General features: G+C 43.3%; 3 protein-coding genes and 2 long non-coding RNA genes across 7 annotated transcripts in view; 4 read left to right on the top strand and 1 right to left on the bottom strand.

The window, feature by feature from the left end:
* The window catches only part of LOC144112021 (uncharacterized), a 10,503-nt gene extending 2,614 nt beyond the window's left edge, over positions 1-7,889 (bottom strand). Inside the window, exons 1-3 of one of the 2 annotated variants that reach the window (XM_077645098.1) lie at positions 7,813-7,889; positions 4,573-4,640; positions 1,647-1,817 (exon numbers count right to left, since the gene is read on the bottom strand). In XM_077645098.1, coding sequence (XP_077501224.1) covers positions 1,647-1,817; positions 4,573-4,640; positions 7,813-7,880 — 307 coding nt within the window. In that variant the 5' untranslated portion in view covers positions 7,881-7,889. The remainder of the gene's footprint in view (positions 1-1,646; positions 1,818-4,572; positions 4,641-7,812) is intronic. The other variant, XM_077645099.1, reaches the window with a different exon arrangement.
* Positions 7,890-19,728: 11,839 nt separating this feature from the next.
* On the top strand, positions 19,729-28,010 carry LOC144112024 (uncharacterized). 2 transcript variants are annotated; one of them, XM_077645100.1, is made up of 3 exons: positions 19,729-20,090; positions 24,406-24,473; positions 27,229-28,010. In XM_077645100.1, exons 1-3 carry the CDS (start codon positions 19,987-19,989, stop codon positions 27,420-27,422), a joined length of 366 nt encoding a protein of 121 aa, XP_077501226.1. In that variant the 5' UTR covers positions 19,729-19,986; the 3' UTR covers positions 27,423-28,010. The 2 variants fall into 2 exon arrangements, with proteins under 2 accessions (XP_077501226.1, XP_077501227.1); XM_077645101.1 differs by lacking the exon at positions 19,729-20,090 and adding an exon at positions 21,112-21,234.
* Positions 28,011-30,043: 2,033 nt separating this feature from the next.
* LOC144112025 (uncharacterized) lies at positions 30,044-36,824 on the top strand. The gene is made up of 3 exons (XR_013310178.1): positions 30,044-30,218; positions 31,501-31,658; positions 36,623-36,824. It is a non-coding gene; the product is annotated as an uncharacterized LOC144112025 (long non-coding RNA).
* A 5,838-nt stretch (positions 36,825-42,662) lies between these two features.
* LOC144112026 (uncharacterized) lies at positions 42,663-50,356 on the top strand. Its single transcript, XM_077645103.1, has 4 exons — positions 42,663-43,025; positions 44,046-44,169; positions 47,339-47,406; positions 50,163-50,356. Exons 2-4 carry the CDS (start codon positions 44,102-44,104, stop codon positions 50,354-50,356), a joined length of 330 nt encoding a protein of 109 aa, XP_077501229.1. The 5' UTR covers positions 42,663-43,025; positions 44,046-44,101.
* A 2,703-nt stretch (positions 50,357-53,059) lies between these two features.
* Positions 53,060-59,749, top strand: LOC144112023 (uncharacterized). The gene is made up of 3 exons (XR_013310177.1): positions 53,060-53,150; positions 54,434-54,591; positions 59,552-59,749. It is a non-coding gene; the product is annotated as an uncharacterized LOC144112023 (long non-coding RNA).
* Positions 59,750-71,248: the final 11,499 nt, after the last annotated feature.

Raw genomic sequence — 71,248 nt, 5'->3', positions numbered from 1 at the left:
CCCAACAGAAGCGCAAAAAAAAGCTGCCAGATTATTTTTCCTGCTGAATGTATTAAAACCAAAGCTGCCTGAGCGCACGAGTTTTGTTTAGGTATAGCTTGCTATGCACATCCTGAGCCTCTGGTGCAGTTGACTGCAGAGTACCTGCAGACACTTGCACACATACAAAACCCACACTAGATTCTGCGTACTGTGCATTGCCCACTATAGTGCCTAGCACGCCCTGTCTTCCAGTGAGATGCACTTCTTTTGGTGCATCCAAGCATTAAGGCTCCATTTATAAAAAATGTCTGAGTTGATTATGAGTTAAGTGAATAAGCTTAACAAGTTGACTGGTTCTAAGCAGGCAGATCACTTGCAAGATCCGCTTCTCACAGCAAGGCAGAAAACAATAATGGCTTCAGGACACTGTAGTGCAGGGCTCCAAATTAGTTTAGACCAAGTGGGGTTCGTTAGGCTTCGCTGACATTGTATGGCAGACCGGCACCTTTTCCAAAGTAGCAATGTTTACTGCCACACATATACGTAACTCACTAGTCGCATGATTCCTCCGAACATGTATGCAACAAAATATTGCAACCGCTTCGAGCAATCTCTACAGGCCCCGCTGGGCCGTCCCTGCTAAGTGTGAAAAAAAGTGGCTAAGATATGCTTTGTCATATTCAATGCTACAAACTATTTTTACAAAGCATGCAGCAAAGCTAGCAAAAGAGTGCTCAAGCACACCTATGCTCGAGTAAAAAGTAGCCAAAATCTTTTTACATGTAAAATGAAGTAGCTGAAGTTAGAACATGACTTGTAAAACTGTATGCATAACAGCTAGACAAGAGAGCAGAGAAGGCAAGGGCAAACAGGGGTTCATTATGGGCTATATGATGGACTCTAACAATCACTTCCATCATGGCATCTGATAGTTAAACAATAGGCCAGCTAGCATTCAATTCAAGCTTATTTTCATGCAAAATGCTTTCAGTGATGGCTACAAGTTATAACATACAAACTTTCGTTGTTAAGTAGAGGCAACAAGAGGATTCATGATGGCAAATGTGGCGGCACCCACGTATGCCTATACTGAATCAGCATCACTTAGGCCTCAGTAGCTAAAATCCAAGCTTCAGGGCAAATGACTGCTAAGTACCGTTCATCTTCTGTTTCCATGGCATGAGAAGTACATATTCACTAAAAGTTGTTCATTATGAGTAATTTCACTGATTATGCACTGCCGCACTGAACATAGAGCCTAGGCTTTTAAGCTGCTTTTATCCTCACACGAGCTAACTGAACCCATCAATTAACCTCCTGTAAATAAACTTTCACATGAAGACATCTACAATTATTTGATCACGTCTTGCATGTCTGGCATTATCCTTTGTTTGGCGCTTTCATATTATAAACCACTAACAAACCTGAGTCGTAATTCTCACATACACTGATGGAGTGAGTATATGCCCCTGAGATAAATCCAGCTACAGCTAGCAATTACCTCTCAGTGCATCCATTTTTCACACTACAGCGCACAAAAATACACGAACGAAGAGGATAGACACCACGGACACCGGACATAATTTTTGTGCGCTGGAATGAAGTCTCATAATTCTTCCCAGAACCGACTACCCCAGCCCTCTATTCTGAGCCTTGTGGAGAACCTTTTCCTTGCCTTCCGCTGTCACCTCCTGAGCACTTGCCACTGGAACTGGATAGTACAACTGCTTCTGTTGACCAGATGGGAATGGCAGTTCTCTTGTGAAATACTGCATCCATTGGGATTCCCTTCACGGTGTCATACATTGCCTTCTCTACCTTGAATTCAGATGCACCTAAAGGAAAAAGAACACGCATATAAAAATTCTTAGCCATACTTGCAGCCAGGAATATGATAATAATTGTATTTGTATGCTTCACAGCAACAACAGCAGTATGCTTTAACGCCTGTTGAAACAAGAAAGTAGAAACCATTTCGTTTATTACCAACACAAGACTTGCACCTTGATGTTGATGGTGTCATGCAATAGTGGTGAGTTCTGATAGGAGTGTGAAGTACAAAAGGCAACTGCTTGCTTCGAATTTTAGAACATGCAACTTTAACTGCACAATTATTGAAAAGGAATTGACTTCATCCTTGAAAATCGCAGATTAGTATGTGTGGTAGCAAATACTGAAAATAAAAATAGTAGGAGCACTGCCAGTGTTTAAATCAACACGCAGTGACTGGTTTGGTTTATATGGGTTTAACGTCCCAAAGCGACTATGGCTATGAGAGACACCGTAATGAAGGGCTCCAGAAGTATCGACCACCTGGGGTTCTTTAGAGTGCTCTGACACCGCACAGTACACGGGCCTCAAGAATTTCGCCTTCATCGAAATTTGACCGCTGCGGCCGGGATTGAATTCGCGTCTTTCGGGCCAGCAGCCGAGTGCCATAACCACTCAGCCACCGCGGCGGCTTCGCAGTGACTGCTAAGAGCAATTTTCTAATTGCAGCTCTTGCCCATGCCCTTGTCAAGCAAGGCACTAATGCCGGTTGACCTGCAGTAAATCTAATGTATCCTCAACATGCTGCCTAGTTAGCAAAGTTCTTGTTGTCAAAATTGAACGAAACATTACTTATTTTTTCAGCTAGAAGCGCATGAACTATTGAGTCCAAGGCAAACAACTTAGTGCCTTAGAATAGTGTTCAACGAGGGGCCCACACGCAGACACTTGACTTGCCACTGTTTCCTTATACAAAGTAATACAGAAGTGCATGGCCTGTGCTGTTCATGGTAAGAAATACAAAATATAAATAGAAACAAAACTGAAGTGCAAAGAAAAATTAGAGACAAGTTCTGTCATTACACCTTATGTGACACTAGAGAGTACATATTCATAAAGAAGTAGTAAAATGGTCATTTTGAAATTTTGCACAATCATGAAATTGTCATGAGCACAGTCATTATGCCTTTTCTTCACACAAAAGGTTTCCAGCGGCTCCAGTGCACTTCAGTTTCTTTTTAGTACAGTGCCTTTAAAAGACAGAAATTGGTCAAGGGCCACAAAATGGTAATAACTGTGTATCACCATTTTCATATCTATGCTTCATTACTTTTTAACACAACCTCCAATATGACCCACATGATTTGCTGCAGGAGCAGGATTCCAGTGTGCACCACTCACATTCAATGAAGGACCTGGCTGCCTTTTCCAAGTGTTATACTAATTTTCACAATGAAGGTGCCGTTGAGCGAGTTTGACAGCAAGCAAAAACATGATTTGAACCTAATAGCATAAGGAAATTTTAAAGTGGTCCGTAACATTATGCTTGTAACAAGACAACTTCAGGAGTAAATACTCATCAAAGTTGCCATCAGATCTCAGCTTAGGTGTGCTCATAAAGGGAAGGTGGGGTGCTTAGTTATAATGACCAATTGTCACGGCTGGTACATTGTGCTACCTACTTCAATGATGAAGGATGTGACAAACTATCCTCCAAAATCTGACATCTGGCATAAAGGCTGAAAAGCAAAAGAAAATGAAGGACCACTAAGACCTGAAATTATTTCCTACTTGAACAGTTATGCACATCATAAAGAAAGCTGACAAACGGCACGAAGTTATACTGGTATTTTGGTCTCAGATGCTCGCTCATTTGAGCCTCAGTATCCTAACTAAAGCAATAAAAAAGACATTACTGTTGAAGGCATCATAAGCTCCTGTAAAGCTCATCAGCAGTGAGAAAAACAAATTCTAACCTTCATAATAATATAAAAGCCAACCAATGAGGCCACTCTGTCAGTCACCAACTAAGAGACAATGTACAAGCTATACACTGTAAATGCACAAACTCTACATGAGAGCAAAGCATGCCCTGCACTTGTGAAACAAATTTGTGTCAATGTAAGATTCTTGGCAACAGTAGGCATCACCATTAATGGCATGTGCTAAAAAGGAAGAGGGCACCTTATGATGTTGTACAATTTAGAATTCAGCCTTTCAGTAAACTATATTTTGTCTAGTACCATGCGCACCGTCAGAGGAGAAGGCAAAAATGAAAGGAAAGCGGCCAGCTGTCATGAGGCCTGCCACAAAAAAACACTGAACTGAAGCGGTGCACAAACAAAAAAGAAGGAATGCACTATGCGATTACAGAACACAAAATAACACAGGAAAACAGGGCCCAACCAATGAATGAAAAGAGAACAACAAAAAGAAGGTAAGCAGTACTGAACACTGCTGCCTCTGCAAATTGAGAGCAGTGAAATAGAAAACACCTAAAAAATAAGTTTCAAGGACTATAAAAATGCAACTTTGGTTACATATTTTTTTAAACGCTGCATTATACATTACAATACACGAATCCCCAAATGGTATTTGCCTATCATTAAATAATTTATAATTCCATTTCCTTCTCTGATGTTGTTTAGGCTCTATCAGCCAAATGATGGCTGTGATACCTAGTTGGCCTTTAGGTCTGCTGAGGCATGGAAAAGGCTACAATATAAATGTTGATATGAAGTTCTAATTCACTACAACACCTAAAACAGCCTGTTTCAATAGCTGGAATGACAACAAATGCCATAGCAGCAGTTATATTACCAGTTTTCTTGCTTTTGCCATGACCTGAAAACCAACTACACGTCGCAGCCATCGTTCGGTTGATAATACTGAAACAACAAAGAGAAAGACAATTATAAATTATTTACCAGTCATAGAGCAAATATCACGGGGTGGTCCATGTACAGGTGCGGACAGAAGTAAACAGAGCGTGCCACACAAGAACTGCGTGTCAGCGCCGCCTAGCCAAACCAGACGAGAGCTGGAAATCGCCAAGCGCATGTGCAGGCCCGCTTCCGGCGCGACCCTCTCAATGCTCCGCTTGCCTCGCATTCGTCCGGCGTCTGTGTCGTGCTGATGATGATCATGATTGGATGGTCGTGCTTTGTGTAGCTAGCGAACATTTCGGAAAACAAAGACCGCTGTCTTGATAAGGCCAATTGCGCGGCGACAGCTCTACCATTAAGCCGCTTTGTTTGAGACAGCTGGAGGCATGTTTGCGCCGCAAACAACCCGCATGTTTCGAACTTTTGCTGCCACTGGGACTCTGCTGCGTCTCACTCGCAAGCAAACGCGCTCGAAACACTCGGCATACTGCCGCAGTTTTGTGTTAATTTTCTACAGTTATCACTGATGATTCGCCTTGTTCCTACCAGGCGCTGACGCAGCGCTAGTGTATGCACCCTGCCTGTCTCCGCCGAAACAAACTGCCCCTATAATGGATCCTGCTCTTATCACCACTGAGGCAGTGCGCTGCGTATCGCGCTGTCATGTGCGAAGCAGAGCTCATGGTAATCACTTTGCATGCACCTTTGGATCTTAGGATGACTACAAGCACCCGCTGTCTCACCCACATGAATGCCGCGGCAGCAGTGCGTCACTGTTGCGTGCCCCGCGTGCGAAATTCGGCATGTAAGTATCCGTGATCGCCCACTAATCAGAGTATGAGCCACGACAGAACCCAGCAAGTGATCCAAACTCTTCTGTACGAGCTGTATTACTTCACAGCTACCGTTCACATATAGACATTGGTCTGTTTGAGAATATAGGTGTGAAAACCCAACAGCTGCATCCAGCACATTTGGAAGCAGTCACTATCCTTGAGACACTGGATCGCGCTGCAAAAAGCGCCAAGAGCGGCGGTTTCATTTCCTTTTAAGCTGACCTCCTAGGCGAGGTTCCAATGCAGGAGCACTGTGGTGCAGTACAGACACACAGGGCGCATGCTTTGCCGCTCCGTCGGTTCCTCGTAGGAGCAAGCCGAAAATGAACGGTAACTGTATAAAAGATCCCGAAACTGCGGTGGTGGATCGAGTGCTTTTGAGTTTATTTGGTCTATAGCGAGATGGAAATGAATCCCAGAAGCAACTAAAGTTCGAAAGACGCGCGCTATTTGCAATGGAAACGCGCCACAGCTGTCACAGATGAAACGAAATAATGATAGCGTCGCCCCCGCGGGATTTTTGGCTTCAAGGCAGCGGTCTGTGCGCTCCGAAATGCCCGCTCGCTACTAAGGGCGCAACCATCTGATCATAACCATCATCAGCGTGACCCTGACTATGGCCGAATGAGAGGCGAGCGGAGCAATGAGAGTTGCGCTGGTAGGGGGCATGCATATGCGTGTCGCGATTTTGAGCTTACGTGTGGTTTTGCTAGGCGGCGCTGAAAAGCAGTTCTTTCTTGTGCGGCGCGCTTCGTTTACTTCTGTCCGCGCCTACACATTAATGTCTAAGGCACTTGAAAAAAGACGCAAGCAAACATCTGGTGTCCATAGTATATGCAGTTTCTTTCAAGCTTTGTTGAACTATGATATCAGGTAGCATGCCGAAAGGCTGAATCAAACAGGTCACTACAAGCTCCTAATTTCCTGTAAGTGTAACAGAGCAAGTATATTCACTGAACTTGCACAGTGTCATCACCAAGCAAGTGAAATGGCAAAAAAAAATCAGAACTGACCAAGATAATCACAGAGGTAACAATTTATGGTGAACATTCACCTTTTTTCATTTAGCACTTTTAGCTTTTTTGTGCACAGGCTATAATTCAACAGACCTTGAATTAGTTTGCAGTAGACGGTGCTTATTTTCCACTCAGATCTAGAGGCAGTAAAAATCTTGCAACTGCAGTGAAAAGTTCATTTAACAGTACCTCTTGCTGGACTAGTTGGTGTAACATTGTGTAACAAAAGTAAAAACAGCGCTAATGTTTACATAAACAACACAGAAAGAACAGAGAGGACGGGCGCTCTCCTGTCTGTTCTTTCTGTGTGGTTTGTGTAAAAATTAGCGCTGTTTTTACTTTCGTTATACAGTGAGAGGCCACAGAAGAGAAGCTGCCAAGCTTCAAGTCCAAATAATGTTTCTCATCTTTGAGGTGCATTCATAGCTGCACTATATAACACCATTCATATTCTTTTCATCAAGTGAAATAAAACGTATTTGCTGGACCAGTCTCTGAGGAGTGCCATGTGACACCGGCATTACTGCAGAAGCTTGACATCGTTATCCTTCTACTATGAGTGTCTATGAGGAGTGCCATGGGAGATGGATACTAGAGGAAAAAAGAATAAAAGCATTGTTCTCATGCTGTAATATCACCTTAGAATGCTGCCCTGTAGACCATTACTTCATATTGGCATTACTTAAAGCCTGGCTGCATTGAAGGGGGTCTCTAGTGACTCGAGAAAGAGTGGGGAGGGAACTAGAGGGAGAGAGAGAAAGCAGCTGAGCTGAGGCTATGCCACTGTGCTCGCTGTTGCTTTGTAGCCTTGAAGTTGAGCAGCCAGCTCTGCACTCAATCGTGGTATGAGGGTGCGGGTTTCCCTTTTTCTTCCACCCTGTGTGTTGTGCTGTCAACGTTGCATTTTTTGCGTCTTGGCTATAAGAAAACGTGTTAATGATTCTTGCTAAAAATCACCACGAAATTTTAGAAATGACAGGAGAAATGTTCCAACCACCACTAACAAGAAAAAGAAAATTGGTTGATTGCTTCGGATTCATACGCTCCTTATAAGCATTCTAGTACAGGAAGTCTCAGATTCCTCGCTAGTTCAGTAAGGGTTCCGAGGCCAGCCGAGACACCCCTGTATATAAGCACTGCTTCTTTCTGAGCATGAAACTGGCACTATCTGATGATGACCTATTGAGAAGAGACACACACGTTATTTTGAATAGGGGAATGCCAATACATGCCATCAACGTTCTGGTCCAAAGCAGACATTGCAACACACTGATCTCAATGCAGAGGTGAAAAAAAACAGATCTGAGAAAACTCGACACATACTTGTGCTCTGCAATGTATGCTGAACAGGCACAGACAAGAACAGCCCCAAATCTCGACAGTGGAGACATCTTCTTCGATGAAGCTCTTTTCAGACCTCTTCATTACTGAAGAGAAGGCACTTCACCTGCATAACATAATTTCCAGCTGTGTATTTTGCACCCACAATGCCTGGAACTTCCTGATAATTATTTGTATTGCTGGCATTTCACACAACCACAAGAAAATGTTTAAACAGCCAAACTTCAAATACATAATGCCACTTGCCCACACTAGTTTTTATGATCAGCTCTGTACTACTTAGGTTATTCAAAAAAACTTAATTTGAAAGGGTTACAAAGCGCTCTTTTTCTATGGCTACTTCTTCGTCATCATTTAGCAATGACTTTTATTCACGGCCGCCAGCAACTAAAAGAACTTTACAGCTGCAGGCAACGGTACCAATGTTACAAATGTGATCGAGCAGGCAGCTACCTGTTGTGGTATCGCAGTGACACGTCGCTTCAATTCACTCAGTAGCTTGCATGCCTTGACGCGTCACACCCCTCCCACTCTGAGCTTGACAGCTGGTGTAATCGGCTCGTAGAGGTGTGTTCTAACCTTAAGACGCCACATCAGATTACTATAAAGACGCACATACGCGTAGCGAATAACAGAACGCTAAACAGACCGAGCGGCGCACGCTATCGGCAGTTCGCAACGGGCCGATACTGGCGTCAAAAACACGCGTGCAGGCAGTGCACGATCACGCCCCACGTCGAATAATGAACAGGAAGTCGGGCAACCACCTTAACGAAAGCCCAAAACATAGTCACGCGCCTTGCTGGGCGGTATACAATTGCCACATTTACATTTAGGACTCCTACGCGCGCCTGCCATTCAGCAAACGCATCTATGCATACACCTTGGCGCTCGCGTCGCAACGCATACACTGTGAACACTGACGGACCAGCAGTTTGATGATTCGATGTGGAATGCACTTAGCTGCCGCGGAAACAACCAGTGACTCACGCGCAATGCCGAAGGGAAACGAACAGGACAGAGCTGACGAGCCTCGGCCCTTCCGCTCCTTCTCGCCTTTGCGCTCGCTCGTTTATTTTCGCGGTCACAAATTGCACGCACTCTTGCGCTACAATATGGGTCTCACCTGTAAACGAAGACTCTACGAATTCCAGTAACCGCTTTCTTCTCTTGCTTTGCGGCTGCTATGGTTGAAGTCGAACGTGTTGTGGAAACGAGGACTCGACGCATTCCAGTAACCGCTTTCTTCTCTTGCTTCGCGGTTGCTACGGTTGAAGCCGAACGTGTTTCAATATGAAACGGCTCCATGGTTCTCGGCGGTGGTCACTTTTCACAAAGTACGCGAACGGCTGCATTGCTGACACGCGGCTCAAGCTACTATAAGCAAAAAATCCAAACGGAAGTTTGAAGGAACGATTTTGAAATCAGACACAAACAGCACACGAACAGCAGCAGCACGGAGCACGGCACGGCGCGGCGTAAGGCCTAGCCGGACATCACTCTGGAAATGCACCGAGGGAGAGGAGGGGAAGAGGGTGTGCTGCGTCCTGCCACGTGACCTGGCAGCAGCGCGCTGGATTTGAACGGCGTTGGGAAGCACGCTAGGCGCTGGCGCGTGGCTATTAGCGTGGCGTCATGGTAAATATATACTGCAAACTGTTACAAAATTGCAGCTAGACTAAGGCGCTCCGCGCCTCCGTGCATCATTGCCGTGCAGTTTTCATGTCAAAAGCAAGCGACAATGTTTCAGCTCCTTGCAGAACAACTTTACAAATTGTTTTCTTAGCTTTTCTCTTATCTTTCTGGTCTTTTGCCGACCGGATTAAAGAGCTTTCACTGCATATTTTTTAGCACAGCACTAAGTTTCTCGTAAACCACATTTCGCCTTATGCTACAAAGATATGATCTGCCGAACAAGTCTGCTTTACTCAACTTCAAAAAAAAGGGTTAATCTCAAAGGTGCTATTGTAGATTTCAACAAAATGTGTATTACTGCAAAATCTCATTAAATCCAACACCAAGGAACCATAAAAAGTTCAAATTATCAAATGACCTCCAACAAAACTGACAAGAACCATTTGCACCAGGGTATAGGTCGGAAGAGGGCACCGCCTCAGTTATTGCTGGCAGCCGGAATTCGTCTACCTATATGCTTTGCCACTGCCTAGTCCACACATAGCCCTTTTCTACCAGATATGTAGGGAATGTGTGGGAATGGCTGATATAGGCCCATGCGCCGTCCACGTATTTTCTACGCAGTGCCTTTGTAGGCTGTAGGCGGGAATATTGTATGTTTGCCCACACGCAGCTAGCCTCCTTGGATCCTTGAGGGTGCTGCAGGGGCCGCCTCTATTGAGTTTGCCCGCACTTCACCATTATGTGACCCCATATTTTATGCACACGAACTGCATGCAGCCCATGCTTAGCACTTCCATACCCTGGTTAGGATAAAGGCGGGGAAGATGCGGAAATGACAAACGTGCCCACGCCTAGCCCATGCGGGACCAACGTAGGCGTTGCTCAGACAGCCCAAACTGCATGCCTACAACGCTTCGCCGCTGTGCAGCCCAAAGTTTAGCCCCTGTATTTTCCACACAGGACCCATGTAGGCCGAAGGCGGGAATACTATCTCTCTGCCCACACATAACCACCGTGGCTCCCTCAAGGCGCTGCATGGGCAGCCCCAAGAGGGGCTGCCCACACTGAACCATGATAGAGCCCGCACTGTTGCCCGCATGTATCTGTGGTGGCATGCATACAGCCCATACTTAGCCCTTTCATACCCTGTTTAGGATAGAGGCGCGGGGAATATGCGGAAATGACAAATGTGCCCACGCCTAGCCCATGCGGGACCAATGTAGGCGTTGCTCAGACAGCCCAAAGTGCATGCCTACAACGCTTCGCCGCTGTGCAGCCCAAAGTTTAGCCCCTGTATTTTCCACACAGGACCCATGTAGGGCGAAGGCGGGAATACTATCTGCCCACACAAAACCACCGTGGCTCCCTCAAGGCGCTGCAGGGGCAGCCCCAAGAGGGGCTGCCCACACTTCGCCATGATAGAGCCCGCACTGTTGCCCGCATGTTTCTGTGGTAGGACCCAGATGGGCTGGCTGCTCTTTTTAAGCCCATGCGTAGCTGACGAGGGGCCCACTCAGGCATAAATTGGGCAACCCAAAACTTTTTTGCCAGCATTGAGCCCACGAGGGACCCATGTAGGTTTATTGCGGGCAGCCACCAGCCCTCATTGCCCATGTCGGGCCCGCATGGGCCCGCCACCTTGTGCTACTAAGGACGCGTCAAAACTTTTTCTCAAAACTGCGCGAAAAGCATGTATTCGTGCTTAATACAACGAAACAAGCTGTTTTAGACCGAAACCAGCTAGATCTGAGCGCATCGGTTTTGTAAGTGTCCATGTGATACGCGTCAAAACTTTTTCTCTCATAACTGCGCGAAAACCATGTATTCGTGCTTAAAACAACGAAACAAGCTGTTTTTGACCGAAACGAGCTAAATCTGAACTCATCGGTTTTACAAGTGTCCATGTGATACGCGTCAAAACTTTTTCTCATAACTGCGCAAAAAGCATGTATTCGTGCTTAATACAACGAAACAAGCTGTTTTAGACCGAAACCAGCTAGATCTGAACACATCGGTTTTGTAAGTGTCCATGTGATACGCGTCAAAACTTTTTCTCTCATAAATGCGCGAAAAGCATGTATTCGTGCTTTAAACAACGAAAGAAGCTGTTTTAGACCGAAACGAGCTAAATCTCAACACTTCGGTTATGCAAGTGTCCATGTGATACGCGTCAAAACTTTCTCTCTCATAACTTCGCGATAAGCATGTATTCGTGCTAAAACAACGAAACAAGCTGCTTTAGACCGAAACGAGATAAATCTGAACACATCGGTTTTGCAAGGATCCATGTGATACGCGTCAAAATTTTTTTTCATAACTGCGCGGAAAGCATGTATTCGTGCTTAATAGAACGAAACAAGCTGTTTAGACCGGAACGAGTTAAATCTGAACACATCGGTTTCACAAGTGTCCATGTGATACGCGTCAAAACTTTTTCTAATAACTGCGCGAAAAGCATGTATTCGTGCTTAATACAACGAAACAAAAACAAGCTGTTTTACACCAAAACGAGCTAGATATGAACACGTCGGTTTTACGAGTGACCGTGCGATACGCGTCAAAACTTTTTCTCTCATAACCGCGAAAGCGTGCTTACGTGCTCTCATAACGTGCTTAATACAACGAAACAAGCTGTTTTACACCGAAAAGAGCTAAATCTGAACACATCAGTTATACGTGTCCCTGTGATACGCGTCAAAACTTTTTCTCTTAAAACTGCGCGCACAGCATGTATTCGTGCTTAATACAACAAAACAAGCTGTTTTAGACCGAAGCGAGTTAAATCTGAACACATCGGTTTTACAAGTGTCCGTGTGATCCGCGTCAAAACTTTTTCTCTCATTACTGCGATAAAAGCATGTATTCTTGCTTAAAACAACGAAACAAGCTGTTTTAGACCGAAGCGAGTTAAATCTGAACACATCGGTTTTACAAGTGTCCATGTGATACGCGTCAAAACTTTTTGTCTCATAACTGCGCGAAAAGCATGTATTCGTGCTTAATACAACGAAACAAGCTGTTTTAGACCGAAACGAGCTAAATGTGAACACATCGGTTTTACAAGCGTCCGTGTGATACGCGTCAATGTTTTTTCTCTCATAACTGCACGAAAAGTATGTATTCCTGCTTAATACAACGAAACAAGCTGTTTTACACCAAAACGAGCTAGATATGAACACATCGGTTTTACAAGTGACCGTGTGATACGCGTCAAAACTTTTCCTCTCATAACTGCGCGAAAAGCATGTATTCGTGCTTAATACAACGAGACAAGCCGGTTTAGGTCGAAACGAGCTAGATCTAAACAGATCGGCTTTGCAAGTGTCCATGTGATACGCGTCAAAACTTTTTTTCATAACTGCACGAAAAGCATGTATTCGTGCTTAATACAACGAAACAAGCTGTTTTATAACCAAAACGAGCTAGATCTCAACACATCGGTTTTACAAGTGTCCGTGTGATACGCGTCAAAATTTTTTTTTCATAACTGCGCGGAAAGCATGTATTCGTGCTTAATAGAACGAAACAAGCTGTTTTAGACCAAAACGAGCAAGATCTGAACACATCGGTTTTACAAGTGACCGTGCGATACCCGTCAAAACTTTCTCTTTCATAACTGCGAAAAGCATGTATTCGTGCTTAATACAACGAAACAAGCTGTTTTACACCGAAAAGAGCTAAATCTGAACACTTCGGTTATCATGTCCCTGTGATACGCGTCAAAACTTTTTCTCTTAAAACTGCGCGCAAAGCATGTATCGTGCTTAATACAACAAAACAAGCTGTTTTAGACCAAAACGAGCTAAATCTGAACACATCGGTTTTACAAGTGTCCATGTGATACGCGTCAAAACTTTTTTTCATAACAGCGCGAAAAGCATGTATTCGTGCTTAATAGAACGAAACAAGCTGTTTTAGACCGAAACGAGCTAAATCTGAACTCATCGGTTTTAGAAGTGTCCATGGGATACGCGTCAAAACTTTTTCTCATAACTGCGCGAAAAGCATGTATTCGTGCCTAATACAACGAAACAAGCTGTTTTAGACCGAAACCAGCTAGATCTGAACGCATCGGTTTTGTAAGTGTCCATGTGATACGCGTCAAAACTTTTTCTCTCATAACTGCGCGAAAAGCATGTATTCGTGCTTAAAACAACGAAACAAGCTGTTTTAGACCGAAACGAGCTAAATCTGAACTCATCGGTTTTACAAGTGTCCATGTGATACGCGTCAAAACTTTTTCTCATAACTGCGCAAAAAGCATGTATTCGTGCTTAATAGAACGAAACAAGCTGTTTTAGACCGAAACGAGCTAACTCTGAACTCATCGGTTTTACAAGTGTCCATGTGATACGCGTCAAAACTTTTTCTCTCATAACTGCGCGAAAAGCATGTATTCGTGCTTAAAACAACGAAACAAGCTGTTTTACACCAAAACGAGCTAGATATGAACACATCGGTTTTACAGTGCCCCTGTGATACGCGTCAAAACTTTTTCTCTTATAACTGCGCGAAAAGCATGTATTCGTGCTTAAAACAACGACACAAGCTGTTTTAGACCGAAACAAGCTAAATCTGAACATCGGTTTACAAGTGTCAGTGTGATAAGCGTCAAAATGTTTTCTCATAACTGCGCGAAAAGCATGTATTCGTGCTTAATAGAACGAAACAAGCTGTTTTAGACCGAAACGAGCTAAATCTGAACACATCGGTTTTACAAGTGTCCGTGTGATACGCGTCAAAACATTTTCTCTTATAACTGCGCGAAAAGCATGTATTCGTGCTTAATACAACGAAACAAGCTGTTTTAGACCAAAACGAGCTAGATCTGAACACATCGGTTTTACAAGTGTCCGTGTGATACGCGTCAAAACTTTTTTTCATAACTGCGCGGAAAGGATGTATTCGTGCTTAATAGAACGAAACAAGCTGTTTTAGACCAAAACGAGCTAGATCTGAACACATCGGCTTTACAAGTGACCGTGCGATACCCGTCAAAACTTTTTCTTTTATAACTGCGAAAAGCATGTATTCGTGCCTAATACAACGAAACAACCTGTTTTACACCGAAAAGAGCTAAATCTGAACACATCGGTAATACATGTCCCTGTGATACGCGTCAAAACTTTTTCTCTTAAAACTGCGCGCAAAGCATGTATCGTGCTTAATACAACAAAACAAGCTGCTTTAGACCAAAACGAGCTAAATCTGAACACATCGGTTTTACAAGTGTCCATGTGATACGCGTCAAAACTTTTTTCTTAACAGCGCGAAAAGCATGTATTCGTGCTAAATAGAACGAAACAAGCTGTTTTAGACCGAAACGAGCTAAATCTGAACTCGTCGGTTTTACAAGTGTCCATGTGATACGTATCACATGGACACTTGTAAAACCGATGAGTTCAGATTTAGCTCGTTTCGGTCTAAAACAGCTTGTTTCGTTCTATTAAGCACGAATACATGCTTTTCGCGCTGTTATGAAAAAAAGTTTTGACGCGTATCACATGGACACTTGTAAAACCGATGTGTTCAGATTTAGCTCGTTTTCGTCTCAAACAGCTTGTTTTGTTGTATTAAGCACGATACATGCTTTGCGCGCAGTTTTAAGAGAAAAAGTTTTGACGCGTATCACAGGGACATGTATTACCGATGTGTTCAGATTTAGCTCTTTTCGGTGTAAAACAGCTTGTTTCGTTGTATTAGGCACGAATACATGCTTTTCGCAGTTATAAAAGAAAAAGTTTTGACGGGTTTCGCACGGTCACTTGTAAAGCCGATGTGTTCAGATCTAGCTCGTTTTGGTCTAAAACAGCTTGTTTCGTTCTATTAAGCACGAATACATCCTTTCCGCGCAGTTATGAAAAAAAGTTTTGACGCGTATCACACGGACACTTGTAAAACCGATGTGTTCAGATCTAGCTCGTTTTGGTCTAAAACAGCTTGTTTCGTTGTATTAAGCACGAATACATGCTTTTCGCGCAGTTATAAGAGAAAAAGTTTTGACGCGTATCACACGGACACTTGTAAAACCGATGTGTTCAGATCTAGCTGGTTTCAGTCTAAAACAGCTTGTTTCGTTGTATTAAGCACGAATACATGCTTTTCGCGCAGTTATGAGAAAACGTTTTGACGCGTATCACATGGACACTTACAAAACCGATGCGTTCAGATCTAGCTGGTTTCGGTCTAAAACAGCTTGTTTCGTTGTATTAAGCACGAATACATGCTTTTCGCGCAGTTATGAGAAAAAGTTTTGACGCGTATCACATGGACACTTGTAAAACCGATGAGTTCAGATTTAGCTCGTTTCGGTCTAAAACAGCTTGTTTTGTTGTATTAAGCACGATACATGCTTTGCGCGCAGTTTCAAGAGAAAAAGTTTTGACGCGTATCACAGGGACATGATAACCGATGTGTTCAGATTTAGCTCTTTTCGGTGTAAAACAGCTTGTTTCGTTGTATTAAGCACGAATACATGCTTTTCGCAGTTATGAAAGAAAAAGTTTTGACGGGTATCGCACGGTCACTTGTAAAACCGATGTGTTCAGATCTTGCTCGTTTTGGTCTAAAACAGCTTGTTTCGTTCTATTAATCACGAATACATGCTTTCCGCGCAGTTATGGAAAAAAATTTTGACGCGTATCACACGGACACTTGTAAAACTGATGTGTTGAGATCTAGCTCGTTTTGGTTATAAAACAGCTTGTTTCGTTGTATTAAGCACGAATACATGCTTTTCGCGCAGTTATGAAAAAAATTTTTGACGGGTATCACATGGACACTTGCAAAGCCGATCTGTTTAGATCTAGCTCGTTTCGATCTAAAACAGCTTGTCTCGTTGTATTAAGCACGAATACATGCTTTTCGCGCAGTTATGAGAGGAAAAGTTTTGACGCGTATCACACGGTCACTTGTAAAACCGATGTGTTCATATCTAGCTCGTTTTGGTGTAAAACAGCTTGTTTCGTTGTATTAAGCAGGAATACATACTTTTCGTGCAGTTATGAGAGAAAAAACATTGACGCGTATCACACGGACGCTTGTAAAACCGATGTGTTCACATTTAGCTCGTTTCGGTCTAAAACAGCTTGTTTCGTTGTATTAAGCACGAATACATGCTTTTCGCGCAGTTATGAGACAAAAAGTTTTGACGCGTATCACATGGACACTTGTAAAACCGATGTGTTCAGATTTAACTCGCTTCGGTCTAAAACAGCTTGTTTCGTTGTTTTAAGCAAGAATACATGCTTTTATCGCAGTAATGAGAGAAAAAGTTTTGACGCGGATCACACGGACACTTGTAAAACCGATGTGTTCAGATTTAACTCGCTTCGGTCTAAAACAGCTTGTTTTGTTGTATTAAGCACGAATACATGCTGTGCGCGCAGTTTTAAGAGAAAAAGTTTTGACGCGTATCACAGGGACACGTATAACTGATGTGTTCAGATTTAGCTCTTTTCGGTGTAAAACAGCTTGTTTCGTTGTATTAAGCACGTTATGAGAGCACGTAAGCACGCTTTCGCGGTTATGAGAGAAAAAGTTTTGACGCGTATCGCACGGTCACTCGTAAAACCGACGTGTTCATATCTAGCTCGTTTTGGTGTAAAACAGCTTGTTTTTGTTTCGTTGTATTAGGCACGAATACATGCTTTTCGCGCAGTTATTAGAAAAAGTTTTGACGCGTATCACATGGACACTTGTAAAACCGATGTGTTCAGATTTAACTCGTTCCGGTCTAAAACAGCTTGTTTCGTTCTATTAAGCACGAATACATGCTTTTCGCGAAGTTATGAGAGAGAAAGTTATGACGCGTATCACATGGATCCTTGCAAAACCGATGTGTTCAGATTTATCTCGTTTCGGTCTAAAGCAGCTTGTTTCGTTGTTTTAGCACGAATACATGCTTTTCGCGAAGTTATGAGAGAGAAAGTTTTGACGCGTATCACATGGACACTTGCATAACCGAAGTGTTGAGATTCAGCTCGTTTCGGTCTAAAACAGCTTCTTTCGTTGTTTAAAGCACGAATACATGCTTTTCGCGCATTTATGAGAGAAAAAGTTTTGACGCGTATCACATGGACACTTACAAAACCGATGTGTTCAGATCTAGCTGGTTTCGGTCTAAAACAGCTTGTTTCGTTGTATTAAGCACGAATACATGCTTTTTGCGCAGTTATGAGAAAAAGTTTTGACGCGTATCACATGAACACTTGTAAAACCGATGAGTTCAGATTTAGCTCGTTTCGGTCTAAAACAGCTTGTTTCGTTGTTTTAAGCACGAATACATGGTTTTCGCGCAGTTATGAGAGAAAAAGTTTTGACGCGTATCACATGGACACTTACAAAACCGATGCGCTCAGATCTAGCTGGTTTCGGTCTAAAACAGCTTGTTTCGTTGTATTAAGCACGAATACATGCTTTTCGCGCAGTTTTGAGAAAAAGTTTTGACGCGTCCCCAGTAGCACAAGGTGGCGGGCCCATGCGGGCCCGACATGGGCAATGAGGGCTGGTGGCTGCCCGCAATAAACCTACATGGGTCCCTCGTGGGCTCAATGCTGGCAAAAAAGTTTTGGGTTGCCCATTTTATGCCTGAGTGGGCCCCTCGTCAGCTACGCATGGGCTTAAAAAGAGCGGCCAGCCCACCTGGGTCCTACCACAGAAACATGCCGGCAACAGTGCGGGCTCTATCACGGCGAAGTGTGGGCAGCCCCTCTTGGGGCTGCCCCTGCAGCGCCTTGAGGGAGCCACGGTGGTTTTGTGTGGGCAGAGAGATAGTATTCCCGCCTTCGCCCTACATGGGTCCTGTGTGGAAAATACAGGGGCTAAACTTTGGGCTGCACAGCGGCGAAGCGTTGTAGGCATGCACTTTGGGCTGTCTGAGCAACGCCTACATTGGTCCCGCATGGGCTAGGCGTGGGCACATTTGTCATTTCCGCATATTCCCCGCGCCTCTATCCTAAACAGGGTATGAAAGGGCTAAGTATGGGCTGTATGCATGCCACCACAGATACATGCGGGCAACAGTGCGGGCTCTATCATGGTTCAGTGTGGGCAGCCCCTCTTGGGGCTGCCCATGCAGCGCCTTGAGGGAGCCACGGTGGTTATGTGTGGGCAGAGAGATAGTATTCCCGCCTTCGGCCTACATGGGTCCTGTGTGGAAAATACAGGGGCTAAACTTTGGGCTGCACAGCGGCGAAGCGTTGTAGGCATGCAGTTTGGGCTGTCTGAGCAACGCCTACGTTGGTCCCGCATGGGCTAGGCGTGGGCACGTTTGTCATTTCCGCATCTTCCCCGCCTTTATCCTAACCAGGGTATGGAAGGGCTAAGCATGGGCTGCATGCAGTTCGTGTGCATAAAATATGGGGATACATAATGGTGAAGTGCGGGCAAACCCAATAGAGGCGGCCCCTGCAGCACCCTCAAGGATCCAAGGAGGCTAGCTGCGTGTGGGCAAACATACAATATTCCCGCCTACAGCCTACAAAGGCACTGCGTAGAAAATACGTGGACGGCGCATGGGCCTATATCAGCCATTCCCACACATTCCCTACATATCTGGTAGAAAAGGGCTATGTGTGGACTAGGCAGTGGCAAAGCATATAGGTAGACGAATTCCGGCTGCCAGCAATAACTGAGGCGGTGCCCTCTTCCGACCTATACCCTGGTACAAATGGTTCTTGTCAGTTTTGTTGGAGGTCATTTGATAATTTGAACTTTTTATGGTTCCTTGGTGTTCGATTTATTGAGATTTTGCAGTAATACACATTTTGTTGAAATCTACAATAGCACCTTTGAGATTAACCTTTTTTTTTGAAGTTGAGTAAAGCAGACTTGTTCTGCAGATCATATCTTTGTAGCATAAGGCGAAATGTGGTTTACGAGATACTTAGTGCTGTGCTAAAAAATATGCAGTGAAAGCTCTTTAATCCGGTCGGCAAAAGACCAGAAAGAAAAGAGAAAAGCTAAGAAAACAATTTGTAAAGTTGTTCTGCAAGGAGCTGAAACATTGTCGCTTGCTTTTGACATGAAAACTGCACGGCAATGATGCACGGAGGCGCGGAGCGCCTTAGTCTAGCTGCAATTTTGTAACAGTTTGCAGTATATATTTACCATGACGCCACGCTAATAGCCACGCGCCAGCGCCTAGCGTGCTTTCCAACGCCGTTCAAATCCAGCGCGCTGCTGCCAGGTCACGTGGCAGGACGCAGCACACCCTCTTCCCCTCCTCTCCCTCGGTGCATTTCCAGAGTGATGTCCGGCTAGGCCTTACGCCGCGCCGTGCCGTGCTCCGTGCTGCTGCTGTTCGTGTGCTGTTTGTGTCTGATTTCAAAATCGTTCCTTCAAACTTCCGTTTGGATTTTTCGCTTATAGTAGCTTGCGCCGCGTGTCAGCAATGCAGCCGTTCGCGTACTTTGTGAAAAGTGACCACGCCGAGAAGCATGGAGCCGTTTCATATTGACAACACGTTCGGCTTCAACCGTAGCAACCGCGAAGCAAGAGAAGAAAGCGGTTACTGGAATGCGTCGAGTCCTCGTTTCCACAACACGTTCGACTTCAACCATAGCAGCCGCAAAGCAAGAGAAGAAAGCGGTTACTGGAATTCGTAGAGTCTTCGTTTCCAGGTGAGACCCATATTGTAGCGCAAGAGTGCGTGCAATTTGTGACCGCGAAAATAAACGAGCGAGCGCAAAGGCGAGAAGGAGCGGAAGGGCCGAGGCTCGTCAGCTCTGTCCTGTTCGTTTCCCTTCGGCATTGCGCGTGAGTCACTGGTTGTTTCCGCGGCAGCTAAGTGCATTCCACATCGAATCATCAAACTGCTGGTCCGTCAGTGTTCACAGTGTATGCGTTGCGACGCGAGCGCCGAGGTGTATGCATAGATGCGTTTGCTGAATGGCAGGCGCGCGTAGGAGTCCTAAATGTAAATGTGGCAATTGTATACCGCCCAGCAAGGCGCGTGACTATGTTTTGGGCTTTCGTTAAGGTGGTTGCCCGACTTCCTGTTCATTATTCGACGTGGGGCGTGATCGTCCACTGCCTGCACGCGTGTTTTTGACGCCAGTATCGGCCCGTTGCGAACTGCCGATAGCGTGCGCCGCTCGGTCTGTTTAGCGTTCTGTTATTCGCTACGCGTATGTGCGTCTTTATAGTAATCTGATGTGGCGTCTTAAGGTTAGAACACACCTCTACGAGCCGATTACACCAGCTGTCAAGCTCAGAGTGGGAGGGGTGTGACACGTCAAGGCATGCAAGCGACTGAGTGAATTGAAGCGACGTGTCACTGCGATACCACAACAGGTAGCTGCCTGCTCGATCACTTTTGTAACATTGGTACCGTTGCCTGCAGCTGTAAAGTTCTTTTAGTTGCTGGCGGCCGTGAATAAAAGTCATTGCTAAATGATGACGAAGAAGTAGCCATAGAAAAAGAGCGCTTTGTAACCCTTTCAAATTAAGTTTTTTTGAATAACCTAAGTAGTACAGAGCTGATCATAAAAACTAGTGTGGGCAAGTGGCGTTATGTATTTGAAGTTTGGCTGTTTAAACATTTTCTTGTGGTTGTGTGAAATGCCAGCAATACAAATAATTATCAGGAAGTGCCAGGCATTGTGGGTGCAAAATACACAGCTGGAAATTATGTTATGCTGGTGAAGTGCCTTCTCTTCAGTAATGAAGAGGTCTGAAAAGAGCTTCATCGGAGAAGATGTCTCCACTGTCGAGATTTGGGGCTGTTCTTGTCTGTGCCTGTTCAGCATACATTGCAGAGCACAAGTATGTGTCGAGTTTTCTCAGATCTGTTTTTTTTCACCTCTGCATTGAGATCAGTGTGTTGCAATGTCTGCTTTGGACCAGAACGTTGATGGCATGTATTGGCATTCCCCTATTCAAAATAACGTGTGTGTCTCTTCTCAATAGGTCATCATCAGATAGTGCCAGTTTCATGCTCAGAAAGAAGCAGTGCTTATATACAGGGGTGTCTCGGCTGGCCTCGGAACCCTTACAGAACTAGCGAGGAATCTGAGACTTCCTGTACTAGAATGCTTATAAGGAGCGTATGAATCCGAAGCAATCAACCAATTTTCTTTTTCTTGTTAGTGGTGGTTGGAACATTTCTCCTGTCATTTCTAAAATTTCGTGGTGATTTTTAGCAAGAATCATTAACACGTTTTCTTATAGCCAAGACGCAAAAAATGCAACGTTGACAGCACAACACACAGGGTGGAAGAAAAAGGGAAACCCGCACCCTCATACCACGATTGAGTGCAGAGCTGGCTGCTCAACTCCAAGGCTACAAAGCAACAGCGAGCACAGTGGCATAGCCTCAGCTCAGCTGCTTTCTCTCTCTCCCTCTAGTTCCCTCCCCACTCTTTCTCGAGTCACTAGAGACCCCCTTCAATGCAGCCAGGCTTTAAGAAATGCCAACATGAAGTAATGCTCTACAGGGCAGCATTCTAAGGTGATATTACAGCATGAGAACAATGCTTTTATTCTTTTTTCCTCTAGTATCCATCTCCCATGGCACTCCTCAAAGACACTCATAGTAGAAGGATAACCATGTCAAGCTTCTGCAGTAATGCCGGTGTCACATGGCACTCCTCAGAGACTGGTCCAGCAAATACGTCTTATTTCACTTGATGAAAAGAATATGAATGGTGTTATATAGTGCAGCTATGAATGCACCTCAAAGATGAGAAACATTATTTGGACTTGAAGCTTGGCAGCTTCTCTTCTGTGGCCTCTCACTGTATAACGAAAGTAAAAACAGCGCTAATTTTTACACAAACCACACAGAAAGAACAGACAGGACAGCGCCCGTCCTGTCTGTTCTTTCTGTGTTGTTTATGTAAACATTAGCGCTGTTTTTACTTTTGTTACACAATGTTACACCAACTAGTCCAGCAAGAGGTACTGTTAAATGAACTTTTCACTGTAGTTGCAATATTTTTACTGCCTCTAGATCTGAGTGGAAAATAAGCACCGTCTACTGCAAACTACTTCAAGGTCTGTTGAATTATAGCCTGTGCACATAAAAGCTAAAAGTGCTAAATGAAAAAAGGTGAATGTTCACCATAAATTGTTACCTCTGTGATTATCTTGGTCAGTTCTGATTTTTTTTGCCATTTCACTTGCTTGGTGATGACACTGTGCAAGTTCAGTGAATATACTTGCTCTGTTACACTTACAGGAAATTAGGAGCTTGTAGTGACCTGTTTAATTCAGCCTTTCGGCATGCTACCTGATATCATAGTTCAACAAAGCTTGAAAGAAACTGCATATACTATGGACACCAGATGTTTGCTTGCGTCTTTTTTCAAGTTCCTTAGACATTAATGTGCAGGCGCGGACAGAAGTAAACGAAGCGCGCCGCACAAGAAAGAACTGCTTTTCAGCGCCGCCTAGCAAAACCACACGTAAGCTCAAAATCGCGACACGCATATGCAGGCCCCCTACCAGCGCAACTCTCATTGCTCCGCTCGCCTCTCATTCGGCCATAGTCAGGGTCACGCTGATGATGGTTATGATCAGATGGTTGCGCCCTTAGTAGCGAGCGGGCATTTCGGAGCGCACAGACCGCTGCCTTGAAGCCAAAAATCCCGCGGGGGCGACGCTATTATTATTTCGTTTCATCTGTGACAGCTGTGGTGCGTTTCCATTGCAAATAGCGCGCGTCTTTCGAACTTTAGTTGCTTCTGGGATTCATTTCCATCTCGCTATAGACCAAATAAACTCAAAAGCACTCGATCCACCACCGCAGTTTCGGGGTCTTTTATACAGTTACCGTTCATTTTCGGCTTGCTCCTACGAGGAACCGACGGAGCGGCAAAGCATGCGCCCTGTGTGTCTGTACTGCACCACAGTGCTCCTGCATTGGAACCTCGCCTAGGAGGTCAGCTTAAAAGGAAATGAAACCGCCGCTCTTGGCGCTTTTTGCAGCGCGATCCAGTGTCTCAAGGATAGTGACTGCTTCCAAATGTGCTGGATGCAGCTGTTGGGTTTTCACACCTATATTCTCAAACAGACCAATGTCTATATGTGAACGGTAGCTGTGAAGTAATACAGCTCGTACAGAAGAGTTTGGATCACTTGCTGGGTTCTGTCGTGGCTCATACTCTGATTAGTGGGCGATCACGGATACTTACATGCCGAATTTCGCACGCGGGGCACGCAACAGTGACGCACTGCTGCCGCGGCATTCATGTGGGTGAGACAGCGGGTGCTTGTAGTCATCCTAAGATCCAAAGGTGCATGCAAAGTGATTACCATGAGCTCTGCTTCGCACATGACAGCGCGATACGCAGCGCACTGTCTCAGTGGTGATAAGAGCAGGATCCATTATAGGGGCAGTTTGTTTCGGCGGAGACAGGCAGGGTGCACACACTAGCGCTGCGTCAGCGCCTGGTAGGAACAAGGCGAATCATCAGTGATAACTGTAGAAAATTAACACAAAACTGCGGCAGTATGCCGAGTGTTTCGAGCGCGTTTGCTTGCAAGTGAGACGCAGCAGAGTCCCAGTGGCAGCAAAAGTTCGAAACATGCGGGTTGTTTGCGGCGCAAACATGCCTCCAGCTGTCTCAAACAAAGCGGCTTAATGGTAGAGCTGTCGCCGCGCAATTGGCCTTATCAAGACAGCGGTCTTTGTTTTCCGAAATGTTCGCTAGCTACACAGAGCACGACCATCCAATCATGATCATCATCAGCACGACACAGACGCCGGACGAATGCGAGGCAAGCGGAGCATTGAGAGGGTCGCGCCGGAAGCGGGCCTGCACATGCGCTTGGCGATTTCCAGCTCTCGTCTGGTTTGGCTAGGCGGCGCTGACACGCAGTTCTTGTGTGGCACGCTCTGTTTACTTCTGTCCGCACCTGTACATGGACCACCCCGTGATATTTGCTCTATGACTGGTAAATAATTTATAATTGTCTTTCTCTTTGTTGTTTCAGTATTATCAACCGAACGATGGCTGCGACGTGTAGTTGGTTTTCAGGTCATGGCAAAAGCAAGAAAACTGGTAATATAACTGCTGCTATGGCATTTGTTGTCATTCCAGCTTTTGAAACAGGCTGTTTTAGGTGTTGTAGTGAATTAGAACTTCATATCAATATTTATATTGTAGCCTTTTCCATGCCTCAGCAGACCTAAAGGCCAACTAGGCATCACAGCCATCATTTGGCTGATAGAGCCTAAACAACATCAGAGAAGGAAATGGAATTATAAATTATTTAATGATAGGCAAATACCATTTGGGGATTCGTGTATTGTAATGTATAATGCAGCGTTTAAAAAAATATGTGACCAAAGTTGCATTTTTATAGTCCTTGAAACTTATTTTTTAGGTGTTTTCTATTTCACTGCTCTCAATTTGCAGAGGCAGCAGTGTTCAGTACTGCTTACCTTCTTTTTGTTGTTCTCTTTTCATTCATTGGTTGGGCCCTGTTTTCCTGTGTTATTTTGTGTTCTGTAATCGCATAGTGCATTCCTTCTTTTTTGTTTGTGCACCGCTTCAGTTCAGTGTTTTTTTGTGGCAGGCCTCATGACAGCTGGCCGCTTTCCTTTCATTTTTGCCTTCTCCTCTGACGGTGCGCATGGTACAAGACAAAATATAGTTTACTGAAAGGCTGAATTCTAAATTGTACAACATCATAAGGTGCCCTCTTCCTTTTAAGCACATGCCATTAATGGTGATGCCTACTGTTGCCAAGAATCTTACATTGACACAAATTTGTTTCACAAGTGCAGGGCATGCTTTGCTCTCATGTAGAGTTTGTGCATTTACAGTGTATAGCTTGTACATTGTCTCTTAGTTGGTGACTGACAGAGTGGCCTCATTGGTTGGCTTTTATATTATTATGAAGGTTAGAATTTGTTTTTCTCACTGCTGATGAGCTTTACAGGAGCTTATGATGCCTTCAACAGTCATGTCTTTTTTATTGCTTTAGTTAGGATACTGAGGCTCAAATGAGCGAGCATCTGAGACCAAAATACCAGTATAACTTCGTGCCGTTTGTCAGCTTTCTTTATGATGTGCATAACTGTTCAAGTAGGAAATAATTTCAGGTCTTAGTGGTCCTTCATTTTCTTTTGCTTTTCAGCCTTTATGCCAGATGTCAGATTTTGGAGGATAGTTTGTCACATCCTTCATCATTGAAGTAGGTAGCACAATGTACCAGCCGTGACAATTGGTCATTATAACTAAGCACCCCACCTTCCCTTTATGAGCACACCAAAGCTGAGATCTGATGGCAACTTTGATGAGTATTTACACCTGAAGTTGTCTTGTTACAAGCATAATGTTACGGACCACTTAAAAATTTCCTTATGCTATTAGGTTCAAATCATGTTTTTGCTTGCTGTCAAACTCGCTCAACGGCACCTTCATTGTGAAAATTAGTATAACACTTGGAAAAGGCAGCCAGGTCCTTCATTGAATGTGAGTGGTGCACACTGGAATCCTGCTCCTGCAGCAAATCATGTGGGTCATATTGGAGGTTGTGTTAAAAAGTAATGAAGCATAGATATGAAAATGGTGATACACAGTTATTACCATTTTGTGGCCCTTGACCCATTTCTGTCTTTTAAAGGCACTGTACTAAAAAGAAACTGAAGTGCACTGGAGCCGCTGGAAACCTTTTGTGTGAAGAAAAGGCATAATGACTGTGCTCATGACAATTTCATGATTGTGCAAAAATTCAAAATGACCATTTTACTACTTCTTTATGAATATGTACTCTCTAGTGTCACATAAGGTGTAATGACAGAACTTGTCTCTAATTTTTCTTTGCACTTCAGTTTTGTTTCTATTTATATTTTGTATTTCTTACCATGAACAGCACAGGCCATGCACTTCTGTATTACTTTGTATAAGGAAACAGTGGCAAGTCAAGTGTCTGCGTGTGGGCCCCTCGTTGAACACTATTCTAAGGCACTAAGTTGTTTGCCTTGGACTCAATAGTTCATGCGCTTCTAGCTGAAAAAATAAGTAATGTTTCGTTCAATTTTGACAACAAGAACTTTGCTAACTAGGCAGCATGTTGAGGATACATTAGATTTACTGCAGGTCAACCGGCATTAGTGCCTTGCTTGACAAGGGCATGGGCAAGAACTGCAATTAGAAAATTGCTCTTAGCAGTCACTGCGAAGCCGCCGCGGTGGCTGAGTGGTTATGGCACTCGGCTGCTGGCCCGAAAGACGCGAATTCAATCCCGGCCGCAGCGGTCAAATTTCGATGAAGGCGAAATTCTTGAGGCCCGTGTACTGTGCGGTGTCAGAGCACTCTAAAGAACCCCAGGTGGTCGATACTTCTGGAGCCCTTCATTACGGTGTCTCTCATAGCCATAGTCGCTTTGGGACGTTAAACCCATATAAACCAAACCAGTCACTGCGTGTTGATTTAAACACTGGCAGTGCTCCTACTACTTTTATTTTCAGTATTTGCTACCACACATACTAATCTGCGATTATCAAGGATGAAGTCAATTCCTTTTCAATAATTGTGCAGTTAAAGTTGCATGTTCTAAAATTCGAAGCAAGCAGTTGCCTTTTGTACTTCACACTCCGATCAGAACTCACCACTATTGCATGACACCATCAACATAAAGGTGCAAGTCTTGTGTTGGTAATAAACGAAATGGTTTCTACTTTCTTGTTTCAACAGGCGTTAAAGCATACTGCTGTTGTTGCTGTGAAGCATACAAATACAATTATTATCATATTCCTGGCTGCAAATATGGCTAAGAATTTTTATATGCGTGTTCTTTTTCCTTTAGGTGCATCTGAATTCAAGGTAGAGAAGGCAATGTATGACACCGTGAAGGGAATCCCAAAGGATGCAGTATTTCACAAGAGAACTGCCATTCCAATCTGGTCAACAGAAGCAGTTGTACTATGCAGTTCCAGTGGCAAGTGCTCAGGAGGTGACAGCGGAAGGCAAGGAAAAGGTTCTCCACAAGGCTCAGAATAGAGGGCTGGGATAGTCGGTTCTGGGAAGAATTATGAGACTTCATTCCAGCGCACAAAAATTATGTCCGGTGTCCGTGGTGTCTATCCTCTTCGTTCGTGTATTTTTGTGCGCTGTAGTGTGAAAAATGGATGCACTGAGAGGTAATTGCTAGCTGTAGCTGGATTTATCTCAGGGGCATATACTCACTCCATCAGTGTATGTGAGAATTACGACTCAGGTTTGTTAGTGGTTTATAATATGAAAGCGCCAAACAAAGGATAATGCCAGACATGCAAGACGTGATCAAATAATTGTAGATGTCTTCATGTGAAAGTTTATTTACAGGAGGTTAATTGATGGGTTCAGTTAGCTCGTGTGAGGATAAAAGCAGCTTAAAAGCCTAGGCTCTATGTTCAGTGCGGCAGTGCATAATCAGTGAAATTACTCATAATGAACAACTTTTAGTGAATATGTACTTCTCATGCCATGGAAACAGAAGATGAACGGTACTTAGCAGTCATTTGCCCTGAAGCTTGGATTTTAGCTACTGAGGCCTAAGTGATGCTGATTCAGTATAGGCATACGTGGGTGCCGCCACATTGGCCATCATGAATCCTCTGGTTGCCTCTACTTAACAACGAAAGTTTGTATGTTATAACTTGTAGCCATCACTGAAAGCATTTTGCATGAAAATAAGCTTGAATTGAATGCTAGCTGGCCTATTGTTTAACTGTCAGATGCCATGATGGAAGTGACTGTTAGAGTCCATCATATAGCCCATAATGAACCCCTGTTTGCCCTTACCTTCTCTGCTCTCTTGTCTAGCTGTTATGCATACAGTTTTACAAGTCATGTTCTAACTTCAGCTACTTCATTTTACATGTAAAAAGATTTTGGCTACTTTTTACTCGAGCATAGGTGTGCTTGAGCACTCTTTTGCTAGCTTTGCTGCATGCTTTGTAAAAATAGTTTGTAGCATTGAATATGACAAAGCATATCTTAGCCACTTTTTTTCACACTTAGCAGGGACGGCCCAGCGGGGCCTGTAGAGATTGCTCGAAGCGGTTGCAATATTTTGTTGCATACATGTTCGGAGGAATCATGCGACTAGTGAGTTACGTATATGTGTGGCAGTAAACATTGCTACTTTGGAAAAGGTGCCGGTCTGCCATACAATGTCAGCGAAGCCTAACGAACCCCACTTGGTCTAAACTAATTTGGAGCCCTGCACTACAGTGTCCTGAAGCCATTATTGTTTTCTGCCTTGCTGTGAGAAGCGGATCTTGCAAGTGATCTGCCTGCTTAGAACCAGTCAACTTGTTAAGCTTATTCACTTAACTCATAATCAACTCAGACATTTTTATAACTGGAGCCTTAATGCTTGGATGCACCAAAAGAAGTGCATCTCACTGGAAGACAGGGCGTGCTAGGCACTATAGTGGGCAATGCACAGTACGCAGAATCTAGTGTGGGTTTTGTATGTGTGCAAGTGTCTGCAGGTACTCTGCAGTCAACTGCACCAGAGGCTCAGGATGTGCATAGCAAGCTATACCTAAACAAAACTAGTGCGCTCAGGCAGCTTTGGTTTTAATACATTCAGCAGGAAAAATAATCTGGCAGCTATTTTTGCGCTTCTGTTGGGGTTTTACCAGTGCCAGAGTTCATCGCTTCTTGTTTAAGATTTAATTTCGAATCATTAACATTCCACCCTTGTCATTTTGTATGTGGCATTCAGCTGAAAATAAATTTGCGCACTCGGCTTTTTATGATTTGCTGCCACTTTTTTGGAAGAAATTAAGAGGAATGGTCTTCTAAATAGATGCAGCCAGCCATGCAGTGCTTTACAGTTCTGCACCCTGTGCGCATAAAGTCTCAATACATGGATTTTGTCACCCTGAAATATACTCGCATCAGATAATTTTTTTAGTCGAACTACATCTTGTCTCCTTTTTGTGCCCATCTTTATGGGCATCTTGTAATCATTGCTGTAATTCCTTAATTTCTTTTATTTTTGTTTTCTGCAGCAGTAGAATTTCCATATCAATTTATTTCTCTAGGCTACCAAGTATTAGTATCTCTGAGCCTGGTAATGAATCAAATTACCGAAGATGCTAGAGTGCTGTTGATTGTCTCAGAAAGCCTGACTGTGTTGGAAGGACTGTCATGCTCAATATCAGCTGCAATGCCAAAATGTGACGAATTCAGATTATGATGCAGGCGTACCCAACTGTATTGTAAATATATGCAGTTAGCTATGAATACAAAAGAAAAACACAACGCAATAATTCACACTTTCATTCACACAGCATGATGATGAACAGGGGCAAGGGAGGAGGGACCTCAAAGTGTTTTTCGGTGTCTTCCCTCTTGTCCATGTTCATCGTTGTACTGTGTGAATGAAAGTGTGAAATACTTGCTCATCCAGATACTGATTTCAAGCAAATTAATGCAAGTGGGCTGCTTTATGTGAGTAGCATTGATTTACTATAAAGCAGAAGTCAGTTGATTTACTGTAGAGGCATTGAGAGTCGTATTGAATGTGTACTGTATAATTGCACCACTGAGCTAAATTTAATAGCAGTATTTGCTGGTTGTCTTTGCACCGTGATTATTATTGTGTATTTCACACAAATTCGTGATTTTGTTCTGTTGTTCTTCCGGCATTGTGGCTACACAGCTGGAGTCAAGCTGCTATCAGGGAAATTCAACCTATTCGACTTTGCCAGAAAAGACGCACGCTATGATGCTTGGGGCCTCCATCTTGACTATACTGCCAATTTTGTCTACCAATGAAGCTAAGGACGCTTTTGTGCAAATGTGAGCATTTTTTCTTTCTTTGCGATACGTGCTTCCTCTTCGGCAAGAACAGAAATGATGTGGTTATGTGCATGCTCCAGTGTACAATCATGTGGAAAATTATGACGCTGCGAGTGTGTGCCATACTATGCCTAACTGCGTGCAGGTGCCATCTGATGAAATGCTCGTGCCATCAAGGCCGGCGCAGCGAGATTGATGGATGTTAGTGCACCTGACTCGACATCAGGAGTGCTTGCTGTTTTACACCATTTGGCATGCATTCGCTGGGATCTCTTAATTTTTCTCACGATGTATGTCCAAACTCACAGCATCTCAATCAAGACATTCTACGGTATACCAACCAAACCAAATTGGATGGTACATCGACCACACCAGGAAACACCAAACGAAACCACACCAGAGCCGGTATTAGACTACCGGGTCACAGCACAGAAAACCAGACCAGAACACACTAAAGCACACCACACTACGCCACATCAGGACCCGTGTCTGAAAATCCTGGTCTGGTCGGAACACCAGACACGGTCACACCAGAACCCGTGTCTAAAAAAGCCAGTTTGGTGTAAACACCAGAAACGGGCGGGTGTTTTTTTTCGACTGGGTATATGGCATTTCTTTCAATTGTGCCTATGAACTACTGGCAACGTATTGATTCCTTTCAATATAATTTTGATGCATAGTGTTTTGTTCAGCTGTAGGTTAATTTGAGCCCTCTACATATGGTGAGTCCACTTCAGATTAAGTTGGGACCTCGAAATTGCCTCATGTTGCATTTGGATTTGTAGACCTGAAAGCTTCATTTTGTACCAGTGTATTTGAAAGAGAATTTGCTGTATATAATATCTAGCCTACTACAAGAAATTAGCACAAGCGTTAGCCTTGCTGTTCATAGTGGCAGCTGACGGTTATGTTCTTACATCACTCATTTAGCTCCAGACTACAATTTTGCCATGGTTCAAGGTGGCCTTAAAGTAATGGCTTCACTTTTTCCCCCTTGTCTTATTGTTTGGGAAGTGTATGCCATTGAGTCGTGCATAAAAGGAAGTTAATATGATGATGCAAAGATGGGCATTTAGAAGACAACAGAGAATTCTTTTATCATTAAGCTGAGTCACACCACTGTGATCATAGGTCTCTGAGTCCTCTGTATTATCCTGTTCTACATCCTTCTGATTTTTTGTTGACTTTCACATGGTTCCTCGAAGAGGGAGTCTTATGAATGGTTCAATGTATGGTTTTCATGGCATAGTTCACTTTGTATAATCTGTATAATCTATTTCAGATCAAAAAGCTAGCACTCATTGGGAGTGAGCCAGCTGATGAGGCTACAAAACTTATTATGAAGACTAGTGAAGACTCCTGTGGCCCTTATGTACACATTGAAGAGGCGGGGCGAAAAAGAAGCATTTAAGAACCTACGGCTGTACAGCGCAATTTTTGGTGAGTACATGTGAATCTTCTGAAGGTTATAGACACTTTGTGAACACACCATCTAATTGCAGGAAAAAGCTACTTTCAATCTGCCTGGTGTGGTTTTCAGCACATCCGTTATCAATTACTGAGTAGCCATCCAAATATAAAGGACTATAGGTACCAAATTTTTGCTTGTGCGTTTTTTTCTTTCAAACCATGCGTTAGACATTCTATACATGTACGACCACTAAATAATTTATTATTTAATTGCATAGTGGTGGTTCAAAAGTGCCAACACACACGGACCAAGAGACGAGACACACAAATCAGCAGTGATCTTACAACTGATTTTTTTTATTAGGAAGAAGCACGTCATATATATATATACACACGGAAAAACAGCGCACATGTGCGATGTCAACAAGACTCCTAGTGCTAGTAAAAGGCAAAAACCGCTTTAAAAGCATGTGTGTATCTGCAGAACCGCTACCCACTATGTAGCATATTGACTTCTCGAAGCGATAATATAACAGATGATGTACTCACGCACCCATTACTTTTTCTGATAATATCAAACGCCTCAGTTCTTCTCTAGTGGGCTGGTCAGAATGAGCGAACAAGACATCAGTATCGGTGCTAGAAATTTTCTTTAGTGCTAAGATGCACAAGCTTAAAGTTCGTTTCCGGGCAAGCGTATCTGAGCACAATTCTTGGCAGTTGTTTGTGTCTATTTATCTTCGCAAACATTTGTCGTCACTTCGCGTAAAGGATCCGTTTCTCGTATCTACAGTGGACTCCTCTTAAACGGAACTTGAAGGGGATTCAAAGTGTTCCATTTATCAGAAGTTTCATTTAAGCAAAGCACACATATTTCATGTAGAAATATTTATTTACACTGCACCAGCCCTTACTGACCTGGGCGTGAAGAAAAAAAGGAATCAGTTGTGGTCTGTTTTACATTCTTCAGTTGCTTTTTAACAAAGTAACTGCGCATATTTGAAAGGCTTTGCGAAAATTCTGCGCTCCCTTCACGTTCAAAGTACTGTAGCAAAAGTGCAACTGCATTCCTAGCTGCGCTGTCTGGCACCGCACTGGGCACAGGGTCCTCGCACTCATCACTGGAGGAAGAGTGGTCCTCGGCTTGCACTTCTGCAATAATTTCTTCAATGCTTTCCTCGCGACAGGTGCATACATTTGCATCTATGTCCTCATAGTCTTGTCGTGAGAAAGGGGCAGAGGGCACTATTTGATTAAGTATAGTGTCTGCTTCTTCATCAGCAGTACCTGCCTCTTCATGGGCTATTGGATCGTGTGCTTCGAAGCCTGCATGGTGGAAGCACTTCTGCACTGTTGTTGCCTGAACTTGTTCCCAGGCACGGGCCAATATGTGGATAGCAGACAGCAAGTCAATGACATAATCCTTTCCACTGTCAGCACAAAGCAGCATGCGGTGAAGCAGTTGGCGGCGGTAGTGAACCTTGACGTTCTGGATGACTCCTTGGTCCATTGGTTGGATGACAGCAGTTGCATTGGCAGGGAGGAATTCAAGGCTGATGGACTTCAGCCCTCCCACCTGGCCATGGACAGGGCAATTATCTACGATGAAGACAACTTTCCTGCCCTGTCTCGTAAACCTTGCGTCCTCCTCCCGCAGCCAATTTTCGAAAATTGCTGTTGTCATCCACGCTCTCCCATTTGCAGTGTAGGCCATAGGTAGATTTCAAATGCCCTTGAAGCAATGTGGGTGTCTCGATTTTCCTACCACCAGCAGCTTTAACTTTTCATCGCCTGCCATATTAGCGCCCACCAGCACGGTAATGCGCTCTTTGCTGCGCTTCCCACCTGTACAGGCTTCGCCTCTGTAGGCGAGAGTCTTCGATGGAAGCTCCTTGTAGAAGAGGCCCATCTCGTCGACGTTGAATACGTCTCGTGGCTCATAGCTGTTTAAAATCTCCTGCAGCCGTCCGCGTTGCCAGTCAGCGCAGACTTCTCTATTCACTGCATTACTTTCTCCTGAGATGGTTTTGAAGACTAGACCATGGCGCTTTTTAAATCTGCTAAGCCATCCGTCGCTGACGCAGGAATTCTCAACCCCATTTGCAGGGCTATCTCTCGCGCCTTTTGCTCCAAAATTGGTCCACTTATGGGAAAACTGGCACTCCGCGCACGCTTAAACCACAGAAAAAGAACCTTTTCAAGTTCTTCATACGGTGTCGTCCTCATACGCATCTGGTTGGAAGCGAAGGTCCTAGACTTGACAGCTCCTTGAATGACGTCTTTGTTTTTCATGATCTGCGAAAGCGTCGACTTCGGGATGTCGAACTTCTTCGCAACTTCTGTTCTTGAAAGGGAACTTCGCTCAAGCTCCTGCAGAATTTGTAACTTCTTTTCAAGCAAGAGCGCTTTGTGCGGCCGCTTCTTAACGCTTTCCATCACATCGACGCACCGACAACACCGGTCGCACGTAGGCCTAACGCAGAACGACAACAAAAACAAGATTACCAAGCGACTTACTGGATTGGCTTGTCCCGGCAATAGCGTTGGCTGCGAAGAATTTGTTCATGGTTGACATATGCGAGCACAAATACGCTCGGGAGGATTCCAAATTTTTATCTTTTGTGCCGTTTAGCCGAGGGTAACACGTTAGTGGTGTTCCAATTATCCGAAGAATTTTACTGCTGCAGATATACGAAACCAACCAAGTAACCCTGCTTAATTTTGTTTATCCGTAAGTTTCATTTAACCGAGTTTCGTTTATTGGGCGTCCACTGTAATTCTGAGGCAGTAGCGGATTTCCTCTGAAATCAGAGGCGGGCACTATGTGATGGTTTTAGTGTAGATGTGGTTGATTTGTTTTATTCTCTTCCACACTTTGAACTAATCCAGTATGTTCAGCATTGTATTACGGATGAGAGCGATGAATGCGTGTTCCAAAATGAGTGTGGAACCACAATGGGATTCTTTCTTTAACTCTTATCTTACTACCTGAGTAACACGTTTGTTGAGTGGGATGGTCGTCTTTATATGCAAAAATCGGGTGTGTGCATAGGTGCCAAGGTAGCTCCCATTCTCAGTAACATTTATCTAAGCAGGGTTGATATGAAAGTTGAGACTGATCTAGCCGGTTATTGCATATGCATTTTCTGTTATGTGGATGATTACCTGGTGCTGGCTAGGTCCGTGAATCCCGAATTTGTGTCAAATGTTCATAGTTTTGCATGTAATTGGTTGGAGCTGAGGTTCACACATGAAGTCCTTCAAGAAAGAGTCCTGCAGTTCCTTAATTAAAATTTTCTTTCGAACCAAACCATGTCTGTGGGCAGTGTTCCCCTAGAAGTGAAAAGTCCCTTTCGAATTACAGGTCCTTTCATTCAAAGCTTGCAAAAAGTGGCATCGTTACGGGATGCTTAGGCATGGCAGTAAAGAAATCTTATCATAAAATGATGTCCTGTCTCTTAGCCCAAATAGACAGATGTAGGTAAGCTGGTTTCTGGGACTCAGTTCTCGTTTCAAGTGCAGACAGTCCTCCATGAGCTGAAATCGTCTGCAAGTACCTCAGGGCTGGAAAAGAGTTCGGAAGAAGGGAGAAGAAAGGTAGTGGGTTATGCCTTATGTCCACACGCTATCGCACCGGATTAAAAAGAGTGGGAAGCAAGCATGGGGCAAAGGTTCTGTTCCCTGCACATAACAAGCTAGAGAGTGGGGGCGGCAGTTCAAAGAAAGCATGAAGGGCGCAGAAGAAATGCTTGCAACATAAATCATGAAAATAGATGGCGTAGAAGAGAAGACTGGCGTAGCATATCAAATCCCTCAGTCCTGTGGCCTTACCTACATAGGTCGAATTGGCCGCTACGTTAACGTGCAGCTCATGGAGCACGCTAATTCTTTAGGAAAGAAACTAACCTAGCTAAGCATTGTTTCACGTGCAAACGTACGCCATTTTTTTTACGATACTGATGTCTTGTTCGCTCATTCTGACCAGCGCACTAGAGAAGTAGCTGAGGCGTTTCATATTATCAGAAAAAGTAATGGGTGCGTGTGTACATCATCTGTTACATTATCGCTTCGAGAAGTCAATATGCTACATAGTGGGTAGCGGTTCTGCAGATACACACATGCTTTTAAAGCGGTTTTTGCCTTTTACTAGCACTAGGAGTCTTGTTGACATCGCACATGTGCGCTGTTTTTTCGTGTGTGTATATATGACGTGCTTCTTCCTCTTAAAAAATCTGTAGTAAGTTCAGCGCTGCTTTGTGTGTCTCGTCTCTTACATTGTCCGTGTGTGTTTGCGCTTTTGTATGGATCAACACCAACTAGCGCAATGCGCAGTTTTTCTGCAATTTAATTTCTTCTTGACGCTGTTTCGGTTTCATCAGTCGAACGATGACTGTGACATGTAGATGGTGTTTAATTCACATGAGGCATAAAAAATCGGTTATATTATTGCCGACAGGTCATTTTTGTCATTCCAGGTCTTGTAAGAGGCTGGATTAAATGTCTTAGTCAATTAAAGCTACATATCAGTGATTGTATTAGTTTTTCTAGTTGCATCATGTGACCAAAACATCAACTTGACGACAGTCGGCGTTCGGTCGATGAAACCAAAACAGCATGAGAGAAGAAATTCGATTATAAATTATTTAGCGGGGTTGTAGGCAAGTATTACCTGGTAATCCATGTATTTTATTATCTAACGCATCATTGGACAGAAGAAAGCACGCAATAAATTTAGGTGTCTATATTCCTTTAATGGCTCATGCACCTTTCGGTTATTCTTATTATGGATATTTATGTTTATTATGGTTACGGATATTACCAGCAAACGAAATTTGCTGATATTTCAAGCATTGCACATTGTAGCATTGCATACGGCTTTGAAGCATTTCCTGAAAGATCTGACTATAATACTTTGGAAAGTGATTTTTATCCACCATACTGAATATCAATTTGATGTGTGTGTTTATTTGTTCACTTTTACATCTACTATGCAGCGCAGAATCCCAACAGCCACCATGGAAGGCAACAACAGAGTGGCTGCGTTCGTGCTGGGGGCGAGAGACTGGGATGGTGGTCGAAAAGTTCGGATGAAGGGGCGGACCCTTCACCCCAGTAATTGGGGCTTTGTATGCAAGAATGCCCAAAATGTCTTGCAAAAACAAATAAATAAATAAGAAGCGTTCTTACTTGCATTGTAATTTCAGTAGTAACATGTACACAAAAAATACTGATGAAGTGAAGAAAGCCTCTCTGGGTTGGCAAGGTGGGCCTTAAGTCTAATTGGGTCGGTGGGCCCAAAGGCATACAGCTATTGGTTTTATATGGGTTACCTTTGTTGACTTCCCGCAAGGTATCACCTAAGAAGCCCACTGGTACCAGAACGGCTAAACCACAGGGGCCCAGTACGGGCTTGCCCACGGGTGCCCAGTACGGGCTAGCCCACGGAGGCCCGACACGGGCCAGCCCACAAAGGCCCGGCACGGGCCAGCCCACGGTGGCCCGGCACGGGCTAGCCCACAGAGGCCCGGCACGGGCTAGCCCACGGAGGCCCGGCACGGGCCTGCCCAAGGGGATCCAGCGCGGAGCCTTGTGGGGCTATGCAGTAAGCCAACTGGGCAGCCCTTGAGGGTCCCCCCTGATGCCGAGTTGCAAATCCCGCACATATCCCACGTCGGGCCCCTATGGGCAGCCCGTGCCGGGCCCACAAGGGCCCGCAGTTCAGAGCCCCATTTGTGCTACTGGGGTATCACATGGACACTTGTAAAACCGATGAGTTCAGATTTAGCTCGTTTCGGTCTAAAACAGCTTGTTTCGTTCTATTAAGCACGAATACATGCTTTTCGCGCTGTTATGAAAAAAAGTTTTGACGCGTATCACATGGACACTTGTAAAACCGATGTGTTCAGATTTAGCTCGTTTTGGTCTAAAACAGCTTGTTTTGTTGTATTAAGCACGATACATGCTTTGCGCGCAGTTTTAAGAGAAAAAGTTTTGACGCGTATCACAGGGACATGTATTACCGATGTGTTCAGATTTAGCTCTTTTCGGTGTAAAACAGCTTGTTTCGTTGTATTAGGCACGAATACATGCTTTTCGCAGTTATAAAAGAAAAAGTTTTGACGGGTATCGCACGGTCACTTGTAAAGCCGATGTGTTCAGATCTAGCTCGTTTTGGTCTAAAACAGCTTGTTTCGTTCTATTAAGCACGAATACATCCTTTCCGCGCAGTTATGAAAAAAAGTTTTGACGCGTATCACACGGACACTTGTAAAACCGATGTGTTCAGATCTAGCTCGTTTTGGTCTAAAACAGCTTGTTTCGTTGTATTAAGCACGAATACATGCTTTTCGCGCAGTTATAAGAGAAAAAGTTTTGACGCGTATCACACGGACACTTGTAAAACCGATGTGTTCAGATTTAGCTCGTTTCGGTCTAAAACAGCTTGTTTCGTTCTATTAAGCACGAATACATGCTTTTCGCGCAGTTATGAGAAAACATTTTGACGCGTATCACACTGACACTTGTAAACCGATGTTCAGATTTAGCTTGTTTCGGTCTAAAACAGCTTGTGTCGTTGTTTTAAGCACGAATACATGCTTTTCGCGCAGTTATAAGAGAAAAAGTTTTGACGCGTATCACAGGGGCACTTGTAAAACCGATGTGTTCATATCTAGCTCGTTTTGGTGTAAAACAGCTTGTTTCGTTGTATTAAACACGAATACATGCTTTTCGCGCAGTTATGAGAAAAAGTTTTGACGCGTATCACATGGACACTTGTAAAACCGATGAGTTCAGATTTAGCTCGTTTCGGTCTAAAACAGCTTGTTTCGTTGTTTTAAGCACGAATACATGCTTTTCGCGCAGTTATGAGAGAAAAAGCTTTGACGCGTATCACATGGACACTTACAAAACCGATGCGTTCAGATTTAGCTCGTTTTGGTCTAAAACAGCTTGTTTTGTTGTATTAAGCACGATACATGCTTTGCGCGCAGTTTTAAGAGAAAAAGTTTTGACGCGTATCACAGGGACATGATAACCGATGTGTTCAGATTTAGCTCTTTTCGGTGTAAAACAGCTTGTTTCGTTGTATTAAGCACGAATACATGCTTTTCGCAGTTATGAAAGAAAAAGTTTTGACGGGTATCGCACGGTCACTTGTAAAACCGATGTGTTCAGATCTTGCTCGTTTTGGTCTGAAACAGCTTGTTTCGTTCTATTAAGCACGAATACATGCTTTCCGCGCAGTTATGAAAAAAAATTTTGACGCGTATCACACGGACACTTGTAAAACCGATGTGTTGAGATCTAGCTCGTTTTGGTTATAAAACAGCTTGTTTCGTTGTAGTAAGCACGAATACATGCTTTTCGCGCAGTTATGAAAAAAAGTTTTGACGCGTATCACATGGACACTTGCAAAGCCGATCTGTTGAGATCTAGCTCGTTTCGATCTAAAACAGCTTGTCTCGTTGTATTAAGCACGAATACATGCTTTTCGCGCAGTTATGAGAGGAAAAGTTTTGACGCGTATCACACGGTCACTTGTAAAACCGATGTGTTCATATCTAGCTCGTTTTGGTGTAAAACAGCTTGTTTCGTTGTATTAAGCAGGAATACATACTTTTCGTGCAGTTATGAGAGAAAAAACATTGACGCGTATCACACAGACGCTTGTAAAACCGATGTGTTCACATTTAGCTCGTTTCGGTCTAAAACAGCTTGTTTCGTTGTATTAAGCACGAATACATGCTTTTCGCGCAGTTATGAGACAAAAAGTTTTGACGCGTATCACATGGACACTTGTAAAACCGATGTGTTCAGATTTAACTCGCTTCGGTCTAAAACAGCTTGTTTCGTTGTTTTAAGCAAGAATACATGCTTTTATCGCAGTAATGAGAGAAAAAGTTTTGACGCGGATCACACGGACACTTGTAAAACCGATGTGTTCAGATTTAACTCGCTTCGGTCTAAAACAGCTTGTTTTGTTGTATTAAGCACGAATACATGCTGTGCGCGCAGTTTTAAGAGAAAAAGTTTTGACGCGTATCACAGGGACACGTATAACTGATGTGTTCAGATTTAGCTCTTTTCGGTGTAAAACAGCTTGTTTCGTTGTATTAAGCACGTTATGAGAGCACGTAAGCACGCTTTCGCGGTTATGAGAGAAAAAGTTTTGACGCGTATCGCACGGTCACTCGTAAAACCGACGTGTTCATATCTAGCTCGTTTTGGTGTAAAACAGCTTGTTTTTGTTTCGTTGTATTAAGCACGAATACATGCTTTTCGCGCAGTTATTAGAAAAAGTTTTGACGCGTATCACATGGACACTTGTAAAACCGATGTGTTCAGATTTAACTCGTTCCGGTCTAAAACAGCTTGTTTCGTTCTATTAAGCACGAATACATGCTTTTCGCGAAGTTATGAGAGAGAAAGTTATGACGCGTATCACATGGATCCTTGCAAAACCGATGTGTTCAGATTTATCTCGTTTCGGTCTAAAGCAGCTTGTTTCGTTGTTTTAGCACGAATACATGCTTTTCGCGAAGTTATGAGAGAGAAAGTTTTGACGCGTATCACATGGACACTTGCATAACCGAAGTGTTGAGATTTAGCTCGTTTCGGTCTAAAACAGCTTCTTTCGTTGTTTAAAGCACGAATACATGCTTTTCGCGCATTTATGAGAGAAAAAGTTTTGACGCGTATCACATGGACACTTACAAAACCGATGTGTTCAGATCTAGCTGGTTTCGGTCTAAAACAGCTTGTTTCGTTGTATTAAGCACGAATACATGCTTTTTGCGCAGTTATGAGAAAAAGTTTTGACGCGTATCACATGGACACTTGTAAAACCGATGAGTTCAGATTTAGCTCGTTTCGGTCTAAAACAGCTTGTTTCGTTGTTTTAAGCACGAATACATGGTTTTCGCGCAGTTATGAGAGAAAAAGTTTTGACGCGTATCACATGGACACTTACAAAACCGATGCGCTCAGATCTAGCTGGTTTCGGTCTAAAACAGCTTGTTTCGTTGTATTAAGCACGAATACATGCTTTTCGCGCAGTTTTGAGAAAAAGTTTTGACGCGTCCCCAGTAGCACAAGGTTGCGGGCCCATGCGGGCCCGACATGGGCAATGAGGGCTGGTGGCTGCCCGCAATAAACCTACATGCTGGCTCAATGCTGGCAAAAAAGTTTTGGGTTGCCCATTTTATGCCTGAGTGGGCCCCTCGTCAGCTACGCATGGGCTTAAAAAGAGCGGCCAGCCCACCTGGGTCCTACCACAGAAACATGCGGGCAACAGTGCGGGCTCTATCATGGCGAAGTGTGGGCAGCCCCTCTTGGGGCTGCCCCTGCAGCGCCTTGAGGGAGCCACGGTGGTTTTGTGTGGGCAGAGAGATAGTATTCCCGCCTTCGCCCTACATGGGTCCTGTGTGGAAAATACAGGGGCTAAACTTTGGGCTGCACAGCGGCGAAGCGTTGTAGGCATGCAGTTTGGGCTGTCTGAGCAACGCCTACGTTGGTCCCGCATGGGCTAGGCGTGGGCACGTTTGTCATTTCCGCATCTTCCCCGCCTTTATCCTAACCAGGGTATGGAAGGGCTAAGCATGGGCTGCATGCAGTTCGTGTGCATAAAATATGGGGTTACATAATGGTGAAGTGCGGGCAAACCCAATAGAGGCGGCCCCTGCAGCACCCTCAAGGATCCAAGGAGGCTAGCTGCGTGTGGGCAAACATACAATATTCCCGCCTACAGCCTACAAAGGCACTGCGTAGAAAATACGTGGACGGCGCATGGGCCTATATCAGCCATTCCCACACATTCCCTACATATCTGGTAGAAAAGGGCTATGTGTGGACTAGGCAGTGGCAAAATGTGTGTGCGTGAACCTGGGCTATACGACGGTGAACTGCGGGCAACCGCGATGGGGGCTTGCCGTGCATCACTCTGCCGACACTGTGTGTGGAAGCAGGAGTATATTTCAGCCTGTAGCCTTCGTAAGTCCTGCGTCGATTATTCTGGTGTTTGCGGTGCAGAAACATCACGCGTAATGTTACCGATCGTTGCCCGGCGACACCTATCGACATGTAGTTCCACTTACATTAGCCTGGCTGCATATCCTACATTACATGTAAAAGGGCTGCATGGGTACCACAGCGATGAAGCATGGGCGCATGGGTGAAGTGCAGGCATATATATATATATATATATATATATATATATATATATTCAGTATATGGGCTGCCACTCAGCACGTTGATGAAGCCAGACGAATGTGGGCAAATAGCTTGCATTCCCGCCTTCAAGCTAAATATATTCTGCATAGAATATGCAATTAGGTATGTAATTTAAGTTATATGCGCTTCAAAATGGCAAAGCATATAGGTAGACGAATTCCGGCTGCCAGCAATAACTGAGGCGGTGCCCTCTTCCGACCTATACCCTGGTACAAATGGTTCTTGTCAGTTTTGTTGGAGGTCATTTGATAATTTGAACTTTTTATGGTTCCTTGGTGTTCGATTTAATGAGATTTTGCAGTAATACACATTTTGTTGAAATCTACAATAGCACCTTTGAGATTAACCTTTTTTTTGAAGTTGAGTAAAGCAGACTTGTTCTGCAGATCATATCTTTGTAGCATAAGGCGAAATGTGGTTTACGAGAAACTTAGTGCTGTGCTAAAAAATATGCAGTGAAAGCTCTTTAATCCGGTCGGCAAAAGACCAGAAAGAAAAGAGAAAAGCTAAGAAAACAATTTGTAAAGATGTTCTGCAAGGAGCTGAAACATTGTCGCTTGCTTTTGACATGAAAACTGCACGGCAATGATGCACGGAGGCGCGGAGCGCCTTAGTCTAGCTGCAATTTTGTAACAGTTTGCAGTATATATTTACCATGACGCCACGCTAATAGCCACGCGCCAGCGCCTAGCGTGCTTCCCAACGCCGTTCAAATCCAGCGCGCTGCTGCCAGGTCACGTGGCAGGACGCAGCACACCCTCTTCCCCTCCTCTCCCTCGGTGCATTTCCAGAGTGATGTCCGGCTAGGCCTTACGCCGCGCCGTGCCGTGCTCCGTGCTGCTGCTGTTCGTGTGCTGTTTGTGTCTGATTTCAAAATCGTTCCTTCAAACTTCCGTTTGGATTTTTTGCTTATAGTAGCTTGAGCCGCGTGTCAGCAATGCAGCCGTTCGCGTACTTTGTGAAAAGTGACCACCGCCGAGAAGCATGGAGCCGTTTCATATTGACAACACGTTCGGCTTCAACCGTAGCAACCGCGAAGCAAGAGAAGAAAGCGGTTACTGGAATGCGTCGAGTCCTCGTTTCCACAACACGTTCGACTTCAACCATAGCAGCCGCAAAGCAAGAGAAGAAAGCGGTTACTGGAATTCGTAGAGTCTTCGTTTCCAGGTGAGACCCATATTGTAGCGCAAGAGTGCGTGCAATTTGTGACCGCGAAAATAAACGAGCGAGCGCAAAGGCGAGAAGGAGCGGAAGGGACGAGGCTCGTCAGCTCTGTCCTGTTCGTTTCCCTTCGGCATTGCGCGTGAGTCACTGGTTGTTTCCTCGGCAGCTAAGTGCATTCCACATCGAATCATCAAACTGCTGGTCCGTCAGTGTTCACAGTGTATGCGTTGCGACGCGAGCGCCGAGGTGTATGCATAGATGCGTTTGCTGAATGGCAGGCGCCCGTAGGAGTCCTAAATGTAAATGTGGCAATTGTATACCGCCCAGCAAGGCGCGTGACTATGTTTTGGGCTTTCGTTAAGGTGGTTGCCCGACTTCCTGTTCATTATTCGACGTGGGGCGTGATCGTGCACTGCCTGCACGCGTGTTTTTGACGCCAGTATCGGCCCGTTGCGAACTGCCGATAGCGTGCGCCGCTCGGTCTGTTTAGCGTTCTGTTATTCGCTACGCGTATGTGCGTCTTTATAGTAATCTGATGTGGCGTCTTAAGGTTAGAACACACCTCTACGAGCCGATTACACCAGCTGTCAAGCTCAGAGTGGGAGGGGTGTGACGCGTCAAGGCATGCAAGCGACTGTGTGAATTGAAGCGACGTGTCACTGCGATACCACAACAGGTAGCTGCCTGCTCGATCACTTTTGTAACATTGGTACCGTTGCCTGCAGCTGTAAAGTTCTTTTAGTTGCTGGCGGCCGTGAATAAAAGTCATTGCTAAATGATGACGAAGAAGTAGCCATAGAAAAAGAGCGCTTTGTAACCCTTTCAAATTAAGTTTTTTTGAATAACCTAAGTAGTACAGAGCTGATCATAAAAACTAGTGTGGGCAAGTGGCGTTATGTATTTGAAGTTTGGCTGTTTAAACATTTTCTTGTGGTTGTGTGAAATGCCAGCAATACAAATAAGTATCAGGAAGTGCCAGGCATTGTGGGTGCAAAATACACAGCTGGAAATTATGTTATGCAGGTGAAGTGCCTTCTCTTCAGTAATGAAGAGGTCTGAAAAGAGCTTCATCGGAGAAGATGTCTCCACTGTCGAGATTTGGGGCTGTTCTTGTCTGTGCCTGTTCAGCATACATTGCAGAGCACAAGTATGTGTCGAGTTTTCTCAGATCTGTTTTTTTTCACCTCTGCATTGAGATCAGTGTGTTGCAATGTCTGCTTTGGACCAGAACGTTGATGGCATGTATTGGCATTCCCTATTCAAAATAACGTGTGTGTCTCTTCTCAATAGGTCATCATCAGATAGTGCCAGTTTCATGCTCAGAAAGAAGCAGTGCTTATATACAGGGGTGTCTCGGCTGGCCTCGGAACCCTTACAGAACTAGCGAGGAATCTGAGACTTCCTGTACTAGAATGCTTATAAGGAGCGTATGAATCCGAAGCAATCAACCAATTTTCTTTTTCTTGTTAGTGGTGGTTGGAACATTTCTCCTGTCATTTCTAAAATTTCGTGGTGATTTTTAGCAAGAATCATTAACACGTTTTCTTATAGCCAAGACGCAAAAAATGCAACGTTGACAGCACAACACACAGGGTGGAAGAAAAAGGGAAACCCGCACCCTCATACCACGATTGAGTGCAGAGCTGGCTGCTCAACTCCAAGGCTACAAAGCAACAGCGAGCACAGTGGCATAGCCTCAGCTCAGCTGCTTTCTCTCTCTCCCTCTAGTTCCCTCCCCACTCTTTCTCGAGTCACTAGAGACCCCCTTCAATGCAGCCAGGCTTTAAGAAATGCCAACATGAAGTAATGCTCTACAGGGCAGCATTCTAAGGTGATATTACAGCATGAGAACAATGCTTTTATTCTTTTTTCCTCTAGTATCCATCTCCCATGGCACTCCTCATAGACACTCATAGTAGAAGGATAACCATGTCAAGCTTCTGCAGTAATGCCGGTGTCACATGGCACTCCTCAGAGACTGGTCCAGCAAATACGTTTTATTTCACTTGATGAAAAGAATATGAATGGTGTTATATAGTGCAGCTATGAATGCACCTCAAAGATGAGAAACATTATTTGGACTTGAAGCTTGGCAGCTTCTCTTCTGTGGCCTCTCACTGTATAACGAAAGTAAAAACAGCGCTAATTTTTACACAAACCACACAGAAAGAACAGACAGGACAGCGCCCGTCCTGTCTGTTCTTTCTGTGTTGTTTATGTAAACATTAGCGCTGTTTTTGCTTTTGTTACACAATGTTACACCAACTAGTCCAGCAAGAGGTACTGTTAAATGAACTTTTCACTGTAGTTGCAATATTTTTACTGCCTCTAGATCTGAGTGGAAAATAAGCACCGTCTACTGCAAACTACTTCAAGGTCTCTTGAATTATAGCCTGTGCACATAAAAGCTAAAAGTGCTAAATGAAAAAAGGTGAATGTTCACCATAAATTGTTACCTCTGTGATTATCTTGGTCAGTTCTGATTTTTTTGCCATTTCACTTGCTTGGTGATGACACTGTGCAAGTTCAGTGAATATACTTGCTCTGTTACACTTACAGGAAATTAGGAGCTTGTAGTGACCTGTTCGATTCAGCCTTTCGGCATGCTACCTGATATCATAGTTCAACAAAGCTTGAAAGAAACTGCATATACTATGGACACCAGATGTTTGCTTGCGTCTTTTTTCAAGTTCCTTAGACATTAATGTGCAGGCGTGGACAGAAGTAAACGAAGCGCGCCGCACAAGAAAGAACTGCTTTTCAGCGCCGCCTAGCAAAACCACACGTAAGCTCAAAATCGCGACACGCATATGCAGGCCCCCTACCAGCGCAACTCTCATTGCTCCGCTCGCCTCTCATTCGGCCATAGTCAGGGTCACGCTGATGATGGTTATGATCAGATGGTTGCGCCCTTAGTAGCGAGCGGGCATTTCGGAGCGCACAGACCGCTGCCTTGAAGCCAAAAATCCCGCGGGGGCGACGCTATTATTAATTCGTTTCATCTGTGACAGCTGTGGCGCGTTTCCATTGCAAATAGCGCGCGTCTTTCGAACTTTAGTTGCTTCTGGGATTCATTTCCATCTCGCTATAGACCAAATAAACTCAAAAGCACTCGATCCACCACCGCAGTTTCGGGATCTTTTATACAGTTACCGTTCATTTTCGGCTTGCTCCTACGAGGAACCGACGGAGCGGCAAAGCATGCGCCCTGTGTGTCTGTACTGCACCACAGTGCTCCTGCATTGGAACCTCGCCTAGGAGGTCAGCTTACAAGGAAATGAAACCGCCGCTCTTGGCGCTTTTTGCAGCGCGATCCAGTGTCTCAAGGATAGTGACTGCTTCCAAATGTGCTGGATGCAGCTGTTGGGTTTTCACACCTATATTCTCAAACAGACCAATGTCTATATGTGAACGGTAGCTGTGAAGTAATACAGCTCGTACAGAAGAGTTTGGATCACTTGCTGGGTTCTGTCGTGGCTCATACTCTGATTAGTGGGCGATCACGGATACTTACATGCCGAATTTCGCACGCGGGGCACGCAACAGTGACGCACTGCTGCCGCGGCATTCATGTGGGTGAGACAGCGGGTGCTTGTAGTCATCCTAAGATCCAAAGGTGCATGCAAAGTGATTACCATGAGCTCTGCTTCGCACATGACAGCGCGATACGCAGCGCACTGTCTCAGTGGTGATAAGAGCAGGATCCATTATAGGGGCAGTTTGTTTCGGCGGAGACAGGCAGGGTGCATACACTAGCGCTGCGTCAGCGCCTGGTAGGAACAAGGCGAATCATCAGTGATAACTGTAGAAAATTAACACAAAACTGCGGCAGTATGCCGAGTGTTTCGAGCGCGTTTGCTTGCGAGTGAGACGCAGCAGAGTCCCAGTGGCAGCAAAAGTTCGAAACATGCGGGTTGTTTGCGGCGCAAACATGCCTCCAGCTGTCTCAAACAAAGCGGCTTAATGGTAGAGCTGTCGCCGCGCAATTGGCCTTATCAAGACAGCGGTCTTTGTTTTCCGAAATGTTCGCTAGCTACACAGAGCACGACCATCCAATCATGATCATCATCAGCACGACACAGACGCCGGACGAATGCGAGGCAAGCGGAGCATTGAGAGGGTCGCGCCGGAAGCGGGCCTGCACATGCGCTTGGCGATTTCCAGCTCTCGTCTGGTTTGGCTAGGCGGCGCTGACACGCAGTTCTTGTGTGGCACGCTCTGTTTACTTCTGTCCGCACCTGTACATGGACCACCCCGTGATATTTGCTCTATGACTGGTAAATAATTTATAATTGTCTTTCTCTTTGTTGTTTCAGTATTATCAACCGAACGATGGCTGCGACGTGTAGTTGGTTTTCAGGTCATGGCAAAAGCAAGAAAACTGGTAATATAACTGCTGCTATGGCATTTGTTGTCATTCCAGCTTTTGAAACAGGCTGTTTTAGGTGTTGTAGTGAATTAGAACTTCATATCAACATTTATATTGTAGCCTTTTCCATGCCTCAGCAGACCTAAAGGCCAACTAGGTATCACAGCCATCATTTGGCTGATAGAGCCTAAACAACATCAGAGAAGGAAATGGAATTATAAATTATTTAATGATAGGCAAATACCATTTGGGGATTCGTGTATTGTAATGTATAATGCAGCGTTTAAAAAAATATGTGACCAAAGTTGCATTTTTATAGTCCTTGAAACTTATTTTTTAGGTGTTTTCTATTTCACTGCTCTCAATTTGCAGAGGCAGCAGTGTTCAGTACTGCTTACCTTCTTTTTGTTGTTCTCTTTTCATTCATTGGTTGGGCCCTGTTTTCCTGTGTTATTTTGTGTTCTGTAATCGCATAGTGCATTCCTTCTTTTTTGTTTGTGCACCGCTTCAGTTCAGTGTTTTTTTTGTGGCAGGCCTCATGACAGCTGGCCGCTTTCCTTTCATTTTTGCCTTCTCCTCTGACGGTGCGCATGGTACTAGACAAAATATAGTTTACTGAAAGGCTGAATTCTAAATTGTACAACATCATAAGGTGCCCTCTTCCTTTTTAGCACATGCCATTAATGGTGATGCCTACTGTTGCCAAGAATCTTACATTGACACAAATTTGTTTCACAAGTGCAGGGCATGCTTTGCTCTCATGTAGAGTTTGTGCATTTACAGTGTATAGCTTGTACATTGTCTCTTAGTTGGTGACTGACAGAGTGGCCTCATTGGTTGGCTTTTATATTATTATGAAGGTTAGAATTTGTTTTTCTCACTGCTGATGAGCTTTACAGGAGCTTATGATGCCTTCAACAGTCATGTCTTTTTTATTGCTTTAGTTAGGATACTGAGGCTCAAATGAGCGAGCATCTGAGACCAAAATACCAGTATAACTTCGTGCCGTTTGTCAGCTTTCTTTATGATGTGCATAACTGTTCAAGTAGGAAATAATTTCAGGTCTTAGTGGTCCTTCATTTTCTTTTGCTTTTCAGCCTTTATGCCAGATGTCAGATTTTGGAGGATAGTTTGTCACATCCTTCATCATTGAAGTAGGTAGCACAATGTACCAGCCGTGACAATTGGTCATTATAACTAAGCACCCCACCTTCCCTTTATGAGCACACCTAAGCTGAGATCTGATGGCAACTTTGATGAGTATTTACACCTGAAGTTGTCTTGTTACAAGCATAATGTTACGGACCACTTTAAAATTTCCTTATGCTATTAGGTTCAAATCATGTTTTTGCTTGCTGTCAAACTCGCTCAACGGCACCTTCATTGTGAAAATTAGTATAACACTTGGAAAAGGCAGCCAGGTCCTTCATTGAATGTGAGTGGTGCACACTGGAATCCTGCTCCTGCAGCAAATCATGTGGGTCATATTGGAGGTTGTGTTAAAAAGTAATGAAGCATAGATATGAAAATCGTGATACACAGTTATTACCATTTTGTGGCCCTTGACCAATTTCTGTCTTTTAAAGGCACTGTACTAAAAAGAAACTGAAGTGCACTGGAGCCGCTGGAAACCTTTTGTGTGAAGAAAAGGCATAATGACTGTGCTCATGACAATTTCATGATTGTGCAAAATTTCAAAATGACCATTTTACTACTTCTTTATGAATATGTACTCTCTAGTGTCACATAAGGTGTAATGACAGAACTTGTCTCTAATTTTTCTTTGCACTTCAGTTTTGTTTCTATTTATATTTTGTATTTCTTACCATGAACAGCACAGGCCATGCACTTCTGTATTACTTTGTATAAGGAAACAGTGGCAAGTCAAGTGTCTGCGTGTGGGCCCCTAGTTGAACACTATTCTAAGGCACTAAGTTGTTTGCCTTGGACTCAATAGTTCATGCGCTTCTAGCTGAAAAAATAAGTAATGTTTCGTTCAATTTTGACAACAAGAACTTTGCTAACTAGGCAGCATGTTGAGGATACATTAGCTTTACTGCAGGTCAACCGGCATTAGTGCCTTGCTTGACAAGGGCATGGGCAAGAACTGCAATTAGAAAATTGCTCTTAGCAGTCACTGCGAAGCCGCCGCGGTGGCTGAGTGGTTATGGCACTCGGCTGCTGGCCCGAAAGACGCGAATTCAATCCCGGCCGCAGCGGTCAAATTTCGATGAAGGCGAAATTCTTGAGGCCCGTGTACTGTGCGGTGTCAGAGCACTCTAAAGAACCCCAGGTGGTCGATACTTCTGGAGCCCTTCATTACGGTGTCTCTCATAGCCATAGTCGCTTTGGGACGTTAAACCCATATAAACCAAACCAGTCACTGCGTGTTGATTTAAACACTGGCAGTGCTCCTACTATTTTTATTTTCAGTATTTGCTACCACACATACTAATCTGCGATTTTCAAGGATGAAGTCAATTCCTTTTCAATAATTGTGCAGTTAAAGTTGCATGTTCTAAAATTCGAAGCAAGCAGTTGCCTTTTGTACTTCACACTCCTATCAGAACTCACCACTATTGCATGACACCATCAACATCAAGGTGCAAGTCTTGTGTTGGTAATAAACGAAATGGTTTCTACTTTCTTGTTTCAACAGGCGTTAAAGCATACTGCTGTTGTTGCTGTGAAGCATACAAATACAATTATTATCATATTCCTGGCTGCAAGTATGGCTAAGAATTTTTATATGCGTGTTCTTTTTCCTTTAGGTGCATCTGAATTCAAGGTAGAGAAGGCAATGTATGACACCGTGAAGGGAATCCCAATGGATGCAGTATTTCACAAGAGAACTGCCATTCCCATCTGGTCAACAGAAGCAGTTGTACTATCCAGTTCCAGTGGCAAGTGCTCAGGAGGTGACAGCGGAAGGCAAGGAAAAGGTTCTCCACAAGGCTCAGAATAGAGGGCTGGGGTAGTCGGTTCTGGGAAGAATTATGAGACTTCATTCCAGCGCACAAAAATTATGTCCGGTGTCCGTGGTGTCTATCCTCTTCGTGTATTTTTGTGCGCTGTAGTGTGAAAAATGGATGCACTGAGAGGTAATTGCTAGCTGTAGCTGGATTTATCTCAGGGGCATATACTCACTCCATCAGTGTATGTGAGAATTACGACTCAGGTTTGTTAGTGGTTTATAATATGAAAGCGCCAAACAAAGGATAATGCCAGACATGCAAGACGTGATCAAATAATTGTAGATGTCTTCATGTGAAAGTTTATTTACAGGAGGTTAATTGATGGGTTCAGTTAGCTCGTGTGAGGATAAAAGCAGCTTAAAAGCCTAGGCTCTATGTTCAGTGCGGCAGTGCATAATCAGTGAAATTACTCATAATGAACAACTTTTAGTGAATATGTACTTCTCATGCCATGGAAACAGAAGATGAACGGTACTTAGCAGTCATTTGCCCTGAAGCTTGGATTTTAGCTACTGAGGCCTAAGTGATGCTGATTCAGTATAGGCATACGTGGGTGCCGCCACATTTGCCATCATGAATCCTCTGGTTGCCTCTACTTAACAACGAAAGTTTGTATGTTATAACTTGTAGCCATCACTGAAAGCATTTTGCATGAAAATAAGCTTGAATTGAATGCTAGCTGGCCTATTGTTTAACTGTCAGATGCCATGATGGAAGTGACTGTTAGAGTCCATCATATAGCCCATAATGAACCCCTGTTTGCCCTTACCTTCTCTGCTCTCTTGTCTAGCTGTTATGCATACAGTTTTACAAGTCATGTTCTAACTTCAGCTACTTCATTTTACATGTAAAAAGATTTTGGCTACTTTTTACTCGAGCATAGGTGTGCTTGAGCACTCTTTTGCTAGCTTTGCTGCATGCTTTGTAAAAATAGTTTGTAGCATTGAATATGACAAAGCATATCTTAGCCACTTTTTTTCACACTTAGCAGGGACGGCCCAGCGGGGCCTGTAGAGATTGCTCGAAGCGGTTGCAATATTTTGTTGCATACATGTTCGGAGGAATCATGCGACTAGTGAGTTACGTATATGTGTGGCAGTAAACATTGCTACTTTGGAAAAGGTGCCGGTCTGCCATACAATGTCAGCGAAGCCTAACGAACCCCACTTGGTCTAAACTAATTTGGAGCCCTGCACTACAGTGTCCTGAAGCCATTATTGTTTTCTGCCTTGCTGTGAGAAGCGGATCTTGCAAGTGATCTGCCTGCTTAGAACCAGTCAACTTGTTAAGCTTATTCACTTAACTCATTATCAACTCAGACATTTTTTATAACTGGAGCCTTAATGCTTGGATGCACCAAAAGAAGTGCATCTCACTGGAAGACAGGGCGTGCTAGGCACTATAGTGGGCAATGCACAGTACGCAGAATCTAGTGTGGGTTTTGTATGTGTGCAAGTGTCTGCAGGTACTCTGCAGTCAACTGCACCAGAGGCTCAGGATGTGCATAGCAAGCTATACCTAAACAAAACTCGTGCGCTCAGGCAGCTTTGGTTTTAATACATTCAGCAGGAAAAATAATCTGGCAGCTTTTTTTTGCGCTTCTGTTGGGGTTTTACCAGTGCCAGAGTTCATCGCATCTTGTTTAAGATTTCCTTTCGAATCATTAACATTCCACCCTTGTCATTTTGTATGTGGCATTCAGCTGAAAATAAATTTGCGCAGTCGGCTTTTTATGATTTGCTGCCACTTTTTTGGAAGAAATTAAGAGGAATGGTCTTCTAAATAGATGCAGCCAGTCATGCAGTGCTTTACAGTTCTGCACCCTGTGCGCATAAAGTCTCAATACATGGATTTTGTCACCCTGAAATATACTCGCATCAGATATTTTTTTTAGTCGAACTACATCTTGTCTCCTTTTTGTGCCCATCTTTATGGGCATCTTGTAATCATTGCTGTAATTCCTTAATTTCTTTTATTTTTGTTTTCTGCAGCAGTAGAATTTCCATATCAATTTATTTCTCTAGGCTACCAAGTATTAGTATCTCTGAGCCTGGTAATGAATCAAATTACCGAAGATGCTAGAGTGCTGTTGATTGTCTCAGAAAGCCTGACTGTGTTGGAAGGACTGTCATGCTCAATATCAGCTGCAATGCCAAAATGTGACGAATTCAGATTATGATGCAGGCGTACCCAACTGTATTGTAAATATATGCAGTTAGCTATGAATACAAAAGAAAAACACAACGCAATAATTCACACTTTCATTCACACAGCATGATGATGAACAGGGGCAAGGGAGGAGGGACCTCAAAGTGTTTTTCGGTGTCTTCCCTCTTGTCCATGTTCATCGTTGTACTGTGTGAATGAAAGTGTGAAATACTTGCTCATCCAGATACTGATTTCAAGCAAATTAATGCAAGTGGGCTGCTTTATGTGAGTAGCATTGATTTACTATAAAGCAGAAGTCAGTTGATTTACTGTAGAGGCATTGCGAGTCGTATTGAATGTGTACTGTATAATTGCACCACTGAGCTAAATTTAATAGCAGTATTTGCTGGTTGTCTTTGCACCGTGATTATTATTGTGTATTTCACACAAATTCGTGATTTTGTTCTGTTGTTCTTCAGGCATTGTTGCTACACAGCTGGAGTCAAGCTGCTATCAGGGAAATTCAACCTATTCGACTTTGCCAGAAAAGACGCACGCTATATAGCTTGGGGCCTCCATCTTGACTATACTGCCAATTTTGTCTACCAATGAAGCTAAGGACGCTTTTGTGCAAATGTGAGCATTTTTTCTTTCTTAACGATACGTGCTTGCTCTTCGGCAAGAACAGAAATGATGTGGTTATGTGCATGCTCCAGTGTACAATCATGTGGAAAATTATGACGCTGCGAGTGTGTGCCATACTATGCCTAACTGCGTGCAGGTGCCATCTGATGAAATGCTCGTGCCATCAAGGCCGGCGCAGCGAGATTGATGGATGTTAGTGCACCTGACTCGACATCAGGAGTGCTTGCTGTTTTACACCATTTGGCATGCATTCGCTGGGATCTCTTAATTTTTCTCACGATAGTATGTCCAAACTCACAGCATCTCAATCAAGACATTCTACGGTATACCAACCACACCAAATCGGATGGTACATCGACCACACCAGGAAACACCAAACGAAACCACACCAGAGCCGGTATTAGACAACCGGGTCACAGCACAGAAAACCAGACCAGAACACACTAAAGCACACCACACTACGCCACATCAGGACCCGTGTCTGAAAATCCTGGTCTGGTCGGAACACCAGACACGGTCACACCAGAACCCGTGTCTAAAAAAGCAAGTTTGGTGTAAACACCAGAAACTGGCGGGTGTTTTTTTTCGACTGGGTATATGGCATTTCTTTCAATTGTGCCTATGAACTACTGGCAACGTATTGATTCCTTTCAATATAATTTTGATGCATAGTGTTTTGTTCAGCTGTAGGTTAATTTGAGCCCTCTACATATGGTGAGTCCACTTCAGATTAAGTTGGGACCTCGAAATTGCCTCATGTTGCATTTGGATTTGTAGACCTGAAAGCTTCATTTTGTACCAGTGTATTTGAAAGAGAATTTGCTGTATATAATATCTAGCCTACTACAAGAAATTAGCACAAGCGTTAGCCTTGCTGTTCATAGTGGCTGCTGACGGTTATGTTCTTACATCACTCATTTAGCTCCAGACTACAATTTTGCCATGGTTCAAGGTGGCCTTAAAGTAATGGCTTCACTTTTTCCCTCTTGTCTTATTGTTTGGGAAGTGTATGCCATTGAGTCGTGCATAAAAGGAAGTTAATATGATGATGCAAAGATGGGCATTTAGAAGACAACAGAGAATTCTTTTATCATTAAGCTGAGTCACACCACTGTGATCATAGGTCTCTGAGTCCTCTGTATTATCCTGTTCTACATCCTTCTGATTTTTTGTTGACTTTCACATGGTTCCTCGAAGAGGGAGTCTTATGAATGGTTCAATGTATGGTTTTCATGGCATAGTTCACTTTGTATAATCTGTATATTCTATTTCAGATCAAAAAGCTAGCACTCATTGGGAGTGAGCCAGCTGATGAGGCTACAAAACTTATTATGAAGACTAGTGAAGACTCCTGTGGCCCTTATGTACACATTGAAGAGGCGGGGCGAAAAAGAAGCATTTAAGAACCTACGGCTGTACAGCGCAATTTTTGGTGAGTACATGTGAATCTTCTGAAGGTTATAGACACTTTGTGAACACATCATCTAATTGCAGAAAAAAGCTACTTTCAATCTGCCTGGTGTGGTTTTCAGCACATCCGTTATCAATTACTGAGTAGCCATCCAAATATAAAGGACTATAGGTACCAAATTTTTGCTTGTGCGTTTTTTTCTTTCAAACCATGCGTTAGACATTCTATACATGTACGACCACTAAATAATTTATTATTTAATTGCATAGTGGTGGTTCAAAAGTGCCAACACACACGGACCAAGAGACGAGACACACAAATCAGCACTGATCTTACAACTGATTTTTTTTATTAGGAAGAAGCACGTCATATATATATATATATACACGGAAAAACAGCGCACATGTGCGATGTCAACAAGACTCCTAGTGCTAGTAAAAGGCAAAAACCGCTTTAAAAGCATGTGTGTATCTGCAGAACCGCTACCCACTATGTAGCATATTGACTTCTCGAAGCGATAACAGATGATGTACTCACGCACCCATTACTTTTTCTGATAATATGAAACGCCTCAGCTACTTCTCTAGTGGGCTGGTCAGAATGAGCGAACAAGACATCAGTATCGGTGCTAGAAATTTTCTTTAGTGCTAAGATGCACAAGCTTAAAGTTCGTTTCCGGGCAAGCGTATCTGAGCCAATTCTTGGCAGTTGTTTGTGTCTATCTATCTTCGCAAACATTTGTCGTCACTTCGCGTAAAGGATCCGTTTCTCGTATCTACAGTGGACTCCTCTTAAACGGAACTTGAAGGGGATTCAAAGTGTTCCATTTATCAGAAGTTTCATTTAAGCAAAGCACACATATTTCATGTAGAAATATTTATTTACACTGCACCAGCCCTTACTGACCTGGGCGTGAAGAAAAAAAGGAATCAGTTGTGGCCTGTTTTACATTCTTCAGTTGCTTTTTAACAAAGTAACTGCGCATATTTGAAAGGCTTTGCGAAAATTCTGCGCTCCCTTCACGTTCAAAGTACTGTAGCAAAAGTGCAACTGCATTCCTAGCTGCGCTGTCTGGCACCGCACTGGGCACAGGGTCCTCGCACTCATCACTGGAGGAAGAGTGGTCCTCGGCTTGCACTTCTGCAATAATTTCTTCAATGCTTTCCTCGCGACAGGTGCATACATTTGCATCTATGTCCTCATAGTCTTGTCGTGAGAAAGGGGCAGAGGGCACTATTTGATTAAGTATAGTGTCTGCTTCTTCATCAGCAGTACCTGCCTCTTCATGGGCTATTGGATCGTGTGCTTCGAAGCCTGCATGGTGGAAGCACTTCTGCACTGTTGTTGCCTGAACTTGTTTCCAGGCACGGGCCAATATGTGGATAGCAGACAGCAAGTCAATGACATAATCCTTTCCACTGTCAGCACAAAGCAGCATGCGGTGAAGCAGTTGGCGGCGGTAGTGAACCTTGACGTTCTGGATGACTCCTTGGTCCATTGGTTGGATGACAGCAGTTGCATTGGCAGGGAGGAATTCAAGGCTGATGGACTTCAGCCCTCCCACCTGGCCATGGGCAGGGCAATTATCTACGATGAAGACAACTTTCCTGCCCTGTCTCGTAAACCTTGCGTCCTCCTCCCGCAGCCAATTTTCGAAAATTGCTGTTGTCATCCACGCTCTCCCATTTGCAGTGTAGGCCATAGGTAGATTTCAAATGCCCTTGAAGCAATGTGGGTGTCTCGATTTTCCTACCACCAGCAGCTTTAACTTTTCATCGCCTGCCATATTAGCGCCCACCAGCACGGTAATGCGCTCTTTGCTGCGCTTCCCACCTGTACAGGCTTCGCCTCTGTAGGCGAGAGTCTTCGATGGAAGCTCCTTGTAGAAGAGGCCCATATCGTCGACGTTGAATACGTCTCGTGGCTCATAGCTGTTTAAAATCTCCTGCAGCCGTCCGCGTTGCCAGTCAGCGCAGACTTCTCTATTCACTGCATTACTTTCTCCTGAGATGGTTTTGAAGACTAGACCATGGCGCTTTTTAAATCTGCTAAGCCATCCGTCGCTGACGCAGGAATTCTCAACCCCATTTGCAGGGCTATCTCTCGCGCCTTTTGCTCCAAAATTGGTCCACATATGGGAAAACTGGCACTCCGCGCACGCTTAAACCACAGAAAAAGAACCTTTTCAAGTTCTTCATACGGTGTCGTCCTCATACGCATCTGGTTGGAAGCGAAGGTCCCAGACTTGACAGCTCCTTGAATGACGTCTTTGTTTTTCATGATCTGCGAAAGCGTCGACATCGGGATGTCGAACTTCTTCGCAACTTCTGTTCTTGAAAGGGAACTTCGCTCAAGCTCCTGCAGAATTTGTAACTTCTTTTCAAGCAAGAGCGCTTTGTGCGGCCGCTTCTTAACGCTTTCCATCACATCGACGCACCGACAACACCGGTCGCACGTAGGCCTAACGCAGAACGACAACAAAAACAAGATTATCAAGCGACTTACTGGATTGGCTTGTCCCGGCTATAGCGTTGGCTGCGAAGAATTTGTTCATGGTTGACATATGCGAGCACAAATACGCTCGGGAGGATTCCAAATTTTTATCTTTTGTGCCGTTTAGCCGAGGGTAACACGTTAGTGGTGTTCCAATTATCCGAAGAATTTTACTGCTGCAGATATACGAAACCAACCAAGTAACCCTGCTTAATTTTGTTTATCCGTAAGTTTCATTTAACCGAGTTTCGTTTATTGGGCGTCCACTGTAATTCTGAGGCAGTAGCGGATTTCCTCTGAAATCAGAGGCGGGCACTATGTGATGGTTTTAGTGTAGATGTGGTTGATTTGTTTTATTCTCTTCCACACTTTGAACTAATCCAGTATGTTCAGCATTGTATTACAGATGAGAGCGATGAATGCGTGTTCCAAAATGAGTGTGGAATCACAATGGGATTCTTTCTTTACCTCTTATCTTACTACCTGAGTAACACGTTTGTTGAGTGGGATGGTCGTCTTTATATGCAAAAATCGGGTGTGTGCATAGGTGCCAAGGTAACTCCCATTCTCAGTAACATTTATCTAAGCAGGGTTGATATGAAAGTTGAGACTGATCTAGCCGTTTATCGCATATGCATTTTCTGTTATGTGGATGATTACCTGGTGCTGGCTAGGTCCGTGAATCCCGAATTTGTGTCAAATGTTCATAGTTTTGCATGTAATTGGTTGGAGCTGAGGTTCACACATGAAGTCCTTCAAGAAAGAGTCCTGCAGTTCCTTAATTAAAATTTTCTTTCGAACCAAACCATGTCTGTTGGCAGTATTCCCCTAGAAGTGAAAAGTCCCTTTCGAATTACAGGTCCTTTCATTCAAAGCTTGCAAAAAGTGGCATCGTTACGGGATGCTTAGGCATGGCAGTAAAGAAATCTTATCATAAAATGATGTCCTGTCTCTTAGCCCAAATAGACAGATGTAGGTAAGCTGGTTTCTGGGACTCAGTTCTCGTTTCAAGTGCAGACAGTCCTCCATGAGCTGAAATCGTCTGCAAGTACCTCAGGGCTGGAAAAGAGTTCGGAAGAAGGGAGAAGAAAGGTAGTGGGTTATGCCTTATGTCCACACGCTATCGCACCGGATTAAAAAGAGTGGGAAGCAAGCATGGGGCAAAGGTTCTGTTCCCTGCACATAACAAGCTAGAGAGTGGGGGCGGCAGTTCAAAGAAAGCATGATGGGCGCAGAAGAAATGCTTGCAACATAAATCATGAAAATAGATGGCGTAGAAGAGAAGACTGGCGTAGCATATCAAATCCCTCAGTCCTGTGGCCTTACCTACATAGGTCGAATTGGCCGCTACGTTAACGTGCAGCTCATGGAGCACGCTAATTCTTTAGGAAAGAAACTAACCTAGCTAAGCATTGTTTCACGTGCAAACGTACGCCATTTTTTTACGATACTGATGTCTTGTTCGCTCATTCTGACCAGCGCACTAGAGAAGTAGCTGAGGCGTTTCATATTATCAGAAAAAGTAATGGGTGCGTGAGTACATCATCTGTTACATTATCGCTTCGAGAAGTCAATATGCTACATAGTGGGTAGCGGTTCTGCAGATACACACATGCTTTTAAAGCGGTTTTTGCCTTTTACTAGCACTAGGAGTCTTGTTGACATCGCACATGTGCGCTGTTTTTTCGTGTGTGTATATATGACGTGCTTCTTCCTCTTAAAAAATCTGTAGTAAGTTCAGCGCTGCTTTGTGTGTCTCGTCTCTTACATTGTCCGTGTGTGTTTGCGCTTTTGTATGGATCAACACCAACTAGCGCAATGCGCAGTTTTTCTGCAATTTAATTTCTTCTTGACGCTGTTTCGGTTTCATCAGTCGAACGATGACTGTGACATGTAGATGGTGTTTAATTCACATGAGGCATAAAAAATCGGTTATATTATTGCCGACAGGTCATTTTTGTCATTCCAGGTCTTGGAAGAGGCTGGATTAAAAGGCGTAGTCAATTAAAGCTACATATCAGTGATTATATTAGTTTTTCTAGTTGCATCATGTGACCAAAACATCAACTTGACGACAGTCGGCGTTCGGTCGATGAAACCAAAACAGCATGAGAGAAGAAATTCGATTATAAATTATTTAGCGGGGTTGTAGGCAAGTATTACCTGGTAATCCATGTATTTTATTATCTAACGCATCATTGGACAGAAGAAAGCACGCAATAAATTTAGGTGTCTATATTCCTTTAATGGCTCATGCACCTTTCGGTTATTCTTATTATGGATATTTATGTTTATTATGGTTACGGATATTAACAGCAATCGAAATTTGCTGATATTTCAAGCATTGCACATTGTAGCATTGCATACGGCTTTGAAGCATTTCCTGAAAGATCTGACTATAATACTTTGGAAAGTGATTTTTATCCACCATACTGAATATCAATTGGATGTGTGTGTTTATTTGTTCACTTTTACATCTACTATGCAGCGCAGAATCCCAACAGCCACCATGGAAGGCAACAACAGAGTGGCTGCGTTCGTGCTGGGGGCGAGAGACTGGGATGGTGGTCGAAAAGTTCGGATGAAGGGGCGGACCCTTCACCCCAGTAATTGGGGCTTTGTATGCAAGAATGCCCAAAATGTCTTGCAAAAACAAATAAATAAATAAGAAGCGTTCTTACTTGCATTGTAATTTCAGTAGTAACATGTACACAAAAAATACTGATGAAGTGAAGAAAGCCTCTCTGGGTTGGCAAGGTGGGCCTTAAGTCTAATTGGGTCGGTGGGCCCATAGGCATACAGCTATTGGTTTTATATGGGTTACCTTTGTTGACCTCCCGCAAGGTATCACCTAAGAAGCCCACTGGGACCAGAACGGCTAAACCACAGGGGCCCAGTACGGGCTTGCCCACGGGTGCCCAGTACGGGCTAGCCCACGGAGGCCCGGCACGGGCCAGCCCACGGTGGCCCGGCACGGGCTAGCCCACAGAGGCCCGGCACGGGCTAGCCCACGGAGGCCCGGCATGGGCCTGCCCAAGGGGATCCAGCGCGGAGCCTTGTGGGGCTATGCAGTAAGCCAACTGGGCAGCCCTTGAGGGTCCCCCCTGATGCCGAGTTGCAAATCCCGCACATATCCCATATCCAGCTTGTTTCGTTGTATTAGGCACGAATACATGCTTTTCGCAGTTATGAAAGAAAAAGTTTTGACGGGTATCGCACGGTCACTTGTAAAACCGATGTGTTCAGATCAAGCTCGTTTTGGTCTAAAACAGCTTGTTTCGTTCTATTAAGCACGAATACATGCTTTCCGCGCATTTATGAAAAAAATTTTGACGCGTATCACACGGACACTTGTAAAACCGATGTGTTGAGATCTAGCTCGTTTTGGTTATAAAACAGCTTGTTTCGTTGTATTAAGCACGAATACATGCTTTTCGCGCAGTTATGAAAAAAAGTTTTGACGCGTATCACATGGACACTTGCAAAGCCGATCTGTTTAGATCTAGCTCGTTTCGATCTAAAACAGCTTGTCTCGTTGTATTAAGCACGAATACATGCTTTTCGCGCAGTTATGAGAGGAAAAGTTTTGACGCGTATCACACGGTAACTTGTAAAACCGATGTGTTCATATCTAGCTCGTTTTGGTGTAAAACAGCTTGTTTCGTTGTATTAAGCAGGAATACATACTTTTCGTGCAGTTATGAGAGAAAAAACATTGACGCGTATCACACGGACGCTTGTAAAACCGATGTGTTCACATTTAGCTCGTTTCGGTCTAAAACAGCTTGTTTTGTTGTATTAAGCACAAATACATGCTTTTCGCGCAGTTATGAGAAAACGTTTTGACGCGTATCACACTGACACTTGTAAAACCGATGTGTTCAGATCTAGCTCGTTTTGGTCTAAAACAGCTTGTTTCGTTGTATTAAGCACGAATACATGCTTTTCGCGCAGTTATGAAAAAAAGTTTTGACGCGTATCACATGGACACTTGCAAAGCCGATCTGTTTAGATCTAGCTCGTTTCGATCTAAAACAGCTTGTCTCGTTGTATTAAGCACGAATACATGCTTTTCGCGCAGTTATGAGAGGAAAAGTTTTGACGCGTATCACACGGTCACTTGTAAAACCGATGTGTTCATATCTAGCTCGTTCTGGTGTAAAACAGCTTCTTTCGTTGTATTAAGCACGAATACATACTTTTCGTGCAGTTATGAGAGAAAAAAACATTGACGCGTATCACACGGACGCTTGCAAAAACCGATGTGTTCACATTTAGCTCGTTTCGGTCTAAAACAGCTTGTTTTGTTGTATTAAGCACAAATACATGCTTTTCGCGCAGTTATGAGAAAACGTTTTGACGCGTATCACACTGACACTTGTAAACCGATGTTCAGATTTAGCTCGTTTCGGTCTAAACCAGCTTGTTTCTTTGTTTTAATCACGAATACATCCTTTCCGCGCAGTTATGAGAGAAAAAGTTTTGACGCGTATCACAGGGACACTTGTAAAACCGATGTGTTCAGATTTAGCTCGTTTCGGTCTAAAACAGCTTGTTTCGTTGTATTAAGCACGAATACATGCTTTTCGCGCAGTTATGAGAGGAAAAGTTTTGACGCGTATCACACGAACACTTAAAACCGATGTGTTCAGATCTAGCTCGTTTTGGTCTAAAACAGCTTGTTTCGTTGCATTAAGCACGAATACATGCTTTTCGCGCTGTTATAAGACAAAAAGTTTTGACGCGTATCACAAGAACACTTGTAAAACCGATGTGTTCAGATTTAACTCGTTTCGGTCTAAAACAGCTTGTTTCGTTGTTTTAGGCACGAATACATGCTTTTCGCGCAGTTATGAGAGAAAAAATTTTGACGCTTATCACACGGACACTTGTAAAACCGATGTGTTCAGATTTAGCTCGTTTCGGTCTAAAACAGCTTGTTTCGTTGTTTTAAGCACGAATACATGCTTTCCGCGCAGTTATGAGAAAACGTTTTGACGCGTATCACACTGACACTTGTAAACCGATGTTCAGATTTAGCTTGTTTCGGTCTGAAACAGCTTGTGTCGTTGTTTTAAGCACGAGTACATGCTTTTCGCGCAGTTATAAGAGAAAAAGTTTTGACGCGTATCACACGGACACTTGTAAAACCGATGTGTTCAGATTTAGCTCGTTTCGGTCTAAAACAGCTTGTTTCGTTCTATTAAGCACGAATACATGCTTTTCGCGCAGTTATGAGAAAACATTTTGACGCGTATCACACTGACACTTGTAAACCGATGTTCAGATTTAGCTTGTTTCGGTCTAAAACAGCTTGTGTCGTTGTTTTAAGCACGAATACATGCTTTTCGCGCAGTTATAAGAGAAAAAGTTTTGACGCGTATCACAGGGGCACTCGTAAAACCGATGTGTTCATATCTAGATCCTTTTGGTCTAAAACAGCTTGTTTCGTTGTATTAAGCACGAATACATGCTTTTCGCGCTGTTATAAGACAAACAGTTTTGACGCATATCACATGAACACTTGTAAAACCGACGTGTTCAGATTTAACTCGTTTCGTCTAAAACAGCTTGTTTCGTTGTTTAAAGCACGAATACATGCTTTTCGCGCAGTTATGAGAGAAAAAGTTTTGACGCGTATCACATGGACACTTACAAAACCGATGTGTTCAGATCTAGCTGGTTTCGGTCTAAAACAGCTTGTTTCGTTGTATTAGGCACGAATACATGCTTTTTGCGCAGTTATGAGAAAATGTTTTGACGCGTATCACATGGACACTTGTAAAACCGATGAGTTCAGATTTAGCTCGTTTCGGTCTAAAACAGCTTGTTTCGTTGTTTTAAGCACGAATACATGCTTTTCGCGCAGTTATGAGAGAAAAAGTTTTGACGCGTATCACATGGACACTTACAAAACCGATGCGTTCAGATCTAGCTGGTTTCGGTCTAAAACAGCTTGTTTCGTTGTATTAAGCACGAATACATGCTTTTCGCGCAGTTATGAGAAAAAGTTTTGACGCGTATCACAAGGACACTTGTAAAACCGATGAGTTCACATTTAGCTCGTTTCGGTCTAAAACAGCTTGTTTCGTTCTATTAAGCACGAATACATGCTTTTCGCGCTGTTATGAAAAAAAGTTTTGACGCGTATCACATGGACACTTGTAAAACCGATGTGTTCACATTTAGCTCGTTTCGGTCTAAAACAGCTTGTTTTGTTGTATTAAGCACAAATACATGCTTTTCGCGCAGTTATGAGAAAACGTTTTGATGCGTATCACACTGACACTTGTAAACCGATGTTCAGATTTAGCTCGTTTCGGTCTAAACCAGCTTGTTTCTTTGTTTTAATCACGAATACATGCTTTTTGCGCTGTTATGAAAAAAAGTTTTGACGCGTATCACATGGACACTTGTAAAACCGATGTGTTCAGATTTAGCTCGTTTTGGTCTAAAACAGCTTGTTTTGTTGTATTAAGCACGATACATGCTTTGCGCGCAGTTTTAAAAGAAAAAGTTTTGACGCGTATCACAGGGACATGTATAACCGATGTGTTCAGATTTAGCTCTTTTCGGTGTAAAACAGCTTGTTTCGTTGTATTAGGCACGAATACATGCTTTTCGCAGTTATGAAAGAAAAAGTTTTGACGGGTATCGCACGGTCACTTGTAAAACCGATGTGTTCAGATCTAGCTCGTTTTGGTCTAAAACAGCTTGTTTCGTTCTATTAAGCACGAATACATGCTTTCCGCGCCGTTATGAAAAAAAATTTTGACGCGTATCACACGGACACTTGTAAAACCGATGTCTTGAGATCTAGCTCGTTTTGGTTATAAAACAGCTTGTTTCGTTGTATTAAGCACGAATACATGCTTTTCGCGCAGTTATGAAAAAAAGTTTAGACGCGTATCACATGGACACTTGCAAAGCCGATCTGTTTAGATCTAGCTCGTTTCGATCTAAAACAGCTTGTCTCGTTGTATTAAGCACGAATACATGCTTTTCGCGCAGTTATGAGAGGAAAAGTTTTGACGCGTATCACGCGGTCACTTGTAAAACCGATGTGTTCATATCTAGCTCGTTTTGGTGTGAAACAGCTTGTTTCGTTGTATTAGGCACGAATACATACTTTTCGTGCAGTTATGAGAGAAAAAACATTGACGCGTATCACACGGACGCTTGTAAAACCGATGTGTTCACATTTAGCTCGTTTCGGTCTAAAACAGCTTGTTTTGTTGTATTAAGCACAAATACATGCTTTTCGCGCAGTTATGAGAAAACGTTTTGACGCGTATCACACTGACACTTGTAAACCGATGTTCAGATTTAGCTCGTTTCGGTCTAAACCAGCTTGTTTCTTTGTTTTAATCACGAATACATCCTTTCCGCGCAGTTGCGAGAGAAAAAGTTTTGACGCGTATCACAGGGACACTTGTAAAACCGATGTGTTCAGATTTAGCTCGTTTCGGTCTAAAACAGCATGTTTCGTTGTATTAAGCACGAATACATGCTTTTCGCGCTGTTATAAGACAAAAAGTTTTGACGCGTATCACATGGACACATGTAAAACCGATGTGTTCAGATTTAACTCGTTTCGGTCTAAAACAGCTTGTTTCGTTGTTTTAGGCACGAATACATGCTTTTCGCGCAGTTATAAGAGAAAAAGTTTTGACGCGTATCACACGGACACTTGTAAAAGCGATGTGTTCAGATTTAGCTCGTTTCGGTCTAAAACAGCTTGTTTCGTTCTATTAAGCACGAATACATGCTTTTCGCGCAGTTATGAGAAAACATTTTGACGCGTATCACACTGACACTTGTAAACCGATGTTCAGATTTAGCTTGTTTCGGTCTAAAACAGCTTGTGTCGTTGTTTAAAACGAATACATGCTTTTCGCGCAGTTATAAGAGAAAAAGTTTTGACGCGTATCACAGGGGCACTTGTAAAACCGATGTGTTCATATCTAGATCCTTTTGGTCTAAAACAGCTTGTTTCGTTGTATTAGGCACGAATACATGCTTTTCGCGCAGTTATGAGAGAAAACGTTTTGACGCCTATCACACGGTCACTTGTAAAACCGATGTGTTCATATCTACCTCGTTTTGGTGTACCTTGTTTCGTTGTATTAAACACGAATACATGCTTTTCGAGCTCTTATAAGACAAAAAGTTTTGACGCGTATCACATGAACACTTGTAAAACCGACGTGTTCAGATTTAACTCGTTTCGTCTAAAACAGCTTGTTTCGTTGTTTTAGCACGAATACATGCTTTTCGCGAAGTTATGAGAGAGAAAGTTTTGACGCGTATCACATGGACCCTTGCAAAACCGATGTGTTCAGATCTAGCTGGTTTCGGTCTAAAACAGCTTGTTTCGTTGTATTAAGCACGAATACATGCTTTTTGCGCAGTTATGAGAAAAAGTTTTGACGCGTATCACATGGACACTTGTAAAACCGATGAGTTCAGATTTAGCTCGTTTCGGTCTAAAACAGCTTGTTTCGTTGTTTTAAGCACGAATACATGCTTTTCGCGCAGTTAGGAGAGAAAAAGTTTTGACGCGTATCACATGGACACTTACAAAACCGATGCGTTCAGATCTAGCTGGTTTCCGTCTAAAACAGCTTGTTTCGTTGTATTAAGCACGAATACATGCTTTTCGCGCAGTTATGAGAAAAAGTTTTGACGCGTATCACATGGACACTTGTAAAACCGATGAGTTCAGATTTAGCTCGTTTCGGTCTAAAACAGCTTGTTTCTTTCTATTAAGCACGAATACATGCTTTTCGCGCTGTTATGAAAAAAAGTTTTGACGCGTATCACATGGACGCTTACAAAACCGATGTGTTCAGATCTAGCTGGTTTCGGTCTAAAACAGCTTGTTTCGTTGTATTAAGCACGAATACATGCTTTTTGCGCAGTTATGAGAAAAAGGTTTGACGCGTATCACATGGACACTTGTAAAACCGATGAGTTCAGATTTAGCTCGTTTCGGTCTAAAACAGCTTGTTTCGTTGTTTTAGGCACGAATACATGCTTTTCGCGCAGTTAGGAGAGAAAAAGTTTTGACGCGTATCACATGCACACTTACAAAACCGATGCGTTCAGATCTAGCTGGTTTCCGTCTAAAACAGCTTGTTTCGTTGTATTAAGCACGAATACATGCTTTTCGCGCAGTTATGAGAAAAAGTTTTGACGCGTATCACATGGACACTTGTAAAACCGATGTGTTCAGATCTAGCTCGTTTTGGTCTAAAACAGCTTGTTTCGTTCTAATAAGCACGAATACATGCTTTCCGCGCAGTTATGAAAAAAATTTTGACGCGTATCACACGGACACTTGTAAAATCGATGTGTTGAGATCTAGCTCGTTTTGGTGTAAAACAGCTTGTTTCGTTGTATTAAGCACGAATACATACTTTTCGTGCAGTTATGAGAGAAAAAACATTGACGCGTATCACACGGACGCTTGTAAAACCGATGTGTTCACATTTAGCTCGTTTCGGTCTAAAACAGCTTGTTTTGTTGTATTAAGCACAAATACATGCTTTTCGCGCAGTTATGAGAAAACGCTTTGACGCGTATCACACTGACACTAGTAAACCGATGTTCAGATTTAGCTCGTTTTGGTCTAAACCAGCTTGTTTCTTTGTTTTAATCACGAATACATTCTTTCCGCGCAGTTATGAGAGAAAAAGTTTTGACGCGTATCACATGGACACTTGTAAAACCGATGTGTTCAGATTTAGCTCGTTTCGGTCTAAAACAGCTTGTTTCGTTCTATTAAGCACGAATACATGCTTTCCGCGCAGTTATGAGAAAACGTTTTGACGCGTATCACACTGACACTTGTAAACCGATGTTCAGATTTAGCTTGTTTCGGTCTGAAACAGCTTGTGTCGTTGTTTTAAGCTTCGAATACATGCTTTTCGCGCAGTTATAAGAGAAAAAGTTTTGACGCGTATCACACGGACACTTGTAAAACCGATGTGTTCAGATTTAGCTCGTTTCGGTCTAAAACAGCTTGTTTCGTTCTATTAGGCACGAATACATGCTTTTCGCGCAGTTATGAGAAAACATTTTGACGCGTATCACACTGACACTTGTAAACCGATGTTCAGATTTAGCTTGTTTCGGTCTAAAACAGCTTGTGTCGTTGTTTTAAGCACGAATACATGCTTTTCGCGAGTTATAAGAGAAAAAGTTTTGACGCGTATCACAGGGGCACGTAAAACCGATGTGTTCATATCTAGATCCTTTTGGTCTAAAACAGCTTGTTTCGTTGTATTAAGCACGAATACATGCTTTTCGCGCAGTTATGAGAGAAAAAGTTTTGACGCCTATCTCACGGTCACTTGTAAAACCGATGTGTTCATATCTACCTCGTTTTGGTGTAAAACAGCTTGTTTCGTTGTATTAAACACGAATACATGCTTTTCGAGCTGTTATAAGACAAAAAGTTTTGACGCGTATCACATGAACACTTGTAAAACCGACGTGTTCAGATTTAACTCGTTTCGTCTAAAACAGCTTGTTTCGTTGTTTTAGCACGAATACATGCTTTTCGCGAAGTTATGAGAGAGAAAGTTTTGACGCGTATCACATGGACCCTTGCAAAACCGATGTGTTCATATTTTGCTCGTTTCGGTCTAAAGCAGCTTGTTTCGTTGTTTTAGCACGAATACATGATTTTCGCGAAGTTATGAGAGAGAAAGTTTTGACGCGTATCACATGGACACTTGCATAACCGATGTGTTCAGATATAGCTGGTTTCGGTCTAAAACAGCTTGTTTCGTTGTATTAAGCACGAATAGATGCTTTTTGCGCAGTAATGAAAAAAATTTTTTACGCGTATCACATGGACACTTGTGAAACCGATGAGTTCAGATTTAGCTCGTTTCGGTCTAAAACAGCTTGTTTTGTTCTATTAAGCACGAATACATACTTTTCGCGCTGTTATGAGAAAAAGGTTTGACGCGTATCACACGGACACTTGTAAAACCGATGTGTTCAGATTTAGCTCGTTTTGGTCTAAAACAGCTTGTTTTGTTGTATTAAGCACGATACATGCTTTGCGCGCAGTTTTAAGAGAAAAAGTTTTGACGCGTATCACAGGGACACGTATAACCGATGTGTTCAGATTTAGCTCTTTTCGGTGTAAAACAGCTTGTTTCGTTGTATTAAGCACGAATACATGGTTTCCGCGCAGTTATGAAAAAAAGTTTTGACGCGTATCACACGGACACTTGTAAAACCGATGTGTTCAGATCTAGCTCGTTTTGGTCTAAAACAGCTTGTTTCGTTGTATTAAGCACAAATACATGCTTTTCGCGCAGCTATGAAAAAAGTTTTGACGCGTATCACATGAACACTTGCAAAACCGATCTGTTAGATCAAGCTCGTTTCGATCTAAAACAGCTTGTCTCGTTGTATTAATCACGAATACATGCTTTTCGCGCAGTTATGAGAGGAAAAGTTTTGACGAGTATCACACGGTCACTTGTAAAACCGATGTGTTCATATCTAGCTCGTTTTGGTGTAAAACAACTTGTTTCGTGAGATTAAGCACGAATACATACTTTTCGTGCAGTTATGAGAGAAAAAACATTGACGCGTATCACACGGACGCTTGTAAAACCGATGTGTTCACATTTAGCTCGTTTCGGTCTAAAACAGCTTGTTTCGTTGTATTAAGCACAAATACATGCTTTTCGCGCAGTTATGAGAAAACGTTTTGACGCGTATCACACTGACACTTGTAAACCGATGTTCAGATTTAGCTCGTTTCGGTCTAAACCAGCTTGTTTCTTTGTTTTAATCACGAATACGTCCTTTCCGCGCAGTTATGAGAGAAAAAGTTTTGACGCGTATCACAGGAACACTTGTAAAACCGATTGTTCAGATTTAGCTCGTTTCGGTCTAAAACAGCTTGTTTCGTTGTATTAAGCGCGAATACATGCTTTTCGCGCAGTTATGAGAGGAAAAGGTTTGACGCGTATCACACGAACACTTAAAACCGATGTGTTCAGATCTAGCTCGTTTTGGTCTAAAACAGCTTGTTTCGTTGTATTAAGCACGAAGAAATGCTTTTCGCGCAGTTATGAGAAAAAGTTTTGACGCGTATCATATGGACACTTGTAAAACCGATGTTTTCAGATTTAACTCGTTTCGGTCTAAAACAGCTTGTTTCGTTCTTTTAGGCACGAATACATACTTTTCGCGCAGTTATGAGAGAAAAAATATTGACGCGTATCACACGGACACTTGTAAAACCGATGTGTTCAGATTTAGCTCGTTTCGGTCTAAAACAGCTTGTTTCGTTGTATTAAGCACGAATAAATGCTTTTCGCGCAGTTATGAGAAAAAGTTTTGACGCGTATCACATGGACACTTGTAAAACCGATGTTTTCAGATTTAGCTCTTTTCGGTCTAAAACAGCTTGTTTCGTTGTATTAAGCACGAATACATGCTTTTCGCGCAGTTATGAGAAAAAGTTTTGACGCGTATCACTGGACACTTGTAAAACCGATGTGTTCCGATTTAGCTGGTTTCGGTCTAAAACAGCTTGTTTCGATGTATTAAGCACGAATACATGCTTTTCGTGCAGTTATGAGAGAAAAAATGTTGACGGGTATCACACGGACGCTTGTAAAACCGATGTGTTCATATTTAGCTCGTTTCGGTATACAACAGCTTGTTTCGTTGTATTAAGCACAAATACATACTTTTCGCGCAGTTATGAGAAAACGTTTTGACGCGTATCACACTGACACTTGTTAACCGATGTTCAGATTTAGCTCGTTTTGGTCTAAAACAGCTTTTTTCTTTGTTTTAATCACGAATACATCCTTTCCGCGCAGTTATGAGAGAAAAAGTTTTGACGCGTATCACAGGGACACTTGTAAAACCGATGTGTTCAGATTTAGCTCGTTTCGGTCTAAAACAGCTTGTTTCGTTGTATTAATCACGAATACATGCTTTTCGCGCAGTTATGAGAGGAAAAGTTTTGACGCGTATCACAGGGACACTTGTAAAACCGATGTGTTCAGATTTAGCTCGTTTCGGTTTAAAACAGCTTGTTTCGTTCTATTAAGCACGAATACATGCTTTCCGCGCAGTTATGAGAAAACGTTTTGACGCGTATCACACTGACACTTGTAAAGCGATGTTCAGATTTAGCTTGTTTCGGTCTGAAACAGCTTGTGTCGTTGTTTTAAGCACGAATACATGCTTTTCGCGCAGTTATAAGAGAAAAAGTTTTGACGCGTATCACAGGGACACTTGTAAAACCGATGTGTTCATATCTAGATCCGTTTGGTCTAAAACAGCTTGTTTCGTTGTATTAAGCAAGAATACATGCTTTTCGCGCAGTTATGAGAAAACGTTTTGACGCGTATCACACGGACGCTTGTAAAACCGATGTGTTTATATTTAGCTCGTTTCGGTATACAACAGCTTGTTTTGTTGTATTAAGCACAAATACATGCTTTTCGCGCAGTTATGAGAAAACGTTTTGACGCGTATCACACTGACACTTGTAAACCGATGTTCAGATTTAGCTCGTTTTGGTTTAAAACAGCTTTTTTCTTTGTTTTAATCACGAATACATCCTTTCCGCGCAGTTATGAGAGAAAAAGTTTTGACGCGTATCACAGGGACACTTGTAAAACCGATGTGTTCAGATCTAGCTCGTCTTGGTTTAAAACAGCTTGTTTCGTTGTATTAAGCACGAATACATGGTTTCCGCGCAGTTATGAAAAAAAGTTTTGACGCGTATCACACGGACACTTGTAAAACCGATGTGTTCAGATCTAGCTCGTTTTGGTCTAAAGCAGCTTGTTTCGTTGTATTAAGCACAAATACATGCTTTTCGCGCAGTTATGAAAAAAAGTTTTGACGCGTATCACATGAACACTTGCAAAACCGATCTGTTAGATCAAGCTCGTTTCGATCTAAAACAGCTTGTCTTGTTGTATTAAGCACGAATACATGCTTTTCGTGCAGTTATGAGAGGAAAAGTTTTGACGAGTATCACACGGTCACTTGTAAAACCGATGTGTTCATATCTAGCTCGTTTTGGTGTAAAACAGCTTGTTTCGTTGTATTAAGCACGAATACATACTTTTCGTGCAGTTATGAGAGAAAAAACATTGACGCGTATCACACGGACGCTTGTAAAACCGAT

The sequence above is a fragment of the Amblyomma americanum genome, unplaced genomic scaffold (assembly GCF_052857255.1).
Source record: "Amblyomma americanum isolate KBUSLIRL-KWMA unplaced genomic scaffold, ASM5285725v1 scaffold_29, whole genome shotgun sequence".
Classification (NCBI taxonomy): domain Eukaryota; kingdom Metazoa; phylum Arthropoda; class Arachnida; order Ixodida; family Ixodidae; genus Amblyomma; species Amblyomma americanum.
The sequence above is the reverse complement of the archived record's forward strand: the minus strand, read 5'-3'. Positions and strand labels throughout refer to the sequence as shown.

Excerpts from the sequence above, each read along its gene's own strand:
- LOC144112026 (XM_077645103.1), top strand. The coding sequence starts at position 44,102 with ATGTCTCCACTGTCGAGATTTGGGGCTGTTCTTGTCTGTGCCTGTTCA. Across the intron at positions 44,170-47,338 it reads GCATACATTGCAGAGCACAA|TATTATCAACCGAACGATGG; the intron begins GTATGTGTCGAG and ends TTGTTGTTTCAG. Across the intron at positions 47,407-50,162 it reads TGGCAAAAGCAAGAAAACTG|GTGCATCTGAATTCAAGGTA; the intron begins GTAATATAACTG and ends TTTTTCCTTTAG.
- LOC144112024 (XM_077645100.1), top strand. The coding sequence starts at position 19,987 with ATGCGTCGAGTCCTCGTTTCCACAACACGTTCGACTTCAACCATAGCA. Across the intron at positions 20,091-24,405 it reads CGTAGAGTCTTCGTTTCCAG|TATTATCAACCGAACGATGG; the intron begins GTGAGACCCATA and ends TTGTTGTTTCAG. Across the intron at positions 24,474-27,228 it reads TGGCAAAAGCAAGAAAACTG|GTGCATCTGAATTCAAGGTA; the intron begins GTAATATAACTG and ends TTTTTCCTTTAG.